We start from the raw sequence: 72,089 nt of genomic DNA on the forward strand, positions 1-72,089 counted from the left end.
ATTACTTTCACTTGAACCCTGAGAAATAGCACAGATGTAAAATCTTTTCCACTCATTTTAATTAGATTTTATAGACCAAAAAGTTGGATTTTTTTCCCTTCCATCAGATGAGAATGAATGAATGACTTTCTCCCTGGAGAAGGCTATATATTTTCTGCTCTTCAACCTAAATCATTTTCCCTAAAGTCTCCACCAGTATCTTAATGGGCAACTGAATTTGTAGTTTTGTTTGTAACCAGAAAATTTCCATTCATTATAACAATACTGTGGCCAGAAGATACATGGAAATTGCCAACCAGTCAAATGTGCGCCAGTGTAGAATCTCACATGTGATTTAGGCAGGTGCACCATCTTTGTACAGTTGGTCTCAAGAAATTGTCTTAAACAAAATATAAAATAGATCTCAATGGCTTCCTGGTCAGAATATTTGCCTGTTTTGCCCAGCCTCGGTTCATGTATTCAACCAGTTGTTCCATTCAGATGATATAGGCTATACTCTGACCACAGCCTCCAGCCAGGAGGAACAAGAAATCGAGGAGGAGACAGAGTCTGGTAACAGTGTCAGCTTTAAGATCTGACTCACTTTGTAGGGATTTAAGTGACAATATTACAGAGCATTCATTTGAAAATGCTGCTATATAAAAAGAAATGAATTTAGAAAACCATTCAACATGTAGACTCTGATGAAGAGCTTAGAGTAAACTTTGTTTCATTCTACTGTTTTTTTGGTTATGTAAACAGAGAACTACTCCCTAGAGAAAATGTGTCCTGGCAGCCCTGGTCTTCACTATAAAAGCAGAGATACCCTGGCACTGCTGCTTGGCCACTGTGTTTCTTTTAGCAAATCATTAACCACTCTCAGTTTTCTCAGGATTTTATGTAGTCATAGGGATAACTTACTGTCAGCCTCCCACTCCTCACCTATGAAATGGAGAGCCCACACCACCTACCTCAGGGGTTAATGAGTAACTCGCACAGAGTGTGGCACAGGGTGGGTTTGAATTTAAGGGCAGTTTCTTTCCCCAAGCACCACCACACCTCATTATTGGTGCAGCATTCTGCCCTTGCTTTATATTCTCATTTAAAATATATAACAGGGTCTAATTTCACCTCTTAAACTAATCTGGCTCCCTTTTTTCAAACTCCTAATTTTGAAAAAAAAAAAAAATCCAGAGAAGTCCTTTTGTAATGCCAAAGGTTCTTGCCTTAGCCATGCCAAAGAGAGAGACACAGATCAGACCGAGAGAAAAAAAGCTGTAGGCTTTATTAAGCAGAGTGACAGTACAAAGCTTTCACAGCGTGGAAGGGGTCCCGAGCGGGGTAGCCAGTGTTAGATTTTTTTTATCACCTTTTAAACTCTCTAAGGCAGGAAATATGTGCGGTGGGAAGATGTTACCAGAGGGAGAAACAAAGACAATTAACATGTCTCAGATCTTGAGGAAAACTGGAATTGTAACTTAAGTTTTCTCTACTTATAACCTTGCAGCGGGATGGCAAAGGAGACAGGATCTCACGGGATTTTACAAATTGTGTTTACAAGGAATTGGAATTGGGACCATAGATAAGGTCTGCTGGTCACAGAAAAGTAGGCTTTTAACATTCCTTTTAGTTTCAGGGGAGGGGGAAGGGAGAGAGGGAGAGAGGGAGAGAGGGAGAGAGGACACAGGGAAGCTTACAACAAAATTTTCGCTGTTTATAGCTTTCTTGGGGAAGAAAACACAGGCACATATTCTGATGTTAGGAATGTTTTAAGCACATATCTTCAATATTATTCATCCAGAACCAAAGTAAGTCCGCATGCAGGAAATGAGTGAGTTTCGCAGCTTTCTGAGCCCCTACTTGACCCAGGAAGCCCAGCTGGAACCTCCTCTCACTTTCTACTTTCTTCTGATATTCCTTGAAAATACTTCTCCTTCATAGCGGAGATAAGTAGTTTTAAACAGCTTGGTTCCTTCCCTGCTGTGAAGTATTGAGTTTTATTTCAGGACCAAAGGACATAAACCAGTTTATGACATAAACAGGTTTAGACAATCTGCAAAAGACAGGACAGAGATTGCATATTGTATTTACTAGGACAAGAGATTTACACTGACCACTCTGGAATAAGACTGTGCTTACTTAGTTCAACTAAGTACTGAAAAGTCTTATAGAGACTGAAAAGCCAACACTTTTTCTGTATGTAATTGCTTTATTATTATTATTTTACTTTGAAAAAATAATGCTTTGTCATGGTGATAGTTTTATCTTTCATATCTTTAAATGGGGGAATGAATGGAAATTTGCTTTCTCAGCTGTTCAACTACACTGTGTTTTTAATAGACACTTTCTTTCAGTAGGATGCTATGTATTTAAGCATGCAGAATTCTTCCTGGGTATTTCTGAATCCTGTTGTGTACATGTGGGTTGAAAATTCAAATATCTCATCTTCTTTAGTACTTAGTTGCTCACTTTATTGTTAGAGAAACTGGTGGCTAGGTATCCTTTCTCTATTTTCTGCCATAAAACCTTTTAGAATTTAAATTTCTTCTCACCAAACATCTGGTATTGACTTTGGAAGCACTGGCCATAGAAAAAATGTTCTTACTCAAACCATCTAATTAAGAAATAATTGACTCATGCCTACTCCCTAAGTTTGAGGCCAATGTGGTGCTGTAATTTTTTCCCCATAACACTAAAATTCTACTGCAAGTATCTTCCTTAAAATCCTACCCATATTCAAGGAAACAACCATGAAAATGTGTGTGTGTGTAGGTATGTATTCTTTTCCTAGGATAGTGTTCATTTTCATATGTTAATTCTGTCATTTAATAAAATCTCATTCTTCTTTCAGTAAAACTGTAACCTTACGTCTTTTCCAAACCTTGCCAATTGGCAAACACCTCTTTGTAGAGCTATCCATAGTTCTCAGATCTGCTAGTTTACACTCTGTGGACCTCCAAATATAGTGGAAAAGATAATGTGACCAGGGAGGAGAGGATTGTTAGACTCTAACGCATTTTTGTTTAAATCTAGCAACAGGTTGTACCCCTTGCATAGTCCAGGGCAGATAACCTGATGCATCCCGGTCCTTTGTTCACACAGCTCACCACTGAGGAAGCACATCTATGAATTCCCCATTCAAATTTGGTTGGCTCTTTAGTATGACTAAAACATGGGGACCCCCCCATCTCTAAATAAATAGTACTGCCTGTTTCTTTTAATGGCATCTCAGCTTATTGTTTCTAAGCCATGTGAATCTTTGCAATTTTAATAATGGAAGCTAGCCCCCTAATCTCTGGGAAAGGGTCTATGTAGCATAAAGTGGACAGTTGTCCAACCCACTTCCACAATTCTTGTTACTTTAAACATCAGTTTAGTAGCTTACACTGTATTAACATTAACTCTATACATAATAGATGGAATTATGAGATCACATAATGTGCTAATGCAATAAATTTTTGTTTAAGACAAAATGTTATTACATATTTCTTATCTGACAGAATTGTGCAGTGTTTCCTACTAAGTCTGAAGTGCACACTCTAGAGGATAAATGATACAGAAGGTATCTAAGTATACAAGAGCCTTAGAAACATTCTCCCTGGAAATGCAAAGTGTAGAGACAGTTATTAGAGAGAGATTTTCATGTTCATAGTCTAAACTGGGTCTGATTGTTGCCATTACAACTAGAGAGCAATTTCAACAGAACATCTACCTTCTGAGGGGAGTATGGCAGTTCATTTCAGTGCAAGACTGAATCTGGCTTTGCATATTTGGGAATACTAACTTATGGTTTTTTGAGTGTGGATTTTTTGTTTGTTTTTTAAATGAAAGCTACATACCTCTTTACTAGGCTACTGTATTTTTAAAAATGAAGACTTACTTGTATTTTAAAAAGATGTTTAACATAGAGTTTCTAACTGACAGATCTGGAAATCAATCTGAATTGGACATATGGCTTCAATGCACAGGAGAAGTTTCCTCATATTGCTACCTTAACATGAAATTGACACTCAACTTGAAAACTCCATGTAGAAAGAGTAAAATAAAAATAAAAATAAAAATTTCATAAACATTTATTCACAGCCCCTTTAAAAGTACAACAGTGAAGTAAAACCCCAATTAAACAACTGCCCATTAACTTGTTACTTAAAATGTAGACTTAAAAACCAATAGACTTTTTTTGGTGTGTATGCAATTGCTTTTATAAACACAGTTTAGGTTGGAATAAGGAAGTCCTAATTCATCATGTTGGAGCTTGCCCTCGCTGCTGTAGGCTGTTGAAGTGAGCCTCCTTCAAGGTCTGGTTGATATGGGAGTAAAGACCTTGGCATGGTACATACCCCTCATGCAAGAACTGGGGAAAGTTTGCACCGGGTTCAGTAACAATCTGGTTTAAGTTGCCTTCTGGTCCACTTGCTCTCTCTGGGATATTAATGCGGCTGCTGCTCCTTTCATTATCACTCCATGAAAACTGGAAGGAAAAAGACAGAAAGGGAATTGCTATTATGCTATTACAATATTTTTCCTACTTGGCTTGGAGAATAGCAGCATAAAACTCTATAATGGGCTTAATGGTTTTTACAAAGTAGAGCCATTTAAGATAGTTCATTCTATCCTCACAATAACCCTTTAATTAAGTTGGGATTAACAGCCCCCATTTTACAGATGAGGAAACAGATCACTGCCTTGTCCAAAGTCACATATCTACGAAGTGGCAGGGTGAGGATTCAAACACAGGCCTTCCAATTCCAAATCCCTTCACACATTCTCTACCCTTGCTTGTACGATTTACTCCAATAACTGCATCAGAGAAATAAGTACTCATCCTCCACCTGAAGTATCAATTAATGCTGAGGATGTAGTAGAAATAATGACCATAACAAGTAAGTTGGACTATGGGTAAAAGTTACAATGAAGCAAATAAGACACACACATTTATACATACATGCATATACACATAGATACAAATAAACAATGATTTTGTACACATATCCTGATGGTGGACATGTATGGTCTTCCTATATCAATTCAGTGCTACATACATATCCTGAAAGGCATTTGACATACTTTTAAAGTTATATGTTACTTATTAGTATTTTATGACTAGTATTCATTGTTCTTCTATACTTATGAATTTAATAGGGTGTGTATTTTCCTCTTAAGATCTCTTTTTTTTTCATTAAACTAACATGATTCAGTGTCTTTTTTATGTTGGAGAAGCTACTCAGGGATCCCTGTAAACAGTCGTTTCCAAGAATTTCCTGCCTTCCAATGTTACAATTCCCAAAAGAAGAAGGTAATGGCAAGGACTCTTATTCAAATTACAATATTTAACAATGCTGGTATTATATTTCTTCTAAGTAAGTTTTTTCCAAAGGTAACATTAGTAAGATTTAAACCAAGAATGGTCATAGTCCATAGGTCATTTGCAGCTGTTCAACTTAGGTCACACAGTACACTGCCCCCAGGTACCAAGAGACAACCTATGCTCATCTTTATCCAACTAGAAACATGTTAAAAGAACTTGTGCAGGAAAAGAGATAGAAGGGGTCAAATGAAGCCAGATGTGAGAGTTAGCAATAGCAATCAAATTGATTTAAGGATTAAATGTCAAGGCCAATTCAAAAAGAAAATTAAAAAAATTTTTCCTAGGCTTGAGTATAAAAATATAGAACGCCCACTGTCACAAAGTAATGAAGTTATGAATATTCCAAAATTAAGTAAGCTATTACATTGGATAAGAAACCCACAGCCGACACTTCGGTTCCTCTTAGTTGGCTTTCCTTGTTTTTTTTTGTTTTGTTTTTGTTTTTTGTTACAGTACTGCCTGAAAAATAAGGTAAGAACTAGAAATCATTTCTGATGAATCAAATTTTCATCTCCAATGACAACATATTGATTTTACACTGTGGTGTAGCAACACTAGGGTGATGCTATGCTGTGTACATTAAAAATTCATAGGCTAGAAGGGATTTCTTTAGAATAATTATTAAAAAAAATCTACCTTTAATTTGTTTCATTTTAAAAGTTTTTAAACTCAATTGTGTACAGATATAAATAGAAATGCTCATTAAGACATTTTTATACTATCAATATTTTTATTAGCTGAAAATCAGAAACAACTAAATGTTTAAAAACAAGGAAGTATTTAAATTATAGTGCATGCATTCATACAACAGAATCTCATCAGCCATTAACAATAATGATATATCATTCTATATCAGAAGTCTTTATACTTCAGGTTCTTAGAAAAACCTAAATTTATAGGCTATAAAAATAGTTAACAGAGAAATAACTAAATGATGACATTCACAGCTTTCATCTGAGTAAACCATTTAAAAAATTAATTAGGTAAATGTAATAGGATAAATGCCTGTAAATAAACTTGTCATATAATTTAAAATCTAAAGTTATATTAAGTTAAATAATAAATACTCATTAAACGTCTGGATGATTTCTAATTTTTAAAAAATTATAGGAAAATATTTTTCTAAAAAATATTTTCTTATTTAAAAGAAAATAATTTTTGTCTAATTCAAAGGTTACTTAAAAGTTATTTATGAAACAAGGTGAAAGTAACCAGTAAATAAGAGCAATGTAAAGAAATGTCTCTTTCTTTACATACTATATATTTACCTCTTTATAAATATAAAGGGGTATTTTTGGCAAGAAACGTTAAAAGGAAAATAATTTTATATGAGAAAAAATCTTGTATGGTAAATTTCTGTCCTAAAATAACTGGTTATTTAAGAAAGAAAGATGTCTGGGATAAAACAGGAAGTCCAAGCATCTCATTAATGATTTGTATCAAGTTGTCTATAATTAAAGGGAAATTATTTATAATAGTCTTTTTAGAGATTGGGTTTTGATTTTTTTACAAAACATACACTAAAGAATCGGTTAGAGCAACAAAATTTTCTTAAGGTATTGATTCACTCTTAATAAAATTACAACGGATTTTAATTTGTTTAACCCAATTTTCAACTTTTATTATCTTGTATTTTCAGCTTTCTCTCCCCCTTGAAAGGCCTGAGATAATAACCCTCTCCTTCAACTCATTTTCAGCTTCCGTAATTTTTCTCCTCAGGTTCTAACTGTTTGTCATAGCCTGATGCTAAAAATGTTTTATCTTAAAGGTCTAAAGAAAATGTTTTCTTCCAACATAACATTCTGTGCTCTTGGCTTTAAATTCTTCTATGAATCCGAAAATTTTCATTTATTACCCAGGAAACACTCTGCCTATGTCTAACTAATTCAAGTATCATTTTCATTAGTTTTGATTTGCAGCTTACCTAAATGGACTTTCCATAGCGAATATCAATTGTACTGCAGGAGGTTTTTTGTTTTTTTTTTTTGCCTTTTGGTAACTGGTCTAACAAATTTTACATTTTATCAAAATAACTCCTATGCCATTGTTATTAAGTTTTAATTTGCTTAGAAAAAAACTGAGATTAAATTTTTTTTTTAAATCAAGGTTACTATATCCACGTAACTTTCTTGCTTTTAAAGTCCTTGTGCCTTTAAGTTACAGGGCGTTGACTCCTGGATATAAAAAGAACACCAAGTCTTGCCAAATCTTAAACAATGACAGCAGTTAAAGCCTTATCTTCAGACCCAGTAGAAGATACCAATCAAAATACACTGTGTTCATAAGGCACAAGGCCAGAAATTAAAACTATTAAATTCCTCAAGGCCCAGAGACTATCATGGAAGAGGTGGGTGTGTGAGATTGTAACGGCCAATTTTGAGAGATAAAATTAGTTCAGTTTCTCTATAAATTAACTATTAATATTGAAGGCACACTGATGCAAGACCAGCATCTGGGCCCCGATGTCAGAGTAACAAGGTTTTCTTGGAGCATTAACCCATTTCTTAAAGAAAAATAAAGGTTATGAAAAAGTTTATTGAAATTATATCTTATGGTCAAGATGACCAAAACTTAATAAATTTGTTTGGAAAAATTTAAAAGACAGATTTAATGGGCCTCATGCTGTCTTTATGAAAGCTTATTGTTTGGGAAATTAAGTCTCCTGTCTCAAAAAAATAAAACTTTTGTCTTTCTTTGAAATCTATCACTCGGCTAAATGAATGACTTATTTTACAATGACCTTTGATCCTATTTTGTGATATCAAGTGTTTTTAACTTTTTCTAGTTGACAAACTTTCCAAAATAAAATTCTAAATTTGGTCCTCATTAATCTTTTAATATTAGGTCCCCTGACGTCCAAAAGAGACATATTTGGGTTATTTGATATAATACAATCATACAAGAAGTATTGTCAAATATAAAATGGCATTTAACCCTTGGATTATATTTATATAAATGTGTTATTAGTATGTGTTTCAGAATTGTATGAAATTCCTGTGATTCTGATATGTCTTGGTACATGTCAGCAGTCCCCAACCTTTTTGGCACTTGGGACCGGTTTTGTGGAAGACAATTTTTCCACAGATGGAGGAAGGAAGGGATGGTTTCAGGATGAAACTGTTCCACTCAGATCATTAGGTATTAGATTCTCATAAGGAACACATAGCCTAGATCCCTCACATGTGCAGTTTACAACAGAGTTTGCGCTCCTATGAGAATCTAATGCTGCTGCTGACCTGACAGGAGGCAGAGCTCAGGCAGTATTTCTCGCTTGCCCACCACTCACCTCCTGCTGTGTGGCCTGGTTCCTAAGAGGCCGTGGACCAGTACCAGTCTGCAGCCCAGGGATTGGGAACCTCTGGTATATGCTATAGTAGTAATAATGATTGTGTAAAATAGTTGTAAGCCACAGAAGTAACCAAATTTCCTTGTCAATTATGTCTTTATGAATGTTCTAAGACTCTTGTCATTCATAGTTGTTTTACTTTTATCACTTTCAAAAGGTGGTTTTATAATCAGCTATAGGACTCTAACAGGTACTCTTGAATGCAGGCTTCTGATAACTTTGGAGACTGTGATACTAGAATAGAGGAAAAACTTCCAAAACTCCCATAGAGAGCTAATGTGTTCATAAACATTGAGCAGAACAGGAGTTAATTACCCAGATAAAACTAATGGAAAACTGAAATAATCTTTTTGTGACTTTGAAACATTGTTTGAAACTCAGAAACTTTTGTTTCTGAATTTGTAAGATTGTTTCTTTTTCTAACTTTTGTTTCTGAGTCCAGAAAACCATTTTTCTTTGAGCTATTTTACAGCTTTTAATATTGGGTTAACTATGTTAGTGTGAGAAAAATCTGAAGCATGTTTCTACCTGATTTTTCCAGAATTTGAAAACTATTTGCAAGTATACGTAGTTTATGGTAGTATAGTTATTGCAAAAAATTGATAAGACTCTGTTTTCTTTTGTAACAGGACACAATTGAAGGCACTGATTTTACTGAGGCTTTGATTGGAATGGCAGATCCAAACAGATTACTTTAAGTAATCAAAGTTGACTTATAGAGCCAATAAAATCCCCTTGAGAAAGCTGGCCTCATATATTGTCTACACAGTACGTGTACAGGTTCCTGACCTGTGGTAAGTAAAGAATGGCACTTTCTGACAGGCCCAAGGAGTCCCAGATTATCTTGGGACCTCAGTAAGTAATTTACCCAATTAATGTGGGTATTTACAGGCACAGATAAATCCATGGCTGCGCCCAAGGCGTTGAAGTGTAATCTGAGATTCCTTATGGAATAAAGTTCCAGCAAAGCCAATTTAAAAACAAAAGCGCGTGCATGGCAAATAGTTATTCTTGCTGACTTTATACAAATACTCAGGCAAAGTATAATAAAACTAACGCTTATTTTACACATAAATTTGTCCTATGATTTGTCTTTAGTGAAAATGGGGCTTGGAGAGAGAAAAAATATGTTTCAAAATGAACTACAGTACACCTGTTGTTAGATTCTAGTCTTGCCTAATGTTTTCTCAATTTTTCTTATTTTCTAGTTTAGGCTGGATTCTAAAATTTTTCCTGGCTACAAGTCTCCAAATATAATGTTTTCATTTTTTTTTCTTTCTTTCCTTTCCTTTTTTCCATTTTTCCTTATTTGAAATCACTAAAAATTAAGCTGTGCTTTCTTAAAACCCTGTGAACTGAAGCTAGACAACTTCAGCTTCAGAAAAAAATAACAGCAACCTATTTACATACATAAAACACTTTCATACCTGCCTACTGATGTATGGACTTCAGAGTAATATGGCCTATATTGATTTTCCAGGATTGTTCTCCATCTTTTTGTTTGTTGTTTTCTTTCTCTCTTCCTCCCCCTACTTTTTTTTGTCATAGAACATGATACTTCACAACCTGCTAAAAATAAGGTTTCCTAATAATGTGTGACCTACCCATCTAGAAACAAACCATCTTTGCCACAAGAGATTAAACAAAATCTGAGACCAGAGATTCATTTTCTTCTTAAATGCTTTCTCCAAAAGATTTAAGAAAGAAAGTGGGGAAAATGTGAAAGGAAAATAAATCTCAGGGCCCTAAAATCATTAGGCCAAGGGAAAATTAGTGAAAAACATTTTCACTAAAGACAAAGCCAAGGGAACTACATCAGGCAAACCCACTTCCCATTTTATTCCTAAATCAGATAGCTATAAAGATTCTTTTTAAAGCGACATACCTTTCTCACAATTTGCCCACAGAGAAATTCCTTGTGGGACTCAAGATCTTTACCGTAAAAGAGTTCTGTTGAATTTTACCCTGGCAATGTAAACTGATAACTTATCTTCACAGGTGTCAGACAGAAAGTCACCCCTCTGCTCACCTGAGACAAATGCATATTTTATTACTCCCTCTACCCTATTGTTTGTGTAAAAATGCAGATTCACCGAGCCAGACTAAATTGTATATTCAGTGAAAGGCAGATCAAGGACTCAAAAGATTGCAACCTCTTGTCTCTTATCTACCTATGACCTGGAAGCCCCAGCTTCAAATTGTCTCGTCTTTCTAGACTGAACCAATGTACATCATACACATATGGATTGGTGTCTTCCGTCTCCCTAAAATGTATAAAAGCAAGCTGTACCCCGACCACCTTGAGCACATGTTGTCAGGACCTCCTGAGGCTGTGTCACAGGTGCGTGCTTAACCTTGGCAAAATAAACTTTCTATATTGAGACCTGTCTCAGATATTTTGAGTTCACATATATAGAGTTGGGACTTTAAATAATTTTTTTTAATTTTGGTTTTGTATTTTCACTTTCTTTTTTAAAATTTTTATTTAATTTTTTTTTTTTTTTTGAGACGGAGTCTCGCTCTGTCACCCAGGCTGGAGTGCAGTGGCGCGATCTCAGCTCACTGTAAGCTCTGCCTCCTGGGTTCATGCCATTCTCCTGCCTCAGCCTCCCGAGTAGCTGGGACTACAGGCGCATGCCACCACGCCCAGCTAATTTTTTTTTTTTGTATTTTTAGTAGAGATGGGGTTTCACCATGTTAGCCAGGATGGTCTCGATCTCCTGACCTTGTGATCTGCCCGCCTCGGCCTCCCAAAGTGCTGGGGTTACAGGCATGAGCCACCGTGCCTGGCCTGTATCTTCACTTTCTAACTCATTCACTACAAATATATTTCTTTTGTGAAAAAGAAACATTTTATTTGTAAGTAGGCAAACTAAAGAATGCTACTACAAAACCAAGTAAAATCTCCTGCTTATGGATTCAGTTACTTCTGACTTCAAAGCAAAGACTTAAAAAGCACTGTGATTCCATAACCGAGATTTTGGGAAGAGGGTTTAACCTCCTTTAGCCTAGTAAAGAGCATCTAAAAAGTCATATACACTAGCATTTTCTAGGCTAATAATGCTGTTTATTTAATAAACATAGCCTATATTATGCAACCTGGGCTTTGTCACACTTACCCTGTGAATCTGTTTCATGTGAGATATCCCACTTAATGGACCGTTTATCAGAATGATTGAGAGGAAAATTTGCTTTTGATGGTGTATGGTTTTGACACTTGAAACTGCTATCTTAGTACAGAAGCATTAACCTTAATACACTTTATTTTATTATTTTTTTAGAGACAAGCTCTTGCTCCATCACCCAGGCTGGATTGCTGTGATGCAATTGCAGCTCACTGTGGCTTTGAACTCCTGGGCTCAAGGGATCCTCCTGCCTCAGCCTCCCAAAGTGCAAATTATTTTATCAGAGAATAAATGAGATTTTAAGCACTTTAGTATTTGGAAAGGCTCATAATATATAAAACATCTTCACCATCCTCCTGAATACTCATACAAATGTCTTACCAGAATGCTTATACTATCTGACAGTTACAAAGCTCATTCTTTTTCGTCTGAATTTTCAATATAGGTTTAATGCTTGATATCTGTGCAAGGCAAATGAAGAATAGAGCCCTTGCAAATTCACACACATAGCAAAATAAAATTATATTTATGAAGACTCTAAAGAAGGGGATCTCATTATGCAAAATTCACAAAGGCACTTTACAAAACTCCTGGGGTCCAGGTCTGTGTGAAAAAGCAGGATTTAGTTAGTTTGGGCCATAAAGAAATCTGCATACTTACCTGTAACCAAAGAAACTTTGAGGCCAGCAGGGATTTGCTATAATACATTCTGTTTCAGAATAGGCATCAAAATCACCGTGTGGTTTTCTGACACTTTGACTCATGTGCATATGCTGGGGCCCAACCTCTGAGAGGCTGTCAAGTAGGCACAGATTGTTCTGATGCCCAAGCAGTATCTAAACAAATATTCACATGTCTATTATACAATGTATAGAAGGCACTTTGCCTGGGCTACTTAGGGATTCAACAGGTAATTCTTGAGCCTAATCAAGAAGCATACAGTACTCTGAGAATGACAGCATCAAGCTATTGCAATGACAAGAATGTAGCAATGAATGCTGACTGGGGAAATAGAGGAGGCTTCTTAAAATGAAATGCATCTGAGCTAGGCCTTCAAAGATACAGAGAATATTAATAAGAAGGGTGTGACAAATGGAGAGAGCAATAAGAGCACAAGCAAGCTGAAGAAGAGTTCTTGAGGAGACAAAGCCACAGATGATGTGGCTGGTATCTCCCAGAGAAGAGTTAGTGAGAGCCAAAATATGCAAGAGAAGATATGGCTAGGTTATCAGGGGCCTTGAATGTTACTCTAAGAAGTCTGTACAAACAGGTATTTGAGCATAAGATAAATGCTCAGATGTATATTTAGGAAGAGCATTTTAATGGATGAATGAAATAGGGGGTGGATGAGACCACAAAAATCACTGGGAAATTTTGCAATGTATCAAGCAAGAGGCAATGCAAGCCTGAATTAGGATGGTGGAAATGTAAAGAAAGGGATATATTTGATACACGCAGAGGTAGAATAGAAAGGAATCATTGAGGAAATGACAGAGACACTAAGTTGATGCCAGGCACCCAGGACAATGATTGGCAAATGGTAGGTGCTCAGTAAATATTTGGTAATGCAATTTAGGAAGTCTCAGATGTTTCCTGACATATGTTACAGCAAAGGAATAGGGAGGGGATGGAGGAGCTAAGGTTTACTGAGCAGTTGCACGAACAGAGGTGAGAAACAAAAGGGAGTGAATGTAGATTACAGTTTGGATTTAAAAGAGAGGGAAAAGACACAGTACTTGAGAGAAAAATAAACTAGACACAAGATTAGTTAGGGAGTGAAAAGAGAACCTTAGCAGGCTAATGAAGGATAAATAGAACTGAGGAGATGAGGAGGAATATTAGTTACAGAATATCTTCACAAAAACAGAGCAGAAATTCATGCATGTATTCATGATATAAAATTATATAACACTTTTTAATGATAAAAGCAGATGAACCCAGTATTTTACTTTCTTCTTCTTCTTTCTTTTTTTTTGAGAGGAAGTCTCACTCTGTCACCCAGGCTAGAGTGCTAGAGTGCACTGGCACGATCTCGGCTCACTGAAACCTCCGCCTCCCGGGTTCAAGCGATTCTCCTGCCTCAGCCTCCCGAGTAGCTGGGACTACAGGTGCGTGCCACCAAGCCTGGCTAATTTTTGTATTTCTTTAGTAGAGGTGGGGTTTCACCATATTGGCCAGGCTAGTCTTGAACTCCTGACCTCATGATCCACCCGCCTTGGCCTCCCAAAGTGCTGGGATTACAGGCGTAAGCCACTGCACCTGGCCCAGTATTTTACTTTCTTTCAAGCCCTAGCTTTCCTCTCAATTCCATCCCTCCATGCCTTACAGCTTTTCCTTTATGTGAACCTCCACAACAAAACATTCACTCCTAATACATAGTCTATCCCTGGAATAATAATATGATGTTTATTCAAAGGCACCTGTAGAAACTTGAGTAAGTAAAACAGATGATCCTAACCAAATCCATCAGAGGGCCCTTAAAATATGTGCTCCCAAAGTTCCAAGGCATTTAAAATGACGTGTACACATTCTCTAATACTAGAAACATTGTGGAATCTTATGAATTGTAAAATACCAAATTAATTAGGTTGTTGAATTACAACCACTTTCCAAATTAGCAAGGTAATGATATTCATGTGTTAACTTCTCTGTGCTGATGGGGTAAATAATCAATGCTTTTTGTAGCTCAGTTTCCCTCCTAAGATGAAGTTAGAACAGACACTGAGTTGTAAGTTATTTTCCAGCTCAAAAATTAAATTTATAATAGAATCTATACAACTATTTAAAAATCTATACAACTCACCTTGTTTCAATTCAGTAAATGGGATTTGAACAAACAAAAATGAAAAAAAAAAGATTGATAGGTAATCCTCACCTGCAGAAAAACATGTGGACATATGCAATTCATTAAAACAACTGAGATTGTAAGATTCAATTGCAATATGAAAGTGCTTGGGATGTTTAGTATGCTCCATGAACACGGCTTCTTAAAATGTACAAAACAGATTAGGCCATCTTTGAAAAAGCTTGTTCCTCCATTTTGAATGTATCTTTAAGTAGAAGCTAATTTCAGAAGGTTCCCATTTTGCCATAGGGTTTAAAACCACATCTGATGACCATTACATTGTTCAACAACGATTTCATCCCCAAAAATGTTTCCCAAAGTAGTTCTGTCTCTTAGAATTTATGTGATCAAACGTGATGAGAATGACTCCAAACTACTAAGAACCTAAGAGAAAATGTTCTTCAAAAAATTTCACCAAAGCCGGGGTGTGGTGGCTGATGCCTGTAATCCCAGCACTTTGGGAGGCCGAGGCGGGCGGATCACTTGAGGCCAGGAGTTCGAGAACAGCCTGGCCAACATGGAAAAACCCCATCTCTATACTAAAAATACGAAAACTAGCCGGCCATGGTGGTGCACGCCTGTAATCCCAGCTATTCTGGAGGCTGAAGCACGAGAATCGCTTGAACCCGGGAGGTGGGGGTGCAGTGAGCCGAGATCGTGCCACTGCACCTCCAGCCTGGGTGACCCAGTGAGACTGTCTCAAAAAAAAAATGCTCCAGTTGTCATCTGAATTGATATTACTTAAAATGATAACCTGACAAGGGGAGATTTCCTATCAGTTGAAAAATAACAGGATTCACAGACCTCTAATTTTAAATGTATTTGGGGCCTCCTGGTTCTGTTTTTCTCTCATTTGTCTTATTTCTGCTGCCCCCTTGGAATTGTAGCATTAGGGCACAAAATCTTTTCCTATTCTATACAGTAGGGAAGAGAAAAAAGGCAGAGATCTGCTCCAGATAAGCCACTTGTGTGTATATCTACATAATTTTCCACTCTTAATTTCTTGTACTACTCAGTAATCTGAAAGGTAAAATGAATGTTCCTGGCAAGTTGTACAGAAATGTACACTTGTACAGAAATGTTCGGCTTTCTGTACTTTTCTGTACAGAAATGTTTGTACTTTCTGTAAGTCTTATACCTATGTACTAGGGTTTTTACAGGGAAAGTGGTGGTATAATTTGTAAGATGTATGGTTGAAAGAAAATATTCCTATATGTGCAAACATATCCAACAAAAATCCCCCAGCACCTAAGAGAACAAATTACATAAGTTAAATCTAGTTACGTTTTACCCATCCAAGTAGCTGCCCACAATCTTGGATAATCATACCTGTGTATAGGTAGGTACCAAGAAGAGGACCTGGATTGATAATCTTTTCTCATCTTGCTCAAAAGAGGGCAAGGTGAGCCATACTTAGTTATTAACTAAGAGGATTAACTCAGAAAGACTTTATAAGGTTCCTTTAACACTCCACTAGTAATTATATCTCAATTAAAGCTATATTATGCTAATGAATACAAGTTATTAAAGTGAAGCACCTTGAAGTTAAAATTCAAGCTCCTTAGAATGGTGGTTACTAGAGGTTTAGAAGAGAGGAAGGGGGGATGAAAAGAAGTTGGCTAAGGGGTATAAAAATACAGTTAGATAGAAGGAATAAGTTATAGAATTCAACAGTACAGTAGGAAAATTACAGTTAACAATAATTTATTGTATATCTCAAAATAGAAGAGAAGATTTATAAGTTCCCAACACAAAGAAAAGATGTATGTTTGAGGTGATGGGTAGTCCAATTACCCTGATTTGATCATTACACATTATATACAGGTATCAAAATATCACATGCACCCCCAAAATATGTACAACTATTCTAAATCAATAAAAAATTAAAAACTTCAAACTCTTTTTCCAGCACCATTAAAGTTTTGCAAAAATTATGAGACTGCCCCAAATTTTTCACTTTTTTTCACTGAGAAAGCAAGACTTGCCTTCCAGCTAATAACATATCACTATGTACTAGAAAATATGTTTTCCATATAAAAAGAAGGGAAGTAAGACTACTATTCCGTGCTCATATGAGGGGACAAAATTCCAGGGGCTAACTCCTCCTGATTATGTTTAGCAAAGTTTTTCTGTGCTTCTTTTCCATTTTCTGTGAGATACTATATCATAATTTAAAGCTCCAGCTCAAAAGCCACTGTAATCAAGCAAGAAAACTTTTATGAAGGTTTCTTGGAATAATACATTTCTTTTCATTATGGAGCACAAATTGGATAATTTAGTGTAGGCAATGAATGAAATAGAGGCTATCTGACCATACTTGCTACCTCTGTATCTTGAGAATCCTGAAAGATAGGGTTTCTCTTATTCCTTTTGGGCTGGGTGGAATGATGGTTGCCCTCTTTACTGCCATTTCTTCTTCTTTTCCTGAAAATAAATTGTAAAGAGAGAGTTGTTACATGAAATAACTGATCTTTTGGACGCTTAAATTGTAAAGCAGTGACAACATACATATATGAGAACTTGTCTGAAAAAATGTCACTATCTGCTATCCCAAGATATAAAAGTCATATAAGTACTCCATTACCAGGCATGAAGATAAAAAAATGTAATACAAGAACTCTAAGTAAAGTCAAGCTGTGCATTTCATTTCTAGAAATAATTTTCATAACTTTAAATGACCCTTGAAAATAAAGAATATGAGGAATTTAATAGCTAAGTTTTCAAAATCTACCTAATTAGTTTCATTGTTTTGACTCCATGAAGTTACAATTCCAGGGTAAGTGATTTTTAACTCCTTCAATAAGATCGTAAGACATGTGTGTCTGCTAGTGTCTACTCTTAAGTTCTTATGCCAGTGGTGTAGCGACACTGAAGAGATATTTCTTGTATGCTGAATGTGGTTAGGCACTTACTGTTGCTATACCAGCTAGTATTATGACATAGTTACTCCACTAGATTGTCACCATGAGATTGTGGCTGATTACTTACTTGAAACATTCTTTTCTCAAAATTGTTTTCAATGATTGGTAAGATTACATCTTCAGTTTCAAGTTCCTTGTCAATAAGTAATCAGATTGCAGCGTTTGACATAGTTTTCACAGCACTCTATTATTAACCAGACATTCTCCCCAGCCATCTGCTTAGAGACTTACTTTTGAGTTTTTGGTACTCCTAAGAATGGCTTTTACTCATTTTTATAATTTCATTACTCTTTAATCAATTCTCATCTCTAGGAGACTGAGTACTAGGAGACTCTAGGAGACTGAGTACCGAGTACAAAATGCCAAATAAAAAATCACGTAGAAAACTGCTGCTATATTACACTCCATTATGAAATGATTGATTATATATAAAGAAAAAATGACCGGGTGTAAATATTATTTTATTTCACAATGTTTATTGAGCATCCACTAAGTGCTAGGCACTCCTCCAGGTGCCAGGATAAAAGAGTGAAACAAACACATGCCACAGCTCTGCCTTCATTAGGGAGCATGGTGATGTTTGTCTTTGATCATGATATTTTGAGTATTTGAGTATTTTGCGCTCAAGTTTTACTGAAACTTTCAACTTACAATACGTTTGCATTGTTTTTAAAACAGAGTAATACTATGAAAATGATTTTTCAAAGTGTGAAGCTGAGTTTAAAAAGTTCATGAAACAATGTTAATCTCATTTTTTAAAATGCAACTTTACGAATGAAAAACATCTAAGGAAATTTATCACAGAATATGATTAATGGTCACGGCTGGGTGATCGGACTGTGGATAAGATTGGCTTCCTTTATTACGCTTTAACAGTCTAACCAAGTTTTCTACCATGAGATTCAGAGACATTTGTAATGAAAGAATACATTGATAAAGATCCATAGAACCCCAGTATCACGTGGAGAAAGATGACAAAACCAATCAGAGAAACAGAAATACCAGTTGCTAGGGTACCTAGCAGCCTCACCCAGGAAATGCCAATTTGAAAAACAGAATGCTATTGTCCACTGACTGAGTTTTCGCGAGGGACCACATCCCCACCTCACCCCCGCCTCCAGGGCTTGTAAGGCACTGACAACCAAAGAACCAGCATTTTCTTTCGGAGAAGGCTTCGCGGCATTTTTTTTTCAAGCACGAAAGGCGGGGCACGAGGCAAGCAGGGCCGCGCCACCGGCCAACACTGTCACCTGCAGGTCATGAGAGCCGAGCGCCACCAACCCCGGAAGAAAATACATCTCCGCTGCGTTTCCGCCCTGAGCCCCGAGATCTTGGCTGAGAAAGCAAAGCGTGATGACAGTGGGGACCAGAGCACGGACTGGTACCGGCCGGAAAGGCCCCGACGAACTTACCGTACAGGGCAGCCTCCCATAGTCCTGCCCTCGGAACCATAGCAACCGCGCAGGAAGTTCCTGCGCCGCCGGAAAAACGCAGCCCGGAGGGCGGGGCTGGCCAAGGATTGACGGGCTCTGGGCCTGCGCATCGGAGCCCGGGGAAGTCGGCTCCTGTCTCCTCTGGGTCCGCCGCAGGCTCCCTTCCCTGCTGTTGGGAGCTGACGCCTGAGGGACGATCCGCTGAGGGTCAGGCTCTGCTGCGCGACTGCCCGAGCCGCCCCATGTTCGAGACCTGTGCCAATCCCATGGACATTCTCCTCCCACCCAGCCAGCCTCTGAACACGCTTCTCAAGTGGCACACGCCCTGTCCTCGCAGCCCTCACACCGCTGATCCTCCTCGGCGACCTCAGCGCCCCCGGGGCTGACCAGGCCGTGGCCGGCGCCTCTCCGTCCTCGGGGGGGTCTCCTCCCCCCCACTTAAGTCTCTTCCGCCCGCGGTCATGCCCTGGGCCTCAGGAAAGACCGCGCCCCTCCACGATGTCCATTTCTTGCATCCCCCACTCTCATAACGAGCAGCACCCGATCGTGTCCTAACAGCTACCTCTTCCAGTGCCCCAGCATCCACAGCCTTTAGCCTCAAGGAGGCCTCCTCTCCACTAACCACAACCGCGTTCCTCACCGTTCACCTTCCTTAGCCAGCTTGCCCAAAGCTAGTAACTCTCTCCTCCCTACTCTCCTGGCAGTCCCCCCGCCGCCAAGTAGACAAACAATGTACACCCTCCACAAGTGTACCTTCTCTGTCTAGTCTACTTACAAGATCCCTCCACAAGCACCAGCACCCAATTTTCTCATGATATTCACTGATATTCCCTTGAGAAAATAGAAGCAATCAGAGAAGAATTCACACCACTTCCCAACAGCAGTAGACCTGCACTTATAATCTTGGCTGCTTCCCTGGAGGAAGAGACAGGATCCTACTTGAGACCAGGCCCTTCACCTGGATCCTATGCCCTCCACCTTCTTAAGGGATCATCCTTTGCAGTTATGCTTTCTCCTGAATTATCATGTTCCTCTATCTGTATTTATTATCTAAAAAGTTGGAAAAGGGAGTGCTAGAGTTTAGGCTGATCCTGGTTCTTGCTGTTAAGTAGGTGGTCTCACAGGGGGCTGCATTCCCTGAGGATGGAAGGGAAGATGTGGAAAGTGGCTGATTCAAGAGCTAAAGATCATGCCATAAAGGAAGCCTAACCCAGCTAGGGGCTAGGTGACCCTGCAGTCGAGGCTGTGGAGTAGACAGCCCTGGACAGGGGACTTTTAGACTGCCATGTTTGTCGCTGCATTGTGCAATTTTAACAAGAATCCTGCTAAGTCAGTTTAGTTAGAATTTCCCATCATCAATATCTCAGTTAGGTTCCTCATCCCCCAGGTGATGTCTGGTCACCCTGGCCCACCTTCACCAACAATCCTGTTAGTTCAATTTAGCCACAATACCCCCTTACCCGTGGTGTTTCCTCTTAGTAATTTTCCATCCATTGCTCCCCACCCTGCTCCTTGGCTATAAATTTCCACTTTCCGTTGTTGTATTTGGAGTGGAACCCAGTTTCTCTCCCTTCACTACAAAACCCCATAGCAGTGCTCCCTACACCTATCTTGATGGTCCTGAATGAAGTCTGCCTTACCGTTCTTTAACAAATGCCATGAATAATTTTTTTCCTTAACACCCTTCACTTGGATCCCATGCCGTTCCACATTCTCAAGGAACAAGCTTTTGTAATGATCATTCCTTTTACTTGAATCACCACGTTCTCCATGTCTATTGGATCATGCTATCGTCTACAAAGTGGGCAAATAGATGGTTAGAAATGAGGGATTTTGCTTTCAAGAGCTGATCTTGGTTATTGCTGTGTTGTAGGTGAGACCCCAAGGGGCTGCATTCTCTGAGGAAGGTGGAGGGGTTGGAGGGTATGGAAAGTGGCTGATTCAAGAGCCAGGGGTGCTACCATGAGGCAAGCTTAAACCAGATAAGGACTAGGTTACCTTGCAGCTGAGGCTGTGGAGTGGACAACCCTGGCCAGGGGCGGAAGGGAGAATGAAGCCCAGATTCAGAGGGGTCTGCAGAAGCTAGCACACATGGGCTGAGGCTGAGTCAGCCAGGGATTACCAGATTCTGACCAAGATGAGAGAGACAAAAATGCAAGTTACACCAGCCACAGACATACGTGAGCAAATCAGCATCACCAGCAGGATTTGGGAGATAAGTTAGCCTTCCTTCAGAAACCACTAAGGACACTGCAATCAACATGAGACTCCTAAGCAATGCAGACCCTGTATTAAGCCATCTTGCATTGCTGTAAAGAAATACTTGGAGTCTGGGTAATTTATAAAGAAAAGACGTTTGAATTAGCTCATGGTTCTGCAGGCTGTACAGAAAGCATGGCGCCGCATTTGTCAGAGGCGTTCGAACCAGAGCAATTCTATCTTGAAAAAATAAGAAAAATCTAGGAAAAAGGAGGCTGGGATTTGCTTGGCTGCATTCTCAGAAAATTAGGTATTTCTAGCCTCTAGATGTTTTTACTGAACAGACCCAGACTTAGGAGTGTCGTGATATCCCAATATCTTGAGAACAGAAGCATTCCTAATTTTGCTTTAAAGATCATAATATCAATTCTTGCAAGATATAGTAATTAAGAAAATTAATCCTTTATTACAAACCCTTGTAGCAGAGCACATCTCCCCATAATCTTTTTTATCCTGTATATAAACGAGTATTTTACCAAGGGTGGATGCATTCCTTTTCTTACTTTTGGGAATACCCTACTCTGTCTGTAGAGTAGCTGTACTTTCACCACTTTACTTTCTTAATAAATTTGCTTTTGCTTTGCACTGTGGACTCACCTTGAATTCTTTCTTGGGCGAGATCCAGGAACCCTCTCTTGCGATCTGGATCGGGACCCCTTTCTGGTAACAGCTTCTGGGGAGGCCTCAGGAAGATTTTGCTCATGGTAAAAGGTGAAGCAGGAGCAAGCACTTCACATGGCAAAAGCAGGAGCAAGAGAGAGAGTTGGAGGAGGGGAGGGAGGCGCCACACACTTTTAAATGACCGGATCTCATGATTATTATGTAATGTCCCATTTTGTCCCTTGTAATAATCTCCACTATAAAGAGTGCTTTGTGAGGTATTAATTTGACATCTTGAGTTTTTATGTGGTTCATGTTTGCAGGGTATATCTTCTTCCATCCTTTACTTGTAACTCGTTTATTTTTAAAGTGAGGTTCTCTTTTTCCCAAGATACAGATTAGTGATAAATATATTGTGAAAATCAAGATCTTCTTGCAGCCGTGAAACGGTAACAGTAAAAACACCAAAAAATCAGATGTAGAAGCTAATATGGAACTGAAGTGTTATGCAGAAATCCACAGAATAATTTGTTAGGTTCCTCAAAAGAACCTCAATCAAATTTACTGACAGCCTTTATAGAAAGATAACTTGAAACTAAAGTGATACATTTATATGAAAAATATTACTTTATCACCCCATTTTCTGCAGTAGGCTTTTAGATGAAATTTCATTTCACAAAAGTGTTCTGTTGCTAAAAATATTTTGAAAATGGCTGTATAGGATAATGTTTCAGAGGTCTCTCAGCTTAGAAATTTTGGGATTCAAATATCCTTCTCTACATTGAATGGAAAAAGTGAAAAGAGAACAATATCATGGGGGAGGGAAATGTTGGTCTACTGTATTTTTCTTTTCTTTTTCTTCCTAAACTAACCGGTCTGTGTTGGTTCTCAGCTGTGCTGTTAATCCAGGTAAAAGATGCCCTTCAGGAGAATACATGGATTCATTGGGCCCCAGGGCAGTTTTGAATTGCTCAGAAACAACAGCCAGAATAACTTTTGAAAGGCTGTAAATGGAGATGATTGAGATCTTCTGATATGGTTTGGTGGTGTCCCCACCCTGTGGAAGGGACTCGGTGGGAGGTGATTGAATCATGGGGGCAGGTCTTTCCCATGCTGTTCTCGTGATAGAGAGTGGGTCTCACAACATCTGATGGTTCTATAAGGGGGAGTTTCCCTGTACAACCTCCCTCCCTTTGCCTGTTGCCATCCATGTAAGACGTGACTTGCTCCTCCTTGCGTTCCGCCATGATTGTGAGGCCTCCCCAGCCATGTGGAACTGTGAGTTCTCCATTAAACCTCTTTTTGTTTTTTTTCTTTTTTGTAAATTGCCCAGTCTCAGGTTTGTCTTTATCAGCAGCATGAGAACAGACTAATACATCCTCTGATTTATGTTACTTCTCACTCAAGTTGCTCAAAGTGCCTTCTCATCAAGAGCTGTTTGGGTAGAGACAGACACATTTGTTCAGCCCTATTTTTCTCTGTTTTCTTCTCCTCCTTCATTCCTCTTTCCCTCCCTCCCTCCCTTCCTTCTTCCTTTCTTCCTTCTTTGTACAAAAATAAGTGAATTTATTTCTTCTCAGTAGAAATATCAGAATATTTCATAAATTTTGTGACTTTTTTTGAAACTTTTATTTTGGGTTGAGGAGTACATGTGCAGGTTTGTAATACAGGTAAATGCGTGTCACAGGGGTTTGTTGTACAGATAATTTTGACACTCAGGTATTAAGCCTAGCGTCCATCAGTTATTTTTCCATATCCTCTCCCTCCTCCTACCCTCCACCCTCTGATGGGCCCCAGTATGTTGGTCCTTGCTATGTGTCCGTGTGTTCTGATCATTTAGCTCCCACTTATAAGTGAGTAAATGTGGCATTTGGTTTTCTGTTCCTACATTAGTTTGCTAATGATAATCACCTCCAACTCCATCCATGTTGCTGCAAAGGTCATGATGTCTCTCTTTTTCTTATAGATGCATAGTATTCCATGGTGTATACGTACCACATTGTCTTTATCCAGTCTACTATTGACAGGCATTTAGGTTGATTCTGTCTTTTTTATTGTGAATAGTGCTTCAATGAACATACTTGTGCATGTGTCTTTATATACCTAGTAATGGGATTCTGGGTCAAATGGTAGTTCTGCTTTTAGCTTTTTGAGGAATTGCCACACTCCTTTCCACAGTGGCTGAAATAATTTACACTTCCACCAACAGTGTATAAGCATTGCCTTTTCTCCATAAACTCACCAGCATCTGTTATTTTTGTTCTTGATTTTTTTATTTAGCCTTATACTGTTTGACTATTTTTTTATTTGAGACAGGGTCTCATCTGTCTGTGAACGTGGATTCTACTTATGTCAGAGACTTCTAGGGATTCCAGCTCTCTCAGTTGCCTGCGTTTGAACTTTATGAATTTGTTACATTTCAGTTGTTTCCTTCTTACCCACTTTTATGACTGTCACTTCTTGCACACATGTTCTGCCAGAGGTAACACAGTTTGTGTGTGTCATCTCTCCTCAGAGGGGCTTGTCATCCTCTTGTATCAGTTCCCATGGCTGCCTTATTACCTCAGCTCTCTCATGATCTAAAAAAAATGATAATATAGGTTATTAGGCTTTTTCTCATTTTCAGGGCTAAAGTGACTTTCTCTTGAGCCTTTCTAAATATTATGTGGAGGTAGAGCTCTCCTTTGTTAATATTTTGACTACTGGTACAAAAATGCAGCATTCAAATATTCGAATTAAAAGATAATCCAGGGGATAGCTGACTATGGCTTGGTAGCTAAATCCAGCCCATGGCCCATTTTTGCATAGCCTTTAAGATAAGGACTTTTTTTTTTTTTTTACATTTTAAACTCTTATTTTTAAAAAACACAACAATATGCCACATAATCTATGTGGCCCACAAAGACTAAAATATTTATTGCCAAGCCTGTTAAAGAAAAATTCATGACCCTGTATTAATCTAATATCTACCATTCTGCATCACATTAAGAAATACATTTTCATCCATTATTTAATTTATTTACTCACAGATTGAAAAGTATGGATTATTTTCTGATCTTACCCTATCCCCTTAAGAAAGCATCCAGCTTTACCAAACCATGTTTTCAGTCTGAGAAACTTGTCCCAGGGCTTAAATGATACAGAAACATATATCTAAGGTAGGAGACTGGCAGGACTTGTTTCTGGTCATAACCCTGCTGACTAAAACAGAATCTGATTCAGACAGAATAAAGTGGATAAACTGGCAGAAACCAGCAGATGGCTGCAAGGGTGATCCCTGGTTGCCCTTATTGCTTATTAGCATGAGACACTCCCACCAGCACCATCGCAGTTTACAAATGCCATGGCAATGACCTGGAAGTTACAACAGCTTCCCATGGCAATGGCCTGGAAGTTACCCCCTTTCATAGAAAGTTCTAAATATCTCGCCCCTCAACTTGCATTAACCTGCCCTTAATGTACATATAATTGAAAGTGGGTATAAGTCAATAGAAATGCGTTTGCAAAGACCCCATAGGTTGGTGACTCTGAGTGTAGTGCCTATGAGTTAGCCCTGCTCTGCAAGGAGCAGTCCCATTCAATAAAAGATTGCTGTCTGACACTACCAGCTCACACTTGAAATCTCTCCTGGGCAAAGCCAAGAGCCCTCTCAGGCTAAGCTTCAATTTTGGGGCTGGCCTATCCTGCATCAGTTTCAAAGGGAGAATTTTTCCAAGTATTCCATGATTGTGTATTTCTCAAGGTCATTTAAAAAAATGTCAATATCTCAGAATCTTTCATTCTATGTCTTGGTCAATGTATCATTTATGTAAGCATGATGGTGACATATACCTCAAGTGTAACGTCTGTTAGTCTGATTATAAATGCAGTAGAATTATTGCCCAGTAAGATGTAACATCAAATATGCATATTTAATTGCATTGGACTCCTCTGAGTACTTACAGGAAAGTTGGTAAGAATAAATATTCATGCTTGAAAATATTTTGGAATGTGTGTAAAACGGATCAAATCCGAATACCACAGATGGCACTGTCACTAGATGCTAATGAAGTACATAATAGGAACCATAAGAGACAGTCAATAATAAAGGGGGGAAATGAAATGGAACACATCAAAGCACCATCAGACGAGTGCAGAAGCATACACATGAACACACCCTGTAGCTGCAGAAACACATGGTAGGAACTAAAGCCCCACCACTAATCAGACTTTTTCTCACCAACTCAGGAGTTCGCAAATAAGTTTCCTAAGGGTCAAATGCCCACAATAAAACTGACCAATTTAAACATCACTGAGAGCTACTTAGAGCATTATGTAGAAAGCTACAGACAACAGTGAATTTATTCTGAGCAAGTCTTAATCCATCATCTTCACAGATGGCTAAAGAAAGGGCCTCTAAACATTTTGTCTCATAATCTCTAAGGTAGTGACCTTCAAACTCTTTTATTACAATGCATGAGAAATACACAGTTTGTATATACTTCAGTACACAAATAAATGTAAGTATGTATATGTGGATGTGCCGTGTATTTGTATATTTTGTATGCAATGGATACTATTTACTAATTATTTTATCTCATTTCTTTAAAATTATCATTCTTTGAACTCATCCAGCTGGTCAAGGTTTATCTCCCACAAGAATCGTGGGAAGAATCTTAAATTTGGCATGAGGTTAAACACTGCCCTTTGAAGCTGGAGTGCGGCTACTCAGCAATCATTAAAATCCAGGTCTCAGTGAAGAACAACCATGCAGCCATCTGATGCCATGACTTTGATCATGTGTTAATTAGTTGCTCACAGAAAGTCTAAATCCGGAAATCACTATGTTCCATTCTTTGAGAACTTGTGAGTGCACTATACTAAAAACTGAAATTAACAAGAAAGATAAAAGATACACTAAATATTAGGTCAGGATTGTGACTGCTCTTACTCCAAACAAAACAAAACAAAAACAAAACTAAACGAAAATAAAAACAAGGTCCAGGCGCGGTGGCTCATGCCTGTAATCCCAGCACTTTGGGAGACCAAGGCGGGTGGATCATGAGGTCAAGAGTTCGAGACCAGCCTGGCCAACATGGTGAAACCCCATCTCTACTAAAAATACAAAAATTAGCTGGGAGTGGTAGCGCATGCCTGTAGTCCCAGCTACTTGGGAGGCCAAGGCAGGAGAATCACTTGAACCTGGGAGGTGGAGGTTGCAGTGAGCCAAGATTGTGCCACTGCAGTCCAACCTGGGTGACAGAGTGAGACTTCATCTAAACAAACAAACACCTTGAAGAACCACAATTCCTACTCAAGCTGCTTTTTAGAGACAGAGAAATTGAGAAACCTCTCTTTTCCTACTCAAGGTATTTCCTTAAGGGAAACCCAGCTGGATGGAATATATAGGAGTCAGCTCAACAATATGTTCTAATTTACTTACAAAAAGCTACGTCTGATCAGGACCCCCTTCCTATGCTTCCTTTTCATGTACTATTTCCCACATTAAACTGCTAAGTAATATAAAAGTAAAGACAACAGGAATCATGCACACAGCTTACTGTCTACGTTAGTGTGAGTTTATACTCCACTAGCTTCATCAACATGTTTACTAACACAGGAATCTCTTGCCTAGGAAAATAAACGTTGCAAAGAACTTTACTGTTGTTTCAGCAACTGCCTGAAAGATCTATCAACTCCTCAATAAAAAGTGTCAAATGACGTTTTTCAATCCCCAAACTCTTTGAAGCCTTAGTCTAAAAATCCTTGTCTTGTTGGCTCCATCAATCCTAAATCATTATGATTTCTACCCAATTCTAACAAAACTGTCCCTGACTTTAAAAGACCCACTTTACACCAGATTTCAAAATCAGAATAAATGTGCCTAAAGCCAGTACACATCTGACATACTAGTGGCTCTTTTGAGTTAGTGCTCTTCCTTACAGTGTTATGCAAATAATGTCAGAGCTGTCTTATGAACAGGTTATTTGGCTGCTATTTGGGGAGTGCAGTTTATGATGAGCATAGTCACCACTGCTGTACATCATGTCACAGTAGACTGAGCCTAGATCCTACCATCAACATCTATGGAGATTTCTGAACTATACACTGCCTGAATGACCTACAGTTATATTCATGTAAATCTGTTACTATTCCAGAGAGTTAAATGTGCAATAACACAACCTAAAAATAGTAAACAGGTGTGTATTTATTTAGTCTGCATTAGAATTTAGTTAAACTCATTGCAAGCATGACAGAAAACACAGAACCAAATAAAAATTGATTAATCAAAGCATGTATAAAAATTGGCCAAGGTGGGAGGATCACTTGAGCCCAGGAATTCAAGACCAGCCTGAGCAACATAGTGAGACCACTGCCTAAAAAAATAAATCAATCAATTGCCCAGGTGTGGTGTCCACACCTGTAGTACCAGCCACTCGGGGGGACTGTGTCTTGAGGATTGCTTGAGCCCAGGAGATCGAGGTTGCAGTGAGGTATGGTCATGCCACTGCCCTCCAGCCTGGGTGTCTGAGTGACATCCTGTCTGAAGAAAAGCATTTATAAATATAGATATGAAAATAATTTAGTTCTTTCACAAAAGGTCTTTCTGAGATATGTCCTCCACTAAGGGTGATGTGGGACTGTCTGTTCCCAAAGTTTCTGGATGCATGAGAATGGTTGGCAAGAGACAAAACAAAACAAAACAAAAAGATCTCTCAAGTCCCTTTCTTTGTGTTCCTGAGACCCTGTGGATGTGAGTCTGGGGACAGCAGGAAAATCCTGTCTGGCCCTGCATGTATGTGACTTAATAGTGTGCATGCCCCTTGCTGGGCAAGTCCTTTGTTGCCCATGTGCCTTGGTGTCTGTCTCCTGTCCCTGCAGAGCCCTGACAGATGGTGACTTTTTTTTTTTTTTTAGGTGGACTCTCGCTCTGTTGTCCAGGCTGGCATGCAGTGGCGTGATCTTGGCTCACTGCAAACTCCGCCTCCCAGGTTCTAGCAATTCTCCTTCCTCAGCCTCCTGAGTGGCTGGGACTATAAGTGCACGACGCCACGCCCTGCTAATTTTTTGTATTTTAGTAGAGACAAGGTTTCAACGTGTTGCCCAGGCTGGTCTGGAACTCATGAGCTCAGGCAATCCGCCCGCCTCGGTCTCCCAAAGTGCTAGGATTACAGGTGTGAGCCACTGGGCCTGGCGACAGGTGGTGACTTCTTTCGTTCTTGTCAACTAGGATCCAGCCAGTAGGTCCGCAGATCAGCCCTCCCAGAAGTTGAAGGGGGAGTGAGTGTGAGGAGGGGCGGGTGGTCTTTGCGTGCATCAGGTGACTGGATCCATGGCCACGTAGAGAAAAGGGTTGCAAGGTGGTCATCCTTCTACCAAAAGGCAGTGATGCTGCCATGGCCTTGTTGTCATGGGAGGCCCAGACAAGGAAGGAAGGAGGGCCCTAGAGGGGAGGAGGGTCAGTTGCACTTGGAGTGAGTTGTGAAGGGGTACACTATTTGAGGTCTTTGAGTCCCTAAGCATATGAATCCGCCCACAGAGGACGGATTCCAACTTCCTTAGTGGGGACCTGGGAAGGAGAGGAGGACTGGACGTGGCGGGACAAGGAGGGGCAACTCAGCCCACAAGACAAAGTCAGATCTCACTGTGCATGCTTCTTGGGTGGCCGCCTCAGTGCACATGTTCACTAGGCTTCTTCTGGTCGACCCCTTTGCAGCACGTTGCAAACGCTATGGGGCTGAGAGGGTGTGAGGGTCGCTTTCCTGCTGTCTGGACTCTTTCTCCCCTACTGAAACATAGCGGGTAGGTCCGCAGGGCAGTCCTCCCGGGAGGTGAAGTGAGAATGAGTGTGAGGAGGAGCCAGCAAGCTTCTGAATGGGTCAGGCGGCATGGTCCCTGGCTCAGAGGTAGAAGTGCCTCAAGGTCGTAGTTCTTCTCATGCGGCACCACGGCCATGGGCCTTCTGGTCTTGGCAGGGCCACAGCTAGGGAGCAAGGAGGGCCACGGAGTGGAGGGGGGTCAGGCGGAGTTGGGGCGACTGCTGGGGTTGCTGTTGGAGGTATCTGAGTCCTGGAAGCATCTGGAACCCCCAACAGAGGACAGATTCCAGACTCCTAGGTGGGGAGTCTGGGTGGGTGGGAAGGGCTGTGAAGGGAGGAAGTGCGTGGTAAGGAAGGAGGCTAGAAACTGGGAACGCTGCGGGCTGGTGACCACAGCCCTGAGTTCTGTAGAGTGCCTGGCAGAGGTGGCCCGTGAGGAGCACCCAGCGCTGTGTCACAATTTCTGAACTCCACCGTGGAGGTTCGAATGGGCCGGGCTCTGCATTCCAACAAAACTTGATTTTAGGGGGCAAATGGGCCTAGCAAATGGGTGTGTGAGATAAGCCGTTGCCACTCAGATTTTAATTCTCTAGCTGTATTTCCTAAATGTCTCCATGATGGAGAGTCCAATTGTGACACCAAAAACCTCATCAGAAATTTCCTGCGTCTTTGCCAGGAGCCTTAAGACATTGCTGTGCTAGCTTGACCAACATAAGTAGCTTTGCAAGCATACGATTCAGAAGACATACACACACACTTGCCCTGGGACTTACTTTCAAAGATTTTCCAAATTTTAAAAAAATTACAAGTTAACATTTGTCCATAGAAGTGGCCAAATATAGCTAACTATCCTCTCAAGTGCATTTTCCCAATCACCGTATTCTGTTTGCAGAGTGAAATACGAGGTGCCAAGGAAGATCAACATATAGGCCTATACCAAGATGAAGTTTATGACCTTCTGAGCTGACTGTGCCTCTGCTTGTGAGTGCCTTAACATTCAATGTTTTCTATTAGCAGAAAGTTATTTTTGTGATAGTGTTGTTGAAATAGTATACATACACTGGTAAAGGTCTTCCATGTTGATAAAAAATGATCATGGCATCTCATGAAGGACAGACTAATCCAAGAGGATTATGTTCTGGTTTTGTCTGGATGGATGATCTTCTGTTCCCCGGTTTTTGCCCATGACTTCCTTCTCATGCTTATTGATAACTGATTGCACACATCTGTACCAAGACAGATTAAAATGGCTTCCAAAGCCCTTGAGGGTAACTGTCTTAGAGTAAACTCTCTGTGGGAAGAGTAACTTTATGAAACATTAAGAATATGAAATAGTGTTGGAGAAATGTCTTAGACTTATGATCAGAAGTATCTATGTATTCTGTATACTTATATTACTGAGATGTATGTGAGTGTATTTGCACACACTCATCCCTCCTGGTCCCAGGAGCCCAGTCATGAAGAGTCTCAAGAAGAGGAACCACCAACTGAAAGTCGGGATCCTACACCTGGTCAGGAAAGAGAAGAAGATCAGGGTGCAGCTGAGATTCAAGGTGCTGGGAAGGGAACGAAAGATGTCTGTGGGAAGGGGAAGAGGCCTATGTGTGCATCACACATTATACCATGACCAGTAACAGGAGGAAAGAAAACATTAGGAAAGGATCTCAAACATTTGCTGAAAGTTGGCTGGAAAAGTGAAGAGTATGGTTTGCAGTCTTGTGCAGTCTCTGGATATAATGAATCTTCTCTTTTTCTTTGAGATCTGCTTTGTATGCTTGCAAATACAGTCCTTGCTAAATTAGGACTTAGGTGACCACAGCCTTGAGGTCTGTAGAGTGCCTGGTAGAGGTGTCCAGTGAGGAGCACCCAGCGCTGTGTTGCAACTTCTCAACTCCACCCTGGAGGTTCGAATGGGAGGGGCTCTGCATTCCAACAAAACTTGATTTTTGAAACCATTTGATGTAAGAAAATGTACATTATTTCACTAGTGTAATTTGATCTTCTTAGAATGTTATATCATCTTCTCAACCGTGGTGTCCACAGTGTTGTATGCACCCTTTAATAGCACGTAGAGTGCCAAGTCACCTTACCTTGTAACACCCTGAGTAAAGCCCACTTGCATAGGGATGTTAGCCCCATTTTATAAATAAGAAAACTGAGGCTCATGGGTTGAGGTTTACCAAAGAACACTTGAGTCATGGAGACAGAATTCATATTTCGTTTCAAGGTTTATGTTCTTCCTATCATCTATGTTGTAAGAGAAAGTGACTGGTTTTGCTTAAGATGCGTAATACCCAAATATGGCTGTACTATAAGGTACTTCATTATTGGCTCAGGACAAAACACAGTTCAGTGAAGCAGGATAGAAACTCCAGAAAAGATCTCAATGAATGACAGCCACTGTTTCCTTTCATTGGTGTTTTTGACAGTATGTTTGGTAAAAGTTGGATAATTCAGGACACTGGCATACGAATAGCTATATTAGTATGATTTTGAGAGGCTTTTAAAAGTTGTTTAAACACTTTTATAATTAGAAAACTTAAAGTGCTGTAAGATTATCATGAAACAGAAATTGTGTCCTCAACGGGTAGCATTTTCAAGGTAAACACTGACAGAATTTGGGCCATGGATTATTTAGCAATTCACTGTTAAGGGGGTTTCCAGAATATGACTGTCCACAATCCTGGTTTATTTATTTATTTTAAATTATACTTTAAGTTCTGGGATGTATGTGCAGAATGTGCAGGTTTGTTACAGAGGTATACACATGCCATGGTGGTTTGCTGCACCCATCAACCCATAATCTACATTGGGTATTTCTCCTAATGTTCTCCCTCCCCTAGCCCCCCCAGCTCCGGACAGGCCCTGGTGTGTGATATTCCCCTCCCTGTGTCCATGTGTTCTCATTGTTCAACTCCTACTTATGAGTGAGAACATGCAGTGTTTGGTTTTCTTTTCCTGTGTTAGTTTGCTGAGAATGATGGTTTCCAGCTTCATCCATGTTCCTGCAAAGGACATGAACTCATCCCTTTATATTGCTGCGTAGTATTCCATGGTGTATATGTGCCACATTTTCTTTATCCAGTCTGTCATTAATGGGCATTTGGGTTGGTTCTGAGTCTTTGCTATTGTGAATAGTGCTGCAATAAGCATATGTGTGCATGTGTCTTTATAGTAGAATGAATTATAATCCTTTGGGTATATACCCAGTTATTTATTTGCACTCAACTTCCTGTACTCTCACTGCAGGACAGTGATTTTGCTGTTGTTGTTGGTACTTCATTCTCAATGAGATTAATCTACGGAAAGTTACATGTAGGGCCTTTGGACCTAAGCATAACTTTAATTAATTTTACCAGAAAATTTTCAAGTTACTTCAACAAGGGATGGGTGTCACAACTGTATGACTTGTCATAGGCCAGCCAATACATTGATGTAAACTCTCAGAAAATTACATTTAAGTTATGATTAAAACGCTATTTATGTGGCAGACTTCAGATTTCTTAGATAGTTGATACTCGCTATTCATAATACACAATGGTAACTAACTTATGGAAAATGTAGGTATAGTGTGATTTATCCTTAGATTGTCATTTAAAATAAGATTTCAGGCCAGGACCAGTGCCTCATGTATATAATCCCAAAACATTGGGAGGCCAAGGCCGGCAGATCCCTTGAGCCTGGGAGTTTGAGGCCAGCCTGGGCAACCTGGGGAAACTCCATCACTACTAAAAAATACAAAAATTATCCTTGGTGGTGGCATTCACCTATAGGCTCAGCTACTCGTGAGGCTGAGACAGGAGGATCCGTTGAGCCCAGAAGGTTGGGCCTGCAGTGGGCCGAGGTGGTACCACTGCACTGCAGCCTGGACAGAGTGAGACCCTGTCTCAAAAAACAAATACATAAAATAAAATAAGACTTCATAAATGAGAAAACGAAATTGTAACATTTTTGCATCACATTTGTTATGACACTAGCCTACAGGCTTTTATTTCATAACGCTGAGGAAAAGAATATTATAATTTCCTTATTTATATTTTATGTTTGTCTGCTTCAGTCGATAATTTTTGCATTTTTAAGTGTCTGACCTGGAAGCTGATCTCCAGGAGCTGTCTCAGTCAAAGACTGGGAATGAATGCAGAGATGATCCTGATGTCAAGGGGAAGATTCTGCCAAAACTAGAGCATTTTAAAATGCCAGAAGCAGGTATGTTATCCATTAAGATGCAAAATTAGGTGCTTTCTGTTTTCCACAATATTATACTTTTGATAATAAAAGCAGAGAACATTAGTGCCCCTTTAAAAACAGAGCTCAAATACAGACTTTCTTTGAAAGGTAGTTCAGACCCTGAATGCCTGACTGCAAGACTTAAACACTATCAGATACAGAAACAAATTGGGTCAAAGCCATATTGAATCATCAAATGTGAAAGCATTTTCTTCTGAGTATAACCAACAGCTCACAATTTTCGAATTAGTTTTTAATTTCTGCTTTTAACAAATACATTGTGCATTTGTAATACCAGTTTGTGTGAAATGTGCTGAGAACTGAAGAGGATTCTAGTATCAGCTCTACCATAATTTGTGAGATTCTGGATGAATCCTATAAATTCTACACCCATGTTTGCTCTTACTGAAAATAGTGAATGCACATCAGATTAAATTCCATTTCAGTGCTGATTTCTACATGCTGTGGTTTTGTTGGATAGAATACAAAGATACTTGACTTTCATGATTTGTTTATCATAACAATCAGCTTCAGTCCAATTATAATATCTGAGTTGAGACTTCATTGCTCCTAAGAAAATAAACAACCACTCTGCTTGATATTTGTTTCTCTATATGGAGACCTGAATGACTGTTCTTGAATTTTGTCAAATTCTGAATTCTGCGGCTCTTTTTTTTTTTTTTTTTTTTTTGAGATGGAGGCTTGCTCTGTCGCCCAGGCTAGAGTGCAGTGGCACGATCTCTGCTCACTGCAAGCTCCGCCTCCCGGGTTCAGGCCATTCTCCTGCCTCAGCCTCTCGAGTAGCTGGGACTACAGGTGCCTGCAACCACGCCTGGCTAATTTTTTGTATTGTTAGTAGAGACGGGGTTTCACCGTGTTAGCCAGGACGATCTTGATCTCCTGACCTCATGATCCGCCCGCCTGGGCCTCCCAAAGTGCTGGGATTACAGGCGTGAGCCACTGTGCCTGACCAGTTCTGTGGCTCTTAATGAATAATTGCAGTTTAAATCCTTTCAGCAGTGAAGCCTTGAATATCTGAATAATAAAATGGCAGGAGACAGGTTTCTGTGGCCCATGAAGTAGGGAGAATGCATGTAGGCCAGTGAGCATGCTCCTTGCCCTACTGTTAGTCTTCATGAGCTACTGTGTGTAATTACATTGAAGACACATATGATAGAATCACCTCTAACTGTATCATAGATTACATATTATAAATTTCTGTCTTGAGATGTCAGTTAATAGGATCTAAAGTTTAAAGTCCATAACTCACTAATTCCTGAGTATTCAGCATAGTTTACACATATTTTCCAAATTGCTGACTGTTAATTAGAAGAGCTTCTGAATTTAAAGGAAACACTCCATGTGTAGGAAAGAAATTACCTAGATGTTTTTACTCTACACTGCTAAACCATTTCATTAGACTATTTGCATTAAAATATAGTTTTCAGACTATTTCCAGGAGTCTATTGAACAAGCCTCAATTGCGTTCTTAGGAAGATCATAGCCTTAAATGCACATCTTATTAAAGCGGATAGCAAATTACATGATACAAGAAAATCATAATAAAAAACAAAAATAATAATAAAAGAGCAACGGAATAAACCTAACAGAAGAGGAAAGAGGTCGTGAATAAAAGACAGGTACAAATCATTAGTAAAATGCAAACTAATCCAAAAGTAATAAATTTAAAAGCTTGTTCTTTTGAAAAATAGCTATGAATAAAGTATCCAGTAGTATATAGTAGTTTACACTATCTAGAAGAAAATGGAAAAAGATGAACATGGAATATGTACAAGACACAGGTTTTGAATATAGGGTGTAATAGAAAATGAATACATTCTTGAACTCTAATATTTTCAAAGTATGGATGAAATTATTGATATGATAAGAACACACTCATTATTTAACATATTCCTGTAATACCTGAATATCTAAACATCACAAAGACTGTAGAACTTGTGACATTTGCCAGTTGTCCCTCAAACACACTTACTTTTAGAAACAAATATTTGTCTTCTTCATGTGTCTTACTCTTCTTTTCCATTTCCCTCTATCTCTGTTTCCTTTTTTGCCACACTGTTCATGATATATACTTATTTGATGTTTTGATGTCAAAAATGATAGTGATAGCTTAACACTAATGTGGCTATATAATTAATTATGTAATCAGAAATACTTTCCTAGTGAAAAAAGAGTCACTGTGGTAATAAAGTTAATGGCCCCTAAGATAGAAGAAACACCTGCCAAGTGGAGCAAGAAGATGGTCAGATCCACAGAGACTTCTTCATGTGCTAGATTTCCTGCTAAAGGGGGATAAACTGTTCAGCTGGTTCCAGCGCCAGCTTCTACTATTGAGGATGCAAGTGGAAGCAGAAAAGATGGGGGAAGAAGTCAGAAACTCATATTATTTATTCGGGGGAATGCCATGTTGGGTGCACCAATTATCAGAGGGACTAATCAGTTGCTGAATCCCCCAATTATGACTGGTATTACCAGAAAGAAGATCATAATGAATGTGTGGGCGGTAACAGTAACATTGTAGATCTGATCATCCCCTAGCAGAGTTCCTGGTTGGCCTAATTCTGCTTGAATTAGAAGGCTTAAGGTGGTGCCTAGTATCCCTGCCCATGTGCTGAATAGCAGGTATAGCGTTCCTATGTCTTTGTGGTTAGTTGAAAACAATCAACAATTGATGAACATAAGTGGGGAAAAAAAGGTAAAATGGCTGGGTAAGCATTAGACTGTAAATCTAAAGACAGAGGCCAAGGCCGCTTTTTAGCAGCCCTGAGGGGATTTCTCATGTTGAACTGCAAATTCACAGGAGAAGCTTCAGTCCTGCCAGGGCTTCTCCCACCTTTTCCCCCAACGGCGGAGAAGTAGATTGAAGCCAGTTGATTAGGGTGTTTAGCTGTTAACGAAATTTTCAAATTTTCGTGGGTTTGAATTCCACCAATCTAGCAAGGGCTTAGCTTAATTAAGGTGGTTGATTTGCGTTCAATTGATGCAGAATAGAGTCTTTCAGTCCTCAGGTCTGTCACAGAAATTAAGTGTAATCTTCATGCTTTGAAGGCTCTTTGTCTTATTTAACCTAAATTTTTAAGTTATAGTTAGTATTAACGGAGAGATAGGTAAGAGGAGGGTAGAAGAGATAAGTGGGGGGAAGAATAGTATGGGCTTTGTGTTTTTGAATTGTCATTTTATTTTCATATTATTAGACGTGGGGAATAATGTCACTGAGATGGAATAAATTAGGCGTATGTAAAAGTACAGGTTGAGTAGGGTTATGATAGCTGTAATGTTTCGGCAATAAGGCTCTTGTTTTTTGTAAATTCTTGGATGATGATTCATTTAGGCAGGAACCCTGTTAATGGAGGTAAACCTCCTAGAGATAGTAGAATTAGTGGAATTATAGGTGTCAACCATGTTAATTTGTTTCAGGTGTGTAATAGTGACAGCGTTGTGGTGCTTATACTCAGGTTGAGTGTTAAAAATATGGTTATTGTTAAGATAAAATAAATAGTTAGGTTTAGAATGGTAATGTTTGGGCTATAGAGTAGTGCTGCTATTATTCAGCCTATGTGAGTGATTGAGGAGTAGGCTAAGATTTTACACAATTGTGCTTGGTTAAGCCCTCCTCAGCTGCCTACTATAATGGATAGAATTGTGATAGATAGGAGGATGTTCATGTTTGTTGATGGGAAAATTTAAAACATAATCGATGTTTCTTCACAATATCATGTGAGGAGAAGTATACCAGGTATTAGAGAGGTTCCTTGGGTTACCTCTGGGACTCAGAATTGAAAGGGGGCTATTCCTAGTTTTATTACTAGGGTCACTATTATTAATGATGAAAATTGATTAATAGTGTTTATTATTGTTCATTGTCCAGAGGACAGGTTGTTGAAAAGGATACGTATTATGAGAATTACAGATGTGGTTGCTTGCATAAGGAAATATTTGGTTGCTGCTTTTGTACAGCCGTAGAGTGGGGACTTATTTTTTTAATGAGGATTGGGATAAGGGCTAGTATGTTTATTTCTAGGCCTGTTGAGATGAGAAATCAGTGTGATCCTAGCATTGTGATGAGAGTTCCTGTAAAAATAATAAGGGAAATAACAAGTTGAGCTAAGGGTTTAATTAGTATGGGAAGGGTGTAACCAACATTTTCGGAGTATGGGCCCGATAGCTTATTTAGCTGACCTTACTCTAGGACATGGTGTGATAGGTAGCATGGAGAATTTTGGATTCTCAGGGGTAGGTTCAATTCCTATAGTTCTAGAAATAAGAGGATTTTAACCTCTGTTGTTTACTCTATCAAAGTAGTTCTTTTGTCAGACATGTTTCCTGTGTTTGGGGTGGGATGCTAGAAATTAGGGCAGGCATTGAGATATGTCATATACAGTATGCTAGTGTAAGTTGTAGGAAATTTTTTCATAGAAGATATATGAGCTGGTTGTAGCAGAATCAAGGGTATGCTCTTAGAATTCATAAGAATAGGGTGGTTAAAAGAAGGGTCTTGGTAATGAAATTTATGGTATAGAGTTCTGGTGAATATATGGTATGTAGTGCTCCTAGGAAGATAGTGGTAGTTAGGGCATTTATTACGATAATATTCATGTACTCTGCTATAAAGAAGAGGACAAATGAGCTTGCGGCATATTTGATGTTGAAGCCTGAGACAATTCTGACTCTCCTTCTGTTAGATCAAAATGGGCTCGGTTAGTTTCTGCTGGTGTGGGGATAATCATATTATGGCTAGGGGTAATGATGGTAGGAGCAGTCAGAGGAGTTCTTGCATTGTGATGAATGCATATAAGTTAAATGAACCACTTATCAGTAAAACTGATAACAGGATAATGGCTAGGGTGACCTCATTTGAAATTGTCTGGGCCACAGCTCGTGATGCGCCAATTAGTGCATATTTTGAATTAGATGCTCATCCTGATCATAGAATAAATGGCTAGGCTTGATATGGCTAGTATAAATAGGAGGCCTATGTTAAAATTAATTAGAGGATTTGGTATAGGGAGGGGAGTTCATAAGAGGAGATCGATAGGAAGGGCTAGGATTGGAGCAATAATATAAAGGGTAATAGTAGATGTTGAGGGCTGTAAGGGTTCTTTGGTGAAGAGTTTTATTGCGTCAGCGAATGGTTGAAGCAGCCCGTAGGGACCTACAATGTTAGGTCCTTTGCGTAGTTGTATGTAGCCTAAGATTTTTCATTCGACGAGTGTAAGGCATGCTATAGCGATGAAAGTAGGGATAATAAGTAGGAGAAGGTTAATTATAGGTATATTGTTAATGAGAGGAGTTGAACCTCTGATTATAAAGTTTTAAGTCTTATGCAATTGCCGGGCTCTGCCATCTTAACAAACCCTGTTCTTGGGTAGGGTATGTGATGATTTGTTAGATTGAGATAGCATCATCTGTGGAGCGAGGGCACTTTATGAAGTGGGCCCTATTTCTCTTGTCCTTTCATAGTAGGGGAAATGTTAAATAGATAGAAACCGACCTGGATTACTCAGGTCTGAACTCAAATCACATAGGACTTTAATTGTTGAACAAACGAACCCCTAATAGCGGCGACACCATTAGGATGTCCTGATCCAACATCGAGATTGTAAACCCTATTGTTGATATGGACTCTAGAATAGGATTGCGCTGTTATCCCTAGGGTAACTTACTCCGTTGATCAAATTATCGGGTCAATATATGTTAACTTGCTTAGACTAGTGCAATCTTAGTTTAGGTTGCTCGGAGGTTGAATTATGCTCTGAGGTCACCCCAACCAAAAATTTTAATGCAGGGATAGTAGGCTAGGGCCTGTAGGCTTAAGTTTTTATTTGCATTAATAAATTAAAGCTCCATACATAGGGTCTTCTTGTCTTATTTGTTTATATCCGCCTCTTCGCGGATAGGTCAATTTCCCTGATTAAAAGTAGGAGACAGCTGAACCCTCGTGTGGTCATTCATACAAGTTCCTATTTAAGGAACAAGTGATTATGCTACCTTTGCACAGTCAGGATACTGCGGCCATTGAACATATGTCACTGGGCAGGCAGTGCCTCTAATACTGGTAATGCTAGAGGTGATGTTTTTGGTAAACAGGCGGGGTAAAATTTGCGGAGTTCCTTTTACTTTTTGTATTCTTTCCTTAGAGCATACCTGTGTTGGGTTAACAGTGTAAATAATAAAGAGCTTATTATATCGTTTATTAATATTAGGCTAACTGTCAGTGGGTTATTCCAGTCTGATGTAATCTTATGCAATGGAGAATGTTTTCATATTACTTATATTAACATTATTGCTTCTATTAAGTAGTAGATTAGTCCAATGTGATGTTAGGAGTTCAGTAGAGTGACTAGAATTTAAGATAGATGTTGAGCTTAAACGCTTTCTTAATTGGTGGTTGCTTTTGGACCAACTATGGTGGAAATATTTTTTACTCTCTGTAGGAAGGTTGTTTCTTAGGGTCTAAAGAGCTGTCTAAACTTATGGGGAGATTAAGTAATTCTGTGGGTAAGTTTAAAGTTGAATTAAGATCCCATCTTGGACAACCAGCTATCACCAGGCTGGGTATGCTTGTCACTGCTACTTATGAATCTTCTCACTATTTTGCCACATAGGTAAGTGTGCTCTTTCAGCTGTTCTTCGGTAGCTCGTGTGGTTTTGGGGAACTTGGCTATAATTCTCTGTGTAAAGTTATTTCTGGTTAATACATTATGCAGAAGATATAAGGGTTTGTCTTTGCTTTTTGATGCTTGATACAGTTCTTTCATCTTTCCCTGACGGTTCTATGTCTATTGCGCCAGGGTAAAAATTTCTATTGCCTATACTTTTGTCTAGGGTAAATGGTTTGATTAAGATAATTTAATAATATTTTTAGTGAGATTTGGAGGTAGAGTTGGCTCAAAGTGATCAGGTCGTGATGAAATCTTCCGGGTGTAAGCCAGATGCTTTGGGTTAAGCTACACTTTGGTTTGTCCAAGCACACTTTCCAGTACGCTTACCTTGTTATGACTTATCTCCTCTATATGTGTGTAGAAAATTTTTAGTAGTAGTGATTTCTGGAGTAATACTTGAGGGTGATGGGTGATGTGTGCGTGTTTCATGGCCTTATTCAACCAAGCACTCTGCTCTTGGTTTACAGCTAAATCCTCCTTGAGCCTTGGATTTCATAAAGGTTGTCGTGAGAGTTTCTGAACATAGAAAATGTAGCCCATTTCTTGCCACCTCATGGGCTAAACCTTGACCTAACGTTTTTATGTGTGTACTTGCGCTTACTTTATAACCTTTTTAGGGTTTGCTGAAGATGGCAGTATATAGGCTGGGGGGAAGAGGTGGTGAGATGTATCTGGGTTCATTGATTATAGAACAGGCTCCTCTAGAGGGATATAAAGCAACGCCAAGTCCTTTGAGTTTTAAGCTGTTGCTTGTACTACTCTGGCGAATGGTTTTGTTAATGTAACTATTAGGGTTTAGGGCTAAGCGTAGTGGGGTATCTAATCCAAGTTTGGGTCTTAGCTATTGTGTCTTCAGGGTATTAAAGCCACTTTCGTAGTATATTTTATTTCAGCTGAAGTTTTTTACAACTTAGTTGGAGTTTAGCTTTATTGAGGGCAGACCTTAAACACTCTTTATACCGAGCTCTATTAGCTCAGGTTAATCCTATGGCCGCGGTGGCTGGCATGAAATTGACCAACCCTAAATATTAGTATAGTTTAGTTAAACTTTCGTTTATTACTAAAGATTTATCACTGCTGTTTCCCGTGGGGGTGTGGTTGAGCAAGGTGTTTTGAGCTGCACTCTTGCGTGCTTGATACCTGCTCCTTTTGATCCGGGTGATCTAGAGGGCATTTTCACTGGGGCAAGGATGCTTACGTGCATAATCTTACTAAGAGCTAATAAAAAGGCCAGGACCAAACCTATCTGTTTATGGTGTCATGTGGACCCATCTAGGTATTTTCAGTGTCTTGCTTTGAATAGTTAAGCTACATTAACTATATAAATACTTAAATGTAAAATTAAAATATGAAAAAGAAATAAGTACGAATGGTTGTTTACAGTTCTGGAAATTCAGGGTCTTTAAAATTGAATTGGCAGAGGTTTGGCCGAGAGGGTTACTTATAATTAGAGTATAATTGATTTAGGACATAATATATGGGGCAGTGTTTTCAGAGGGATATGCTCAAAGTATCATGTTAGTATTAGGGCAGAAGTATAGTTATTGCATTTATTGTATGAAATGGAGGATAAATTTGGTGGGAGGGTCTTAGATTTTTTAGAAAAAGTACATCAATTGAGGGGTAGCTGTTGGGGTGTTCGTGGTTAAAACACGATTTCTCGGCTCCGACTGGGTTGCATTTTAGTCTCTTGTTTTTGGGGTTTGGCAAGGGTACATTTACCTAGGTTGATGGTAAAGTCAGAGATGGGGGGAGGAGGGATTTGCGGATTCAATCGGAGATAGTTCTTGAAATCGTACATGCATGAGTGTACGATTTTTCCAGTGAAAAAAGAGTCATTATTCATGTTGACATCAGCACTGTTAGGTGAAAACTGGGGACAAATGTTTACCATACCTGAAAAACGACATAAAGGTAAACTAGCTTAAAGCAAGATTTTTTTTTTGTACTTTTGCACAAGAGGGAAAAATCAAATACTGGCCTTTCTATTCACTTCAGTTATGCAGTTCTTAATGTGACATTAACTGTTTTCTTAAAAGATAGCTTTCAAACTACTTCCAGGAGCCTATTTGACATCCAGACCATAGTTTCAAGCCAGAACATTAAATTATTCTTTTTTTTTTGTAAATTCCATTTGTTTCTTAGGCTTTTTGAGTGTTGGTTTTATTTTTAGTAAAATTATACACAACTTTTGTTTTCTATTTTAACCCCTCTTTTAATAGGTTCACTTGATTTAATGTGTTCTGACTTCGGACTGTCTTTTGGTTTTCTTGTAGCACTAGAAAGTAGGGTGTGTTTAAAAAAATTTTTTAATGTATATGCTTGGAAGTCTATCTCCAAAGTCTCTATGAGGTCTGACGGAATGTAAGCTGAAGGGCGACTCTTAGACTTCTGGTTTTAGTCCATTGCATAAAAGTGAAACTTTGGTGTTGTTTGCAAACCTTTAATGTCATCTGAATACAGTTCTGCTAGTAATGTCCCCTCCTCTTATGTTTCTATTATAGGTGAAGGGCAACCACAGGTTTGAATGAAAATAAGCTGAAACAACGCAAACTGGTTTTATCTAAGATGTTTGACTTAAAAAGATCTCAATAAAATTTTACAGTTTTTTCCAAAGAATTCTTGCACATCTTTTGTTAATTTTATTTCCAAGTATTCGAGACTATTGAAAATTGTGGCTGGGTGTAGTGGCTCACGCCTGTAATCCCAGCATTTGAGATGCTGAAGCAGGAGGATTGCTTGAGCTCAGGAGACTGACACTAGCCTGGGCAACATAAGCTCTACGAAAATGAATGAAGGAATGCATGAATGTATGCATGTATGTATGTAACTGTAGTCCCAGCTACTCCGGATGCTGAGGTGGAAGGATCCCTTAAGCCCAGGAGGTCGAGCATGAGGATGAGGTTAATCATGTTCAGGTCACTGCAACTTCAGTCTGGGTGACAGAGGGAGACTTTTTTTTTTAAAAAAAGAGAGAGGGGGAAAGAGTATTTTGAAATTTTGTGTTCTGATTGAACTAGTGTAAGCAAGTGTGATATTGTGAAATACGTATTTGGTCCTCAGTCCTGTTTACTGGCATACAACTCCTAAAAATTTTAGAATCTCCAAGAAGTGACTTTTTTTTTTTTTTTGAGACAGAGTCTCGCTCTGTCACCAGGCTGCAGTGCAATAGCATGATCTCAGCTCACTGCAACCTCCGCCTCCCGGGTTCAAGCAATTCTCCTGCCTCAGCCTCCCAAATAGCTGGGATTACAGGTGTCTGCAACCATGCACAGCTAATTTTTGTGTTTTTAGTAGAGACGGAGCTTCACCATTTTGGCCAGGATGGTCTCGATCTCTTGACCTTGTGATCTACCCACCTTGGCCTCCCAAAGGAAGTGACATCTTTTATATGCTAGTGAGTTGACTGAGGCTGGCAGCCCCTAGGTAGTTCTACCATGGGGAATTAGAGGGTTGGGACTTTCAGCACCACCCCCAAACTTCAGGGAAAGGAGAGGGCCTTTTCTGTGATGAAAACTTTTTATCTCTTTAATCATCCTCTTTCTCCTCCAGACTTTTCTTTTCTGGAAGGGTTGTATGCAAGAGGGACAAAAGCATTTTCAGAAACCACATTTTAGTATAATTTAAGTAAAAATTTTCATCATGTTTAAGAAATAGTCAGGATAAAATTCCGAATTTTGAAAAAATTAAAAAATGGGTTTACAGAACCTCTATCCCTTTTGTCTCTATCATTTATCCAGAGAAGCATGGAAAACTGCAATCCCTGGCTTGTGGCTGCTGCACTGAGTAGCCAAACTGCTGGACCTCTTCTGTCAATATCGTCACACATCCAGATGTATTAACCAAGAAATGGAAGGCTGTTTTAAAACTCCCCCCTTTTTTCATCTCCAAGAAATTTCCTTCAAGCTCCTTGCAGTAAATTCAGCACTCACAGAGTTAAAAGTATCATGGACAAGAGAGATCCTGGCTCAAATGTTGGGAGGTGGCTGCAGTAGCCGCAGCCCAGCTGAAAACAAGGCTGGAATGTGTCTTCACACCCCCAACTCCCCTTTCTGAGACAGGGTTTTGCTCTTTTGCCCAGGTTGGAGTACACTGGAGGGCTCACAGCTCAATGCAACCTCAGACTCCTGGGCTCTAGTGATCCTCCTGCCTTACCTTCCTGAGTGTATGGGACTAGAGGTACGTGTCACCTCGCCCAACAACTTTTTAAAATTTTGTAGAGCAGGTGGGTCTCCCTGTGTTGCCCAGGCTGGTCTTGAACTCCTGGCCTCAAGTGATCTCCTGTCTCATCCTCCCAAAGTGCTGAGATTACAGGTGGGAGTCACTACACCTGGCTTGTTTTCCCTGTTTTTTTCCTTTAAGGCTTAAAGTTGATCTAAGGCTTGCTCAAGCCAGGGAAACTGATTTTTTCCCCTCCCACTTGGAGGAAAGAGCAATTCAAACATTCAGGAATTTTTGGCTACTCAAAGCTCTTTGACATTTGGGTCCTTTCTCTACCTTCCTGCAGGAGAAGACAAAACCAAAGTCAGCATCTGGCTGCAGTTTTCCCCCTTCCGTTATCCAGCACAGAACAGCGGTTAAGGGATCCAGTGAGCCAGCTCTCTTGCAGTTGAAGGGATTATTGTTAAATGCTGGGAGTACATGTATTTCTCATAACAGACAACAGGTCAGCTGCTGCTTCACATTATGGGGAAATCCATAGTCTCCCAGGTGTGACAGCTTCATCATGTCTACCTCTTCACTCTTCCTTTATTGGAAGAAGGCTTTCACCATATTTTAGTGAATCAGATTCTTGCTGGTGACTCACACTGTTGCTGCCACTGTGTCAGGGATCCCCAAGGCCACCCTCACTTTCAGTGATTCCCTGGCATTCTCTGCTGCCCTTCTGCATACAATGCTCATAACCGAAGCCAGCCCCCTCACCTCAGCTCAGGATCCCATGCCTCCCACCTTCTCAGGGGCTTTGTTCCTGCAACGATCACTTCTTTCTCCTGAACCATCAACTGCTCCCTCTATGTTGGATCATTCCCCAAGCTAAGGTGAAATTCACCTTCTTCCCCCATGTCCTTGTGTAGCTACTAACATATTTATCTGCTGCCATTGAAAGCAAAACTGCATCAACATAAACAACTGACTGCATTGGAGTCAGTTTTCAAAATTATCTGGAAAGGAAAATGAACCAGAGCAGCCAAAACAATTCTGAAGGATAACTTTGGGGAACTCATGCTGCATAATGTCAAGATTCACATTAATTATCTTATTTATTTATTATTTTATTAATATGATTTTTAATTATCCAGCCCCATATGTCAATTATGTTAATTCTATAGGAATCAAGACAGTGTGCTATTGGAGAAAAAATGAACAGATCAGAATAGAGTTCAGCAACAGACTCACAGACATAGTAAAACTGATTTTCAGAAAAGGTGCAAAGGCAAAGGAGAAAAATTGTCTTTTCAAGAAATTGTGTTGTTTTCCTCATGCTTCTTGGCCACTACATTCATTGTTTTTTTATTCCCCTGTGTCCCTTCCCTTTGTTTCTCCTTTGCACTTCAACTGCTCTTCTGTTTAAAGGTCTGTCTGTCCCACCACAGTGTGACAGCCCCCACAGCAAGTACCACGTGTTGTTGGTCTTCCCATTTCCAGCATCCCAGATATTTCCTGTAATGTGGCAGGCATCAATCCTTGTCTATTGAATTGATTAATCAATCTTCTGTAATGATCCTAACAGAAAGTCACCTCCTGTTTTGGACTCATTATTGGAGATGGTGTGTTTCTAGGCACCTTACATATGGTGTTTGGTTTTGTGCCAGACACTCTAGGGTAATGGTTCTGCCATGGTGTCCTGGAGCTCTTGCAGGTCACCATATAGATCACATAGGCAAAGCCAGGCTGCAGGCTAACCTGAGTCTTGGCAGAATACCTCGAATCTCGTTGGAGCAAAGGGAGATACGCAGCATGGTGGGAGCTGCCACAGGTACTTTCTCACCAGCTGCCTATCTTCTTGAAGGCCAACACAAGGCCATTCTTCATTCATCTTCCTAGTTTCAGTTAACCGCAGGCCTTTCCTCGTCTTAGGGTACAGTCGTAAAGTATAAAAGTGCTCACTGCCTTAGGGTATGCCTGTGGGCTCCTCATAGGCAGAGAGATCGACCATCTGTGCTGTCACTGAGTACCTCCAAATTAGCGTCATACTATGGGACATGATGCTGTTCTTGCTTTTGCTGTGTCTTCAAGCAGTCAACCACTGGGATCCATTTGGGCTCATTGTCTCCCTATTGGCCAAATCTATGGATATGTGACAAGCCAAACTAACAGCTGCAGTGGTGATCCTTGTGGCCCTGTCCGCCACCACAGGGCTGCTTAGGGAATGCTTGAGCACTTGACACAGTATTGTATTCAGTTGTGTGTGGTATTGCCTGACCAGAATATTGGCCTATTCTTCATGGCATCACACACAGCAAACAAGTTTTCAGCATGTACTATTGACTTAGGGTTGGCCTTGTCACACCTTGGTTATTTACAAATGAACTTTAGAATTGATGCCATGTCTGACATCAGCTACACTGCTATTTAATTAACATAATTTATTTAAATCAAATAAGTTTCTGAACTGATATTCATTTAAAAAGGTAAGTAGATATCCCTGCTTGACATTCAAAAGCAGTTATCATATACTAGAGATGTAATTGTAAAGAAAACTGGAATGAAAAAATTTGAAATTTTAAAGGAAAAAAGGAAATATAACTAGTAAACCAAATTTATCTACAATGTAATGCCTACTTGGTATGTTATTTCATTGATTCTTCATAGGAATAATTTAGTGTAAATATTCTCATTTCTAATTTAGAAATGGGGAAACTGTCCCAAAGAATGTAAGTATCTTGCCCGACACTTCAATGCCAGTGTGTGAGAGGCAAGAGGGAAACCCATGGCTACTTCATGCCATAGCCTGTAAAGCGACAGTGTAGGTAGGACCCAAGTCATCTTGCCTCAGCAAGTTGCCCTGGTTACTTTCCCGTTTCTCCTACCTAGGCTCTAATTCTTTCACCCAGCTTTACAGCCTAGGGACTTCTCACATATTTTGTGGCAAATGGGTTACCCCGAGAAAGGATGCAGATGAGGAGACACATAGGGTAAGGTATGTTGGAAGGGGCAAGGAGCTTCCATGCCCTCTGTGGGCATGGTACCCTCCATGTGTTCAGCTAGCTGGAAGCTCTCTCAACCCTGTCCTTTTGGGTTTTGATGAAGGTTTTCATTATGTAGTCGTGATTGATTAAACCGTTGGCCTGCCATTGGTGATCAACTTAACCTTCAGCCCCTCTCCCTTCCCTGAGGGTTGGGGGTGGGGCTGAAAGTTCCAACCCTCTAATCCCCATTCTAGAGCTACCTGTAGGTCATTTAGACAGTGTATGGGTCAGAAATATCCATAGATTGATCTTTGTTATTGCTTTTCTTCTTCTAGCTTTAGGTTTAGTTTGTTCTTGTTTCTCCAGTGCCTTGAGGTGTGACATTAAGTTGTCAATTTGTGCTCTTTCAGACTTTTTAATGTAGGCATTTAGCACTGTAAACTTTTATCTTAGCAGTGCTTTTGCTGTATCCCAGAGGTTTTGATAACTTGTTTCAATATTATCATTCAATTCCAGGAATTTTTAAATTTTCATCTTGATTTTATTATTGACTCACATATCATTTAAGAGCAGATTATTTAATTTTTATGTATTCATGTAGTTTTTAGGGTTCCTCTTTGGAGTTGATTTCTAGTTTGATTCCACTGTGGTCTGAGAAGATACTTGATATAATTTTGATTTTTAAAAATTTATTGAGGCTTGTTTTGTGACCTACCATATGGTCTATTTTGGAGAATGTTCCATGTGCTGATGAAAATAACGTATATTCTGCAGATCTTTGGCAGAATTTTCTGTAAATATTTGTTAAGTCCCTTTGTTCTAGTGTGTCATTTAAGTCCATTGTGTCTGTTGACTTTCTGCCCCTAAAATCTGTCTGGTGCTATCAGTGGTGTCTTCAAGTCTCCCACTATTATTGTTTTGTTTTGCCGTCTGTCTCATTTCTTAGGTCTAGTAGTAATTGTTTTATGAATCTAGAAGCTCCAGTGTTTGGTGCATATAACTTTAGGATTCTGTTATCTTCTCGTTGATTTAATCCTTTTGTCATTATATGGTGACCATCTTTGTCTTATTTATTTATTTTTTTCTGTTGTTGCTTTGAAGTCTGTTTTGTCTGATATAAGAATAGCTACTCCTGGCCAGTCACAGTGGCTGACGCCTGTAATCCCAGCACTTTGGGAGGCCAAGGCGGGTGGATTACCTGAGTTCAAGAGTTCAAGACCAGCCTGGCCAACATGGTGAAACCCTGTCTCTACTAAAAATAAAAAAAAAGTTAGCTGAGTGTGATGGCGGACGCCTGTAAACCCAGCTACTCAGGAGGCTGAGGCAGGAGAATTGCTTGAACCTGGGAGGCAGAGGTTGCAGTGAGCCGAGATCACACTATTGCACTCCAGCCTGGGCAATAAGAGTGAAGCTCCATCTCAAAAAAAAAAAAAATACCTACTCCTGCTTGCTTTTGGTTTCTATTTGCATGGAGTACCTTTTTCCACCCTTTTACCTTGAATTTATATGAATCATTCTGTGTTAGGTGAGTCTCTTGAAGACAGTAGATATTTATATTGTGATCTATTATCAATTCTGCCATTCTGTATCTTTTAAGTGGAGGGTTTAGACCATTTACATTCAATGTTAATATTGAGATGTGAGGTACTGCTTTCTTCATCATGTTAATTATTACCTAGATTTTTTTATCCTTGTGTTATTGTTTTATATGCCCTGTGAGTTTTAAGCTTTCAAGAGGTCCTATTTTGGTGTGTTTTGGACTTTTCTTTCAAGGTTAAGAACTCCTTTTAGCATTTCTTGCAGTGATAGTGCTTGTAGTGCTGGTGACAAATTCCTTCAGCATTTGTTTGTCTGAAAATGACTATACTTCTCCTTCATTTATACACTAGTTTTGTGGGATACAAACTTCTTGGCTGACAGCAGTTCTGTTTAAGGAGGTTGAAGACAGGGCCTTAATCCCTTCTGGCTCGTAAGGTTTCTGCTGAGAAGTCTACTGTTAGTCTAATAGGTTTTCCTTTGAAGATTACTTGCTACTTTTGTCTTGGTGCTCTTAGAATTCTTTCCTTCATGCTGACCTTAGATAGCCTGATGACTGTATAGTTTGGTGAAGATCTTTTTGCAGTGACTTTCGCATGATTTCTTTGAGCTTCTTAGATTTGGATATCTAGATCTCTAGCCAGGTCCAGGAAGTTTTCCTCAATTATTCCCTCAAATAAGTTTTCCAGATATTATTTTCTCTTCTCCCTCAGGAACATCAGTTATTCTTAGGATTGACCATTTTACATAATCCCTTATTTCTTGGAGAGTTGGTTTATTTATTTTTATTCTTTTTTTTACATTTTTGCCTGATTGGCTTAATTCCATCTTCCTGGTGCCATGTTATTTCTTCTGTTCTGATGGAAACATTTCTACTCTTTCAATGTAAATAAAAAGTTTGAGGGTACTTCTTTTAAATCGTAAACTTGTGGTTTATAGGCAGAATATCATCGCCCACTTTGGGACATTTTGGAAGTTGCCAAGGACAGCTTTGGTTGTTGGAATGATTGGCAGGGGCTACCAGCAATGGGGGCATAAGGTTACAGGGAGGCAAATGTCTTTTTCCAGAGTCTTAAAACAACTGGATTTTCAATACATGTCAGTCCCTGTAAACTGAGGGAGACTTCTATGTTGCTTCATCTGTGAAATTAAAAAGACTGTCAATTGAGAAAAATGATAAGATAAGTCTCAATCATTTTAGGAGATTTATTTGCATGCCTGGGAAACAGGTCTATGCCTTTCTCTGAAGATGATTTTGAGGGCTCCCAAATTTGAAGGGGAAAGGGCAGGATACTGAGAAGTACACAATTTCATGAAAAAAGGGGGGTAGGCCAAAATAGCCATTCATGCTTTTGTGTGGCTCACTGAATCTGCATTTTTTATATAAGATGACATAGACAAATGGGACAGAGGAAAAATGCAGGGAATCTGCATTTTACATAAGATAACATAGATAAAAATGGGGCAAGGGAACAACCAGAAATGCATTTGTGTCTTGTGGGCTGGGGGTGACTGCACCTGTAAAATAAGCTATCAATTTACATTGCCATGGCGAAATTTTAACAGAAACACCTTGAAAGATTTTGCAGCTCACTAGGAATTTCCTTGTGGGCAAAATATGGGAGAGGCAGGTAGCTTTTCATCTTGTAGCCATCTTAGTTAGGAACCAAAAGTGGGAGGCAGGTCTGCATGACCCAGTTCCCAGCTTGAATTTTCCGTTTGGCTTAATGAGTTTGGGGTTCCAAGATTTAATTTCCTTTAACATTTCCCCACCCACCGACTTCTTTTTTAAAGTCTTTTGGAGAAAGCTTTTTAAAAGGAAATGAGTCTCTGGTCCCAGGTTTTGTCTGATCTCTCATGGCCAGGATGGTTTATTTCTGTACAGGTAGGTCTAGAGTTATTAGGAAAGCTCATTTCTAGAAGGTTGTGAGGTCTCATGTCCTATGGAAAAAAAATAGGGGGAGGAAGGGAGAAAAACAACAAACAAAAGAACAACTCTAGAAAATTGATATAGGCCACATTACTCTGAAGTCCATACATCAGTAGGCAGGTATAAAAGTGGCTTATGTAAGTAAATAGGTTGCTGTTAATTTCTTCTCACGTTTAGGTTGTCTGGCTTCAATTTGCAGGGCTTTATGAAAGCACAGCTTAGTTTTTGGTGACTCCAAATTAGGAAAAAATGGGAAAAAAAGAAGGAAAAAAATTGAAGACATTATATTGAAGACTTGTAGCCAAGAGAAAATTAGAATTTGGTCCAAACTGTAGAGAACAATAAAAATTGAAAAACACTGGGCAAGAATAGAAACTAACAATAGGTGTACTATGGTTTTTTTGAAACGTAATTTTTCCTTCTCCAGTTTCCCATTTTTGCTAAGGACAAATCATGGTAAGACTGGTTTACTTTATTACAGTTGACCTAATTATTTGTATATAGCACAGCAAGAATAATTAATTTTTACATATGCTTTTAAATTGGCTTTGATGGAACTTTGCTCCATAGAAGGAATTTCAGGTAAGACTTTTTTAAAGCTAAGCCCAGCTGTGAATTTGCGCCATCAAATATCTATGAGTTGGGTACATTTCCTTCCCTCTTGAGGTTCCAAGATAAACCTGGGGCTTCTGGGCCTGTCAGAAAGTGACATTCTTTACTTAACCACAGGTCACAAACTGTACAGGGACTGTATATGCAAAATATGAGGCCAATTTTTCCAAGAGCTTTATTGGCTCCATAAGTCAAGTTTGATTCCTTAAAGGAAAGCGCACCATTCCAGTTAAAGCCTTGGTAAAGTAATCAGTTTCTCCAATTGTATGCTGTTACAAATGGAAACAGATTCTTACTGCACTTTTGCAAATACTGAATTGCTGTAAGTTAAGAATACTTACAAATAGTTCCAAATCAGGTAGAGATAAACAAATATGGAAGTCAGGTAGAGAGAAATAAATATGCTCCAAATTTTTTCATAGGAGTATACTAAATTGTTAAAAGCTGTCAATAGCTCAAAAGAGAAGTTTCAAGACTATGAAAAACAAAACAAAGGATCAGCAACATTTTAAGCAAAAAGTCAAAAGATTAGTTCAGTCCATGCAGTTAATTCCTGTTCTGTTTGACACTCATGAACATTTTATCTATGAGTCCTCAAAGTTTTTCCTCTACTTTGATGTCACAGTCTCCAAAGTTAACAGAAACCTGCATATAAAACCTGTTAGAGTTTTATAGCTGATTATAAAACCACCTTCTAAAGAAGACCAAAACAACATAATTGCCCATGGATGACCAAAAGTTTTAGGGCAGCCATAGTCAAAGACATAATTGACAAGGACATTTGTTACCTCTGTGGCACACAATAATTTTAACAAAACAATTACAATTATTACTGGTAATGTACACTAAGTCATATTAGAATTATAGGAGTTTCCCATAATTTTAGAACACATACCAATAACATTTATACAAATACAGCCCAAAGAAAACCAAACACCATTTCATATTTGACAATGCTTCCTGTATAATTTTTATACCGAATAAGCCAAATTATGTAGTTTTTGGACCTTAGGGAACCCAATATCTTAAAGGATTAATTAGGTCAGAAAAAGATATAATTTATAATTTGATTTTCTAAAGCTTGTTAAATATTAAAGGTTTTTTAAACACTTGATATTCCAAAATAAGATTACAGGTTATTGTAAAGTCATTCATTTAACCAAAGTGATAACTCAAGGATTTTTAAAAAACTGAAAACCTTCATTCTTTGAGAGAGGAGACAATTTTCCAAAGAAGAAGCCCTAATAAAAACAGCATGAAGCCAATTAAATTTGCTTTTTAAAATTTTGTAAACAATTTATAAAATTTAATCTTGATTATAAAATGTAACTTCCATAAGCCTTTTATAACCTTTATTAAGGAGTTGGTTAATGCTTCAAGAAAACCTTGTTGGCCGGGCACGGTGGCTCACGCCTGTAATCCCAGCACTTTGGGAGGCCAAGGCGGGTGGATCATAAGATCAGGAGATTGAGACCATCCTGGCTAAAATGGTGAAAACCCGTCTCTACTAAAAATACAAAAATTAGCCGGGTGTAGTGGTGGGTGCCTGTAGTCCCAGCTACTGGGGAGGCTGAGGCAGGAGAATGGCGTGAACCCAGGAGGTGGAGCTTGCAGTGAGCCGAGATCGCACCACTGCACTCCAGCCTGGGCAACAGAGCGAGACACTGTCTCAAAAAAAAAAAAAAAAGAAAACCTTGTTAATCTGACACAGGGGTCCATATGCTGGTCTTGCATCAGTGTGCCTTTGACATTAATGATTAATTTAGAGAAAATGAACTTATTTTATCTTTTAAAATTGACTCTTACAATCTCACATGCCCACCTCTTCTGCAATAGTCCCTGGGCCTTGAGGAGTTGAATGGCTTTAATTTCTGGTATTGTGTCTCAGGAATGCAGTTTATTTTGACTGGCGTCTTCTACAGGGCCTGAAGATTAGGCTGTAATTGCTGTCAGTGTTTAAGATTTATCAGGACTTGGTGTTCTTTTTAGAACCAGGAGTTAAAGCCCTATAACTTAATGTCACAAGTACTTTAAAAGCACATACAGAAAGATACAGGGATGTAATAACCTTAACTTAAAAAATTTTAAATCTCAGTTTTTTCCTAAGCAAAATCAAACTTAATAATAATGGCATAGAAACTATTTCAATAAAACATAAAATCTGTTAGGCCAGTTACCAAAGGGCAAAAGAAAAAAGCTTCAGCAGTGCACAGATTGTTATGTTGGAAGAAAACATTTCCTTTAGACCTTTAAGAAAACATGCCTTTTAAAAGGGAAGAGAAAGCTGAAAAGTGGCAAGATGCAATAAAATTTGAACTTTGTGTTAAAAAAGTTAAAATCTCTTATAATTCATTAAGAGTAAAGTTGGCTCATGCCTGTAATCCCAGCCCTTTGGGAGGCTGAGGAGGGTGGATCATCTGAGGTCAGGAGTTTGAGACCAGCCTGGCCAACATGGGAAAACCCCATGTCTACTAAAAAAATACAAAAATTAGCTGGGTGTGGTGCCACGGGTCTGTAATCCCAGCACTTTGGGAGGCTGAGGAGGGTGGATCATCTGAGGTCAGGAGTTTGAGACCAGCCTGGCCAACATGGGAAAACCCCGTGTCTACTTAAAAAAATAAAAAAATTAGCTGTGTATGGTGGCATGGGTCTGTAATCCCAGCTACTTGGGAGGGTGAGGCAGGAGAATCACTTAAACCTGGGAGGCAAAGGTTGCAATGAGCCAAGATCGCACCATTGAACTCCAGCCTGGGCAACAGAGTGAGACTCTGTCTCAAAAAAAAAGAGTAAATTAACCCATTAAGAAAGTTTTATTGTTTTAACCAATTATTTAGTGTATAAGTGTTGTTTTACGTTAAGCCCAATCTCTAGAAAGAGCATTTTAATTTTCCTTTAATTATAAATAATTTGATAATATAATTGTTTAAATAAATCCTCTTATTGTGACTTACACAGACCATTCATGACATGCTTTGATTTTCTGGTTTGTTCTGAGCATCCCTCCTCTTAAACAACCAGTCATTTTATTTTAGGACTAAATTTACCATGCAAGAGTCTTTCTCACATAAAATTATTTCTCTTTAATCTTTCTTACGACAAAAAAACTTCTTTATTTTTATAACTTTCTTTACATCTTTTTTACTTCCTGGTTCCTTTACCTTCTTTTACACATAACCTTTAAATAAGCTTTGAATTAGACATAACTTGTTCACCTTTTTAAAAAAGGACACACTTTTTTTGTCAAGAATGTTTTCCTACAATATATTTTTATTGGAAAATACCCAAATAATGAAATATTTATTATTTAATTTAATATAACTTTATATTCTAAATTATGTCAAGTTTGTTTACAAGTATTTACCTCATTACATTTACCAAATTATTTTAATTGTTTGCCTGGATTATTTATGAAAACTGTGATAGTCATGATTTAAAGTTCTGAAACCACCATTGCAAAATTATAACTGAGACAGTGAAAAAGATATGACCTAACTAACTCCATCTTGCTTCTAACCTCCAAGCTGTCCTTGTTCATTGCTGGACTTTGGGAGGATAGTTTATAGTTTCACTTTGAAACAAATACAATAACAGTCCTTTTCCAAAACAAACCTCCTTACTGCCTGTGGACTCAACTGCCTAAAGCCACAGGATTAAAAATTATGGTAATTTTACTAAATTCAAGATGCAGCTATTTTTATTAAACCAATATCAATGTCTGATTTATTAAAAATTAAAAAAGTAAAGATTATTCTGGTTTGGGCTGGATTTATTCTTTTGTAACTGCTACGCTAAATTTTGACACTTTGTAGTATTTGGCAGGGATAAGTGTGAAATTGGTTGATTAATAAATGCAACCAAAAAGTAGTGAAACATTGTGTAAACAACACATAAATACAGAGACATATTAGGCATGCTGATGGAAATACATCTTATAGATTAATAAAGGCCCCCCCTTCTTTTTTCCTATCTTAGACTTTCAGATTCTTAATAACCTGTTTTCCAACCCTAGGCAGTTATTAGCTAAATAGCTTTAAATTTGTATATTAAAGGAAACAACTCATGTGAAAATCAAATAGCAAAATTTACATCATATGGTACAGAGAAAAAAAGTCTGGTGGTGCTAGAGGGAGACACTTTTATTTTTCTTTGAGCCAAATTAAATATAGAATTACAGAAATTTATCATAGGATTGTATAGGGAGACGAATTTTATTTAGGTAAGGATTACCTATCTGTTAACTGGATCTCAGCTTTGGGCAGAGCCCACCAGTCTGAATCCTGGGTCTCCAAAGAAAGAGAGAATCATTTTGAGGTTAGACCACATGATGCTTTTACAGTGCACTTAATTTTTTTTAACAAAGACATTTCTAAGAGTCTAAACTGCACTCTTCCTTAAAAACTCAGGAGTAGTCTCTGTTGCACTAGCTATTAATGAAGAAAACAGAATTCAGTCAACTGAGAAAATTAAAAAAAACACTTTTGCTCAGAAAAACAAGGTCCTAGGAGAGAAAAAAAACAAACACGAAAACATGAAGGCCTTTTTTTTTATTTTATAATTATTATACTTTAAGTTTTAGGGTACATGTGCACAATGTGCAGGTTAGTTACATATGTATACAGGTGACATGCTGGTGTGCTGCACCCATTAACTCCTCATTTAGCATTAGGTATATCTCCTAATGCTATCTCTCCCCCCTCCCCTCACTCCACAACAGTCCCCAGAGTGTGATGTTCCCCTTCCTGTGTCCATGTGTTCTCATCATTCAATTCCCACCTACGAGTGGGTACATGCGGTGTTTGGTTTTTTGTCCTTGAGATAGTTTACTGAGAATGATGATTTCCAATTTCATCCATGTCCCTACAAAAGACATGAACTCATCATTTTTTATGGCTGCATAGTATTCCACGGTGTATATGTGCCACATTTTCTTAATCCAGTCTATCATTGTTGGACATTTGGGTTGGTTCCAAGTCTTTGCTATTGTGAATAGTGCCACAATATACATATGTGTGCGTGTGTCTTTATAGCAGCATGATTTTATAGTCCTTTGGGTATATACCCAGTAATGGGATGGCTGGGTCAAATGGTATTTCTAGTTCTAGATCCCTGAGGAATCGCCACACTGACTTCCACAATGGTTGAACTAGTTTCCAGTCCCACCAACAGTGTAAAAGTGTTCCTATTTCTCCACATCCTCTCCAGCACCTGTTGTTTCCTGACTTTTTAATGATTGCCATTCTAACTGGTGTGAGATGGTATCTCATTGTGGCTTTGATTAAAAAAAAAAAAAACTACATTAGGGAGTTTGGCTTTATCCTGAGAGCAAAGGGAAGCCATTGGAGAAGATTCAGTCAGTCTTTTAAAAATTAATTAATTAATTTACTTTTGATTCAGTCAGTCTTTTAAAAATTAATTAATTAATTTACTTTTTGATTCAGTCAGTCTTGACCTGCCTTGAGGATGTGTGTTTTCCAGTGATCTTCTGATTACAAGGGAAGGGGACAGAGACAGGGAGGTTATTTTATTCAAGGATTGTCAATCGGTTCAGGACAATTGCAGACTGACCTGGTCATGCACAGAACTTAGGTTCTTTTTGGAAGATAACAGTAACTGCTCAAGAAAGTTAAGTAGGGAAACAGTTACCTGCTTGCTTTCCTCCCAACTCAGTCACCATACATGGATAACTGGTTTTAATAAAAGTGAGTCTTAGATCAAATTTGCAACACATTTTTAAAAATAAAAATTCATTTTTTTGAATATAGTTTATACAACTTGTTCTATAACAAGTAATGTGGTTCCAAGTTCTTCATTTTTTTTAGGTACTCAACCACGCCTTTCAACAACACCTTGTATACAATGTTCACTTGAGGCACACTCAGTCTCCTCCAATGGTAATATCTTATATAAGTATAGTATGACATATTTTAAAGTAATTACAAGAACATATATATAGTGTTCAGGAGACATACATAATGTCTTTCCTGCTGTCATTTACTACAATTTAAAATTGAGTACTAGCATGTTTTTATAGTTGATACTATAATAAATTATTCTCAATAGCATCACTATAATTTTAACTCTTTATGGCATTATTATTTATTACATTATAAATTCTAGCAAATAAAATTTACTTCATATGGTATTACAAAAAAAAACATGAAGGCCTTTAAATACAAACAGGCACACATGCACACATACACATACACATCTTGGATGTTAGTTTTTAATTAAGCTTTTAACCATTGAGCTCCTTTTAAAAAATCTTTTAAAATCTCATTACTGTATTTCAGCTAGAACAAATTGCTGCTGTTTCAGAATTACCAAGTATCAAACCAGAAAGGATTTGATTTACAACCAAACCTAGGCTGTCATGGTGGGGAAAAAAAGAAGGCAGAACCTTAGCTATTGAACTGCAGCATGGTTGGGGGGAGAGAGGGGACAGTCATTGCTTTCAGTTTGGCATGGTTAGCAAAAAAATGTGGCTTTGTTATGGTAATAAAGCCCCTTAAATAGTCAAAATCAAAAATCTTTCCTTTTGTTTTTATTTTTCTTTTGCTGGCTGTTTTTCTCCCTGCAGTATACTACCTTTCATTTAGTAGGAATTTAGCCACTTTAGAGGCCTTGTTCCCCATCATTTGGAACTTTTCTTCAGATTTGATCAAGTCAGGTAGAGTTGGCCAAGCCCAGTGGGAAAAAGATGGAAACAACATCAAAAACAGAAACAAACAAACAGCAACAGAAAAACACTTAAGCAAACAAATGAATGAAACAAATTATATGATGACTTGAGTGCTCTAATGGTAAGGAGAAATTAAGACCAGCTGGTCGTTAACCTTAACTTTAGCCAAGACAAACCCCAATTCAGTTACTTACCTAGGGATGGGTCTCAGGGTGTAGACTGCTGTCTACCATCCTAGAAGAAGGAAAAAAAAACCTCATCTTCCATGTTGGAATCGAGCTCAAACTCTATAAATGAGTTACCTGCCTTCCATAGTTATGGAAAGAGGAAATCTTACCTTCGTCATGGGAAGCAAGTAAAACTCCAAAAAAGAGGAGTTGTACAGGAAAATAAACTTTAGATCTCAACCAAATTTTGGGAGATGAGGGATTCTCTGGAGATGGTGCTCTCAGACCTCAGAAAATTGTCCTCTTAGTTTGAGCCATAAAGTTAGCTCATGCTAGTACCAAGCAACAGCAGGAGATTTGTCAAAGGTCAGGGGCATCTCTACTCACAATCCTTCCATAGTTACCAAATGTAAACCCCGAATACTGGAGACAGGTCTCAGTTAATTTAGAAAGTTTGTTTTGCTAATGTTGAGGATGCGTGCCGGTGACACAGCCTCAGAAAGTCCTGGCAACATGTGCCCAAGGTGGTTAGGGCATGGCTTCTTTTTATACATTTTAGGGAGACATGAGATATCAATCAATATATGTAAGAAGTACATTGGTTCCATCTAGAAAGGCGGGGACAACTTGAAGCATGGAGGGGGCTTCCAGGTCACATGTAGGTGAGAGACAAATGGTTGCATTCTTTTGAGTTTCGGATAAGCTTTTCCAAAGGAGGGAATCAGAATGCACATCTATCTCAGTGAGCAGAGGGATGACTTTGAATAGAGTGGGAGGCAGGTTTGTCCTGAGCAACTCCCAGCTTGCCTTTTCCCTTAGCTTAGTAATTTGGGGCCCCAAGATTTTCTTTTCACAGTATAAAACCAAGCTGTGCCCCGCCCACCTTGGGCACATGTCGTCAGGACCTCCTGAGGCTGTGTCATGGGTGTATCCTTAACCTTGGCAAAATAAATTTTCTAAATTGATTGAGATTTGTCTCAGACACTTTTTGGTTTATAAGATAAACAGGAACAGGCAAATTTAAATATACTGTTCCATATCTTTTTAGTCAGTGTTGCAGTCCTGAGACTAGATCAGTCCAGTTAAACAGCTATATCCATTAGGAGGTGACATTGCAAATGGACAAGGCTTCTGTATGTCATGAAGACAAACAGATTTTTAATAAGAGGCATTTCTATAGAGACAGAAGAAAAATAAACATTAATGTTGAGCACAATTTATCCAGACATCTTTAGTCATAGAGGAAGAAGGCAGTGACAATCTGACACTTTTTTCTCTGGCCTATATTACAAGGCACAAGCTTCAGCTTGCAGGGCCTCAGTAAAGAGGGAGTAGCAATTTCATTGAGGAAAAGTCAGAAAAATAAAAGAAACATTTGAAAGCATTAGGATGGGGATTGTAGCCCCGAAAGAATTCAGGATTCAGTCCAAATTGTGTAACCACCCAATGGGTTCACCTTGCCCACTGCCTAGACAGAGCCAATTTATCAAGACAGAGGAATTGCAATAGTAAAAGAGTAATTCATGCAGAGCTGGCTATGTGGGAGACTGGAGTTTTATTATTACTCACATCAGTTTTCCTGATAATTTGGGGATCAAAGTTTAAGGATAATTTGGTGGGTAGGAGGTCAGTGAATCAGGAGTTCTGATTGGTGGGGTCAGAGATTAAATCACAGGGAGTTGAAGCTGTCCTGTTGTGCTGAGTCAATTCCTGGATGGGGCCCACAAAACCAGATGAGCCAGTTTATCTGGGTGGTGCTAACTGGTCCATCGAGTACAGGGTCTGCAAAATATCTCAAGCTCTGATCTTAGGTTTGACAATAGTGATGTTATCCCCGGGAACAACTTGGGGAGGTTTAGAATCTTGCAATCTCCAGCTGCATGACTCCTAAACCATAATTTCTAATCTTGTGGCTAATTTGTTAGTCCTGCAAAAGCAGTCTAGTCCCCAGGCAGGAAGGGGATTTGTTTTGGGAAGGGACTGTTATCCCCTTTGTTTCAAAGCTAAACTGTAAACTAAGTTCCTCCCAGTTAGTTCAGCCTACACTCAGGAATGAACAAGGACAGCTTAGAAGTTAGAAGCAAGACGGAGTTGCTTAGGTCAGATCTCTGTCACTGTCTCAGTTATAATTTTGCAATGGTGGCTTCAGTTGCAGAAAATAATAAAAACTCAAAAACAGTGGATGAGACTAAAATCTACCAACAGGTATACTACAGTTTTTTTCTGAAACATAATTTTTCTCTCTCCAGTTCCTGCTTTTACTAAAGACAAATCACAGTAGGACAAATTCATTTGCAAAATAAGTTTTAGTTTTATTATACTTGGCCTGAGTATTTGCATAAAGTCAGCATATTATTTGCCTTTATAGGCTGTTTTAAAATTTGGCTTTGCTTGCAGATTAGACTTCAAAACCTTGAGCCCAGTCATGGATTTATCTGTGCCTACAAATACTTGTATTAATTGGGTAAATTCCACACCTTGTAGTCCCAAGGTAATTTGGAACTCCTGGGCCTGTCAGAAAGTGACACTCTTTACTTACCACAGGTCAGGAACCCTGTACAGGGACTGTGTAGACAAGATATGAGGCCAGCTTTCCCAAAGGGTTTTTATTGGCTCTATAAATCAACTTTGTTTTGATCTATTTATGTCTGAAAGTATGCTATTCCAGTCAAAGCCTGGGTAAAATAGCCAGTGTCTCCAATTGTGTCCTGCTACAAAAGAAAACAGGTATTTATTGAACATATGCAAATAACTTTACCACCATAAATTAAGTATACTTATGAATAGTTTCCAAATTCTGGAGAAATCAGCTAGATCGAAAGAAATATGCTTCAAAGTTTGCTCACAGGAGTTTACTTTAGCCAATTATTAAAATCTATAAATAGTTAAAAGGAGATAAAGGTTTTCTGAACTCTGAAAAACAAAAAATTAGCAATGTTTCCAACAAAAAGCCATAAAAGGATTATTTTAGTCTTCCATTAGTTCAGTCTATGTAATTAACTCCTGTTCTGCTTGATATTCATGAACACATTAGCTCTCTATGGGAGTCTTGGAAGTTTTTTTCCTCTATTCTAGTGTCACAATCTCCAAAGTTATCAGAAACATGCATTCAGGAGCACCTGTCATAGTTGTATAGCTGGTTATGAAACCACCTTGAAAATAACCAAAGAGAAACAATTGCAGATGACAAAAGCCTCAGAACAGCCATGATAAAGTCTAGTCATCTCTGTGGCACACTATAATTTAACATAACGATCATGATTATTACTGATAACATATACTGAGACATAACAGAATTACAAAAATCTTACATTGTTATGGAACACATACCAATAACACATTCATATAAATACACTCTAAAGAAAACCTGATACCATTTCATACTTGACAATGTTTCTTGTACTATTTTAATATACCAAATAAGCCAAATATGTGTCTTTTGGACTTTGGGGTAATTAACATCTAAAAGGTTAACCAGATTTTTAAAAAGGCTTAATTTAGAATTTAACTTTGGAAAGCTTGTCAAATATCAAAGGTTTAAACACTTGCTATTACAAGATAAGATCCCAGATTACTGTAAGTCATTTATTTAGCCAAAATGATAACTCAAAACATTTTTAAAGGCAAAAATCTTTACTCATGGATAGAGGAGAGACTCAGTTTTCCAAACAGGACCCAATAAAGACAGCAAGAAGCCAAATAAATCTGTCTCTTTGTTCCTCCCCTCCTTTTTTTTCTGTCACTTATTCAAAAGGCAAACAAAAATCTTTTATTACATTTTAACATTACATGAAAATCTTGTTTAAAAGAGAAAATCAAATTTCTCCTTTGCATTAGTATATTATTAATCTTAAACCCGATTCTTAATAAAACCCTATAGGACGGGTGCAGTGGCTCACACCTGTAATCCCAGCACTTTGGGAGGCTGAGGTGGGTGGATCACTTGAGTCCAGGAGTTTGAGACCAGCCTGGGCAACATGGCAAAACCACATCTCTACAAACATACAAAAATCAGCTGGGCGTGGTGGCACATGCCTGTAATCCTAGGTATTTGGGAGGCCGAGGCATGAGATTTGCTTGAACCCAGCAGGCAGAGGCTGCAGTGAGCTGAGATCATACCACTGCACTCCAGCCTGGGTGACAGAGCGAGACCCTGTCTAAAAAAAAAAAAAGACCAAAAAAACCCCTTATAATAAAATCTACACAATCTTACTTGGTTTGACCATGAGGTAAAATTTTCATAAATCTCTTACAACCTTTTACAATTTTCTATTAAACAGCCGATCAATTCTCTAAGAAAACCCTGTTATTCAGTCACATGGGCCCAGGTTCTGACCCAGCATGTGTGTGCTTTTATTTCAATATTCAACCTACAGAAAAACTAAATAATCCCCTTCAAATCTTAGCTAACGTGCCCATACCCACAGAGCTTCTTTCACAAGATCAACCCTTCACAAACACTTTGCAACTTGCTTCAACCTTTAGTTTTGCCTCATTGCTCTTTTAGGCTAGGACAATGCTTTAAAACATCTGAACTAGACAAAATTACATTCCCTTTAACAAAAACCATATTCCCATGCCATCTTATAACCTCCCACCAAAAACATTCTACTTTCCTTCTATACCTTGCATGTAAACCTGTTTTTCCAGTAGTCTCAAATACACGTGTTACAATGTTAACTCTTAGCAGCTTTTACTTTTAGTGAAAAACCTGGTAGGTAAGCAGTTTTAACAATGTATAAGATTGCAGAGCCCATGACTTTTCCCGGCTTAGCCAAGGTAGTTGGCTAACTCCATATACCCCAGGCCTTACCTAGAATCTAATGGCTTTAAAACAGACAAGTCAAACAATTACTAAAAGTCATAGCATTTTATGCCCTTAAAACATCCACCAAACAGTATCTGACTTGCCTAATGTAGACCAGATGTGTGAACTTTGAAGACGTTTTTATTTTACTTTACCAATTATCTTTAAACTTTCTTTTTCAAAGATTATCAGAATCACGTGAACTAAAGGCATTAATGTTTCTATTTTTCTGACATTATGTTTGATTCAAGTGCTTATATTTGTTTAAGCCAATTAACCAGAGCTCTTTTATATAAACATCACACACATAACACATACAGATACACAGAGAGACAGAAACAGAATCATGAAAAAAATTCCGTCAACTGAGAAGTTTTTAGAGGGAGAGCAGGAGTTTTAAAACAACATATGTACACAGCCAAATATCAGCTTTAAATAAGTTGATTTCTAACTACAGAGCTCTCAAAAGAAAAATTATTTAAAAATCTTTTATTACCAGATTTCAGCCAGGACAAATGGTCAATATTTATGGCTTTTGAATATTTTTATACTAAAAGTAACTTCCTATGTGAAATTAATAAGCCTTAACTAAGGGGATGACAACCACAGACGCACGAGGTGTCTCCAAAGCGATACTAAGTGATTTTTACAAGATCTAGAATCTCCCCGAAGGTAGTTTAGAGGAAAGAGAATTCAAGGCATGAAATCAGAAGCTGTCCATGGAGTGGAAAAGAATCAATAAATGGCAAAATTCCAAAGGTATTAAACCACAAATGATTCACTCTCAAAGCCAGGAATTGAACCCTGGCCACCATTGTGAGAGGGCAAAACCTTAGCAGCTGACCTAAGATACAAGGTGACTGCTATTGTCATTCCCAGAAGGAGCATAGAGCATTTTCAAGCATGCAAAAGATTTTAAGTGCTCAAGAGAATTTTCTAACACTAGCCATGTCATTATTATGCATCCTCCTTTTAACCTTTTTCTTTTAGTGGTATACTCAGTTCTAATGATAACTCAATCCAAGAAGCTTGTTAAAGTCCAGATGGTAATTTTCTAGGTTTTTACCATATAAGCACGAGGTATTTCCAGAAAGGGGGTAGAGGAGGCATCTTTATGATCCCCAAGAATTCACTCTCAGAAATGAGCTTAAGATAGCAAAATACTACAAAAGCCCCGAAGGGATGAGACCTTTTAAGACAAAAGTCACCCAAGGGCTTGACATTCGGAAGGCAGAATATGCTGACTCATCTCAGACTCCAGGTCTTCTTGGACTGGCCACCTGACATGAACTCGAAAATTCCTGCCTACTGGATGGAGGAGACCAAGAGAGAGTGCCTCCACATGGTCACAAAGTCATGCTCTCAAGGACAAGATGAGAGGGAAACCTCATTTGGTTTTTGTTTCAGGGACCCACAGCCACGTTTGTGACCAGTCTGCTGGGTGGGTTTGAACAGTGGGCTGATAAGGGTCCTAGGCCCACGCTGTATCATGCAGTATCTCTCTTTATGACAGAACGACACAGAAAGACAAATTCATAGCACAAATTGCACCAGATTTGCTACAGCCTAAGACTAGCCTCACAAATCCTTTTTAGAGACAGGAATTTTTACGGTTTACCAGTTTGCACAGAGAGAGAGAGAGAGAGAGAGAGAGAGAGAGAGAGAGACCAAAAGACTTTCTGGTAAGAAATTCTTACCCTTTTGCCAGCATGCCAGGTTCCTGGAGTCCCTTTCCCTGAGTGGCTCTGGTGACCCTGCTTGCCACACCATAATCACAAAGAAAAATCACGTTTTTCTGTTTCATGGAAGCATAGGCAAAAGCTTCTCAATCTTGCAAGATGCCGCCCAACGGGCTGCATGGGGGAACTGAGTTAACATTTTCCATCCCAGCTGACACAAAATACACATAACAAAACAGACACTGCACCCAATATCGACCTGCCTGTGTTGGTCCTTGTCATCTTTGACCCACTCAAGGTAGGGAGGGATGACCTCTGACCAGGAATTCAATAGGTGGTCTCCGGGCAAGGTAATGAGCAGACAGTCGCCCTGAGTCAGGCTTGTTGAGCTTTCTGCTGACAATTCCTTCAGAGCTCACTGAATGTGACCAGACGAATAAGGAAGGTTCTCAGAGTTAGGCCTGCTGGACGTCTGTCAGCAATTCCTTCAGAGATCCCCTCCACAAATACACACAACCAAGAGAAGACAAATGGAAGGCCTTCCAAACCAATATTCCTAACCAAGAATTTTCAAGAGTATTTCTTCCAAACTAACCTCCTAGTCTCCATCTGAGAAATCTCCTTGAAATCCTGCCAGTTGAGGAGAAATCTCTCAAACCAAGACTCTTCCTACTAATTAGGGAGAGCCAGCCAAGACTCCCAAAGGAGCCAAACCAAGCCCTAAGAAAGGAGATGAACTGATAGGGGGGCGGGGGGTGGCGGGGAAAGGAAGGAGGTGTTGCCAGTGCCTGGAATACCCACCAGACCAGTTTAAAGGTATTTTTCCAGGAACTATTTCTCCACTGCAATCAATCCCAAGCACTATGGGTCAATATCACGTCATCAGTAGGGACAGTACCAGAGATGGCCTTCAGTTAAATAAGCGGAGCTCACCTCCGGGTCAATCATACTGGTAGACAGAGGGCTGATGAGCCATAGGCAGGGGATCCTGAAGGAGCCTCCAAATTTGTAACCACCTGAGGGTTTTTCCCCTGCCTGCTGCACAAAGAAAGACCATGATATTGTAATAGAGAAACAGTTTAATAGACACGAGGCTGGCCATGCCACATGGGAGATGGAGTTAGTAATCAATTCATTCTCCCAGGACAATTTTTAAAAATAATTTCAACTTTCGTTTTAGACTCAGGGGGCACATGTACAGGTTTGTTACCTGGGTATATTGGGTGATACTAAAGTTTGGGGTATGAATGCTTCTGTCATTAAGGTAGTGTGCATAGCACCCAATAGGTAGTTTTTCAGCCCTTGCTTGCCTCCCTGTCTCCCCTGCTCTAGTAGTACACAGTGTGTATTTTTCCCATCTTTATGTCCGTGTGTACCCAATGCTTATCTCACACTTATAAGTGAGAACATGCAGTATATGGTTTTCTGTTAACCCAGGACAATTTTAACCACCCATAAAAGACCCCCCAGAAAAGAGCACAGAAAGAGGGGAGGACCAGAAGACTGACACACAGAATGAAGAAACTGATGAGCATTGTCACTGAGTGAGCAGGGCCTCCTAGAGGCTCATCATTGCCCTTTACAAGTGATGCTAGGCTCCAGTGTTCTTTAACAACACAGACTGCATTTCCCAGGGCCTGGGTTGTAGCACTGAGTACTGCTGGAGAAAAACACAGAACATGTTATAACTATTGCACTTTCATTGTCATCATTGTCTCTTAGGATCTCAATGCTAGACAGAAGGCTTTCTTGGTGAATCGGGTCCCTCCCCCAGTCCCTTCTTAGGGAGTTCCAAGATTTCACCTCTCTGCTGGAACCATCTACCACACATTTATCCTCTTGCTATTAGCAAAGCACATTCCCAGTCTCACCTGAGGTCTAAGTGGGCAGAGGGTGGGAGGAAGGCCTCAGTGCTGGATCAATAAATTTGCTTGTCGCAGGGGTCCTTGTGAATGCACAGAAGCATGTACATAGCATTCCTTCCAGCCCAGAGGAGCACTTTGATTGGGGCATGAGGTATAAGTGCGGGAGGCAGGGATGATGTGCGAATGTAGGCAGATGCCAGATCATGAAAGGAAGAGAGGCACTGCTTATCTTTTAAAATTATTGCGTACTGTTTATTCCAAGGCTTTCTTTTTAAAGACTTATTTTTAGTGGTTTTAGATTTATAGGAAAATGAAGGGAAGGTACAGATGCTTCCCATATTCCATCTTGCCCCAGCCTCAAAGTTTCTTCTGTTATCAACATCTTGCATTAGTGTGGTAAATCTGTTACAATTGATAAGCCAATAATATGTAATTATTAACAAAAGTCTATAGTTAAGTTTTCACTCTTTAAGTTGTATAGCCTATGCGTTTTGGCAAATATGTAAGATGTAGCTACCATTACAGTATCTTACAGGATAGTGTCACTGCGCTAAACATCTCATGTGCATCATCATTTATCCCTGTCTTTCTCCTCCAAATCCCTGGCAACTACTAATCATTTGACTGTCTCCAAAACTGTTCCTTTTCCAGAATGTCATACAGTTGGATTGGTGCAGTATATAACCTTTTCAGATTGGCTTTTTTTCTCTTAACAGTATACACTTAACGTTTGTCCATATCCTTTCTTGGCTTAAGAGCTCATTTCTTCTTATCATTGAATAATATTCCATTGTACAGACATACCAGAGTTTGTTTATCCATTCACCCACTGGGGGATATCTTCAATGCTTCTGAGTTTTAGCAATTATTAATAAAGTTGCTATAAACATTTATGTGTAGGTTTTGTGCACATATTAAGTTTTTTTTTTTCTTGAGACGGAGTCTCGCTCTGTCACCCAGGCTGGAGTGCAATGACACAATCTTGTCTCACTGCAACTGCCATCTCCCAGGTTCAACCGATTCTTCTGCCTCAGCCTCCCGAGTAGCTGGGACTAGAGGCCCACACCACCACACCTGGCTAATTTTTTTTTTTGAGACGGAGTCTTGCTCATTCGCCAGGCTGGAGTGCAGTGGTGCAATCTCGACTCACTGCAAGCTCCGCCTCGCGGGTTCAAGTGATTCTCCTGCCTCAGCCTCCCGAGTAGCTAGGACTACAGGCACCTGCTACCACGCCCGGCTAATTTTTTGTATTTTTAGTACAGAAGGGGTTTCACCATGTTGGCCAGGATGGTCTCAATCTCTTGACCTGGTGATCCACCCACCTCAGCCTCCCAAAGTGCTGGGATTACAGGTGTGAGCCACCACACCCACTATATTTTTGTATTTTTAGTAGAGATGGGGTTTTGCCATGTTGGCCAGGCTGGTCTTGAACTCTTGACCTCACGTGATCCACCTGCCTTTGCCTCTCAAAGTGCTGGGATTACATGCATGAGCACTGTGCCTGGCCCACATATTGTTTTCAACTCATTTGGGTAAATACCAAGGAGCAGGATTTCTGGGTTGTATTGCTTAGTTTTGTTAAAAAGACGCCAAACTGTCTTCCAAAGTGGCTGTACCATTTTGCATTTCCACCAGCAATGAATGAGAGTTCCTGTTCGTCCACATCCTTACCATCATTTGGTATAATCAGTATTTTAGATTTTAGTTATTCTACTAGGTGTGTATTGGTATCTCATTGCTGTTTCAATTTCCACATCCTTGCCAGCATTTTGAGGCAGGAGAATAGGGTCTGGAGGCAGGGAACCTAAGGCTATTTCACTCCGACTTCCTAGAACTAAATTGAAAGGAAAACCCTAATTTTCCACACCTAAGTAACAAAAGGACCGGAGGCTACTCCCTTTCACCTTTTCTGCGTGGCAGATGGGAAACTGGTTGCCGGCAACAAATCATACTGAGTGCGGGCGGAGTCTTCGTTTGCAACTTTGTAACTCCACTCCAGCTTCTGAATGGTTGCTGTCCACAACCAGTCATACTGATTGCGGGCAGAGTCTTCTTTTGCATAGAAGTGTAACTTTATAACTTCACCCTAGCCTCTGAAGTTTGCACAGGAGTGTGACCTTTGTAACTTCACTTCAGCCTCTGGTTGGCTGCTTTCTGCAACCAATCAGACTGATTGCGGGCTACCACTTTCGTTACAAGGTGAGCATGAAGTAGCCAATGGGAAACTTTAGGGGGCATTCGGACCCAAGAAGATTCCGTATTCAGGCCCTTGAGCCACCGCTTGGCTCTGCTCCCACACTGTGGAGTGTACTTTCTTTTTCAATAAAGCCCTGCTTTCGTTTTTTTGTTCTTCATTATTTCTGTGCTTTGCTGGGCGTTTTGTCCAATTCTTTTTTCAAAATGCCAAGAACCTGGACAACTTGCAGTCACTACCCTCTACCGGTGACAATTTGATATAGTCAGTATTTTAAATTTTAGTTATTCTACTAGGTGTGTATTGGTATCTCACTGTTGTTTTAATTTGCAGTACCTTAATGGCACGTGATGCTGAACATCTTTTCATGCACATATTTGCCATCTGTATATCCTCTTTGGTCAGGTGTCTGTTCAAATCTCTTGCCTATTTTTTAATTGGGTTCTTCCTTTTTTTATTGTTGAGTTTTCAGAATTCTTTGCATATTTGGATACCTGTCCTTCATTACATGTGTTTTACAAATACTTTCTCCCAGTCTTCTGTATTTTGTTTCATTCTCTGAACGGTATCTTTCAGAAAGCAGAAGCATTTAATTTTATTAAAGTCCAATTTATCGTATTTTTTCTTTCATGGATTGTATTTTTTGTGTTATTTTTAAGAAGTCATTACCAGGCCGGGCGTGGTGGCTTATGCCTGTAATCCCAGCACTTTGGGAGGCCGAGGCAGGTGGATCACGAAGTCAGGAGTTCGAGACCAGCCTGGCCAACATGGTGAAACCCCGTCTCTACTAAAAATACAAAACCTAGCTGGGCGTGGTGGCAGGCGCCTGTAATCCTAGCTACTCGGGAGGCTGAGGCAGGAGAATGTTTGGACCCGGGAAGCAGAGGTTGCAGTGAGCTGAGATCGCACCATTGCACTCCAGCCTGGGGAACAGGGCAAGACTCCCTCTAAAATATATATATATATATATATGTGATATATATATATGTGATATATATATGTGATATATATGTGATATATATGTGATATATATATTTTTATTGGTGATATATATATTTATTGGTGATATATATATTTATTGGTGATATATATATTTATTGATGATATATATATTTATTGGTGATATATATATTTATTGGTGATATATATATATATCTCTCTCTCTCTCTCACCAAACCCAAAGTCAGCTAGATTTTCTCCTACATTGTCTTTTAGAAGTTTTACAGTTTTCCATTTGAATCTAAGATCCATTTTGAGTTCATTTTAATGAAAGGTATAAGGACTGTGTCTGGATTGATTTTTTTATATGTGGATATCCACCAAGGCTCATTGTGACATTTACATTATGTTTAAAGCTATATCTACAACTAGTTATTTAGAGCAAATTCTACCATAAACCTACTTCACCTGAAAGAAGTTCAGCCATATTTCTAGCAATTTAGGAACAAAAAGAATCACAGACATTTCCTCTCTTCTGATAAATTGGGCTAGAAATTTGCTTAGTAATGAGTCAAATGCTCAACCTATATATTAAAAAAGTTGATCTCCCATTTTGTAGGTTGCCTGTTCACTCTGATGGTAGTTTCTTTTGCTGTGCAGAAGCTCTTTAGTTTAATTAGATCCCATTTGTCAATTTTGTCTTTTGTTGCCATTGCTTTTGGTGTTTTGGACATGAAGTCCTTGCCCATGCCTATGTCCTGAATGGTAATGCCTAGGTTTTCTTCTAGGGTTTTTATGGTTTTAGGTCTAACGTTTAAATCTTTAATCCATCTTGAATTTATTTTTATATAAGGTGTAAGGAAGGGATCCAGTTTCAGCTTTCTACATATGTCTCAAAATTTTACATTGTAAACAAGGGTTTAGATGTTGCAGTTCCTGCTCTGGGATGCCTATGGTTTGAAAAGCACCATTCAAGTGGATATGTAGCACTTTCGTCTTTTGGTTATTTTGTAGTAATTTGCTCTTGGCTAGTGGGGAGAACCCCATTGTTACACCATCTAAAAAGATGCATAAAAACCATGGTTGTCTCTGAGAAATTTTATGTATGAGCTGGAGATAAATATGTCAAATAACATCCAAAGGAAGTAACTGGGCTCAGAGAAGGCAAGAGAGGATCAGAGTTTCAAAATTAGGAAAGAAGGTCCCTTCAGAGAGTCCCTTGCCCTCATGCTGAAGACTTTTTTTTTTCCAAGTGAATTTATTTATTTTTAAATTGACAGATAAAATTGTATGTATTTATTGTGCACAACATAATATTTTGAAGTACATATATGTTATGGAATGGTTAAATATAGTTAATTAACATCGTATTACCTCACACAGTTATCGTTTTGTGGTGAGAACACTTAACATCCACTCTCAGCGTTGTTCAAGGTCTCTTAAAGTTATTCTCCCTATCTAACTGTAATTTTGTATTCCTTTAATGGGATGTGAACTGTAGTTCAGTTCATGACCTATGGAGGATCTCAAACCATATCTCTTGAACTGATGGATGGGTGGAGTCATGACTTCTTGCATGCACGGACGGATGTAAATTTTAAGTCTCATTTTCTCTGGTGAAGTCACAAGGGTGCTTTCCAGCCCATGTTAAATTAGCTTTGTAATTTATTTTGGGACAAAAGTAGTATGAGTCACTAAAAACACAGTGTTGGAAATTACATCATAAGGATATTGACTCTGCAGAATTGTCCCATCAGAAGAATGTTATGATCTGTGTTGAGTGCCTGTCAGAGGACTCTACTAAGAGCTAGGTATTCAATATAAACCACTATGCATCATGAAAAATAAAGATACACATCTGAATGCCAACATACTTTGCGTGTGCTCTAATTTCTATGCAGCAAGTGTGAAAATGGTATTCATACAATCACACAAAGGAGTGTGTGCACACAAGGACCGGCATCCG

General features: G+C 39.0%; 2 protein-coding genes across 11 annotated transcripts; one reads left to right on the forward strand and one right to left on the reverse strand.

The window, feature by feature from the left end:
* Positions 1-1,237: 1,237 nt before the first annotated feature.
* Positions 1,238-19,427, reverse strand: VCF2 (VCP nuclear cofactor family member 2). 10 transcript variants are annotated; one of them, XM_055375598.2, is made up of 4 exons: positions 18,997-19,387; positions 16,976-17,087; positions 4,320-4,450; positions 1,238-2,032 (listed from the first exon to the last, which is right to left on the reverse strand). In XM_055375598.2, exons 1-4 carry the CDS (start codon positions 19,125-19,127, stop codon positions 1,936-1,938), a joined length of 471 nt encoding a protein of 156 aa, XP_055231573.1. In that variant the 5' UTR covers positions 19,128-19,387; the 3' UTR covers positions 1,238-1,935. The 10 variants fall into 10 exon arrangements, with proteins under 10 accessions (XP_055231573.1, XP_018875028.2, XP_004064295.2 ...); XM_019019483.4 differs by having other exon boundaries at positions 16,985-17,087; positions 18,997-19,366; XM_004064247.4 differs by having other exon boundaries at positions 16,988-17,087; positions 18,997-19,335.
* Positions 19,428-31,077: 11,650 nt separating this feature from the next.
* On the forward strand, positions 31,078-43,112 carry LOC101145105 (X antigen family member 3). Its single transcript, XM_031005748.2, has 3 exons — positions 31,078-31,228; positions 33,756-33,881; positions 43,090-43,112. The coding sequence occupies exons 1-3, from the start codon at positions 31,078-31,080 to the stop codon at positions 43,110-43,112; spliced, it is 300 nt and encodes a 99-aa protein (XP_030861608.2).
* Positions 43,113-72,089: the final 28,977 nt, after the last annotated feature.

This window comes from Gorilla gorilla, chromosome X (genome assembly GCF_029281585.2).
Source record: "Gorilla gorilla gorilla isolate KB3781 chromosome X, NHGRI_mGorGor1-v2.1_pri, whole genome shotgun sequence".
Classification (NCBI taxonomy): Eukaryota; Metazoa; Chordata; class Mammalia; order Primates; family Hominidae; genus Gorilla; species Gorilla gorilla.

What these genes read in the sequence shown, in the direction of transcription:
- VCF2 (XM_055375598.2), bottom strand. Translation starts at nt 19,127, where the DNA reads ATGCGCAGGCCCAGAGCCCGTCAATCCTTGGCCAGCCCCGCCCTCCGG. An exon ending in ATACAGAGGTAGCAAGTATG is followed by an intron (nt 4,451 to 16,975) that starts GTCAGATAGCCT and finishes TTTTCCTTCCAG; the next exon opens with TTTTCATGGAGTGATAATGA. An exon ending in CCCCAGTTCTTGCATGAGGG is followed by an intron (nt 2,033 to 4,319) that starts GTATGTACCATG and finishes TGTCTTTTGCAG; the next exon opens with ATTGTCTAAACCTGTTTATG.
- LOC101145105 (XM_031005748.2), top strand. Translation starts at nt 31,078, where the DNA reads ATGTATGTGAGTGTATTTGCACACACTCATCCCTCCTGGTCCCAGGAG. An exon ending in GGGTGCAGCTGAGATTCAAG is followed by an intron (nt 31,229 to 33,755) that starts GTGCTGGGAAGG and finishes TGCATTTTTAAG; the next exon opens with TGTCTGACCTGGAAGCTGAT. An exon ending in TTTTAAAATGCCAGAAGCAG is followed by an intron (nt 33,882 to 43,089) that starts GTATGTTATCCA and finishes TTTCTATTATAG; the next exon opens with GTGAAGGGCAACCACAGGTT.